Source organism: Gossypium arboreum, chromosome 5 (assembly GCF_025698485.1).
Source record: "Gossypium arboreum isolate Shixiya-1 chromosome 5, ASM2569848v2, whole genome shotgun sequence".
NCBI lineage: Eukaryota > Viridiplantae > Streptophyta > Magnoliopsida > Malvales > Malvaceae > Gossypium > Gossypium arboreum.
This window is the reverse complement of record NC_069074.1, coordinates 87,125,619-87,197,707: the sequence shown is the minus strand read 5'-3', so window position 1 is coordinate 87,197,707 and position 72,089 is coordinate 87,125,619. Positions and strand designations below refer to the sequence as shown.

Here is a 72,089-nt window from a genome sequence, read left to right as displayed (position 1 = left end):
TGGGTTCTAATCACCTCTCCCTTTTTTAGGGACTAATCGATGCACATATGATACACCACTATTCTATACAGATTCTCTGAGCGCCCTCGGCGTTCCTTAGTGGCAGATCCTTATCCACGATCTTTGGTTAAACTATTTTTTGTTCGCTTGAATATTAGGCACAACTGGTACATCAACTTCCATGACTACTTCTTAATTAACATCCTTATGCCCCACTGGGTTACATGACTGCTATTCCCGCAGTCCTTTCGCATTGGGATAGGTACCAAATAGCTCAAATTTTACCAAAAATAGAATCCACGTCCCAATGAGTAATCTTCCTCACTGCAACGTTGGTCGACAGTGAGTCACGTCACAACATCAGTGGCCTGAGGCCACAACATGAAAAATTGTTTGGCGACATATTGATGTCACGATGTCAGCTCTAAGATTTTAAAACTTTACAATTTGGTCTTATTTCATACTTGGGTCAACAACAGAGCTTTCGCAAGCTCGATTAAGACTTAAATTTGATTATGTATCATAATGTAAATGCGTTTAAAACATAGTTGCTCGTTTAAATGATTATTTTTTTATAAATTTGGCAGTGGTTGCTCTGGCAACGAATATAGCATCCCGTGGCTCAGACCCCGCGAATGGGTCGAACAAGGGATGTTAAATAAATCTTTTCCTCCAGATCATCATGAAGGAAAATAGTTTTTACATCCATTTGTTCAACCTCAAAACCCTTTTTTTTTTTGTCGTAACCCTCAACAACCAATCTAGCGTTATATTGTGGAGTTGAATTCTCTTGCTTCAACCTATAAATCCATGATTTCTCAAAGCTCTGTTACTCTTTAGCAATTTCATCAACTTAAAGGTATGGTTGTCATACAAGGACTGAAGTTCATCCTCTATAGCTTCAACCCACTTATCTTTGCATTCACTCTCCATAGCCTCTTCATATAGTTTGTACCCAAGCTCATCATGATCATTACAAATGAAGATACATTGTCGATTTTTTGTATCCAACTTAGATCTCTTATCTTTTGAAACATGAACAAATTCCTTACAACTGAACACACACAAGTGATTATATGACACATCTTTGCCAAACCAAACCGTATCTGGCACATCACCTTGCAAAGGAACATTAAGAGACAAATTAATCACATGTGCAACTATAAAAAGATTCACCTCAAAAAGATCAAGGCAACTTTGCATCTGAAAGCAAACATCTGGCTCTCTCAATCAATGTTTGGTTCATTCTATCTGTCAACTCATTCAACTGTGGCGTCTTTGACGATGTCTTCTATTGTCTGATTCCTTGTAACCAACAATAAACATCAAATGGTCCTTTGTACTCACCACCATTATCAATAAAGATGAGTTTTAACTTCTTCCCAGTTTCTCTCTCAGTTGAAGCTTTAAATTGCTTAAACATATAAAGTTCATGGTTCTTTCTTTTAAAAGTATGGACCCAAAGCTTCATTAAACAGTCATCAACGAAAGTCACAAAGTAAAGTGCACCATTATGTGACCTAACCTTAAACCAACCTCAAACGTCGAAATGAACTAACTAGCAAATTTGACTTTCTCGAAAGAGGATAACGCTTAAACGAAACTCTTTTTTGCTTCCCAGCTACATAATTAACACAATTCTTCAGCATAGCATTCTTTAAACCCAAAAGTTTATTCTTTTTAACCAAACAATTAAACCCTTTCTCGCTCATCTGACTAAGTTGTCTATGCCACAACTTCGTTGAGCCATTATTTTCTGTCATGTTTACCATACCTTAGGAAGTCAAAGCCTGAATAAAAAAAAGGTTGAAATCTTTTGCCCTTGAGCCACAACCAATGAGGTTTTAATTAGTTTCCACTGACCCTCATTAAAAGTGTTATAAAAACCATTATCATCGAGCTTTCCTGCATAAATCAAATTCAAACGAATATCTGATACATGTCTAACATCTTTAAGTGTCAAGTTGGTTTCATTATTAATGACCAAGCTAACATCTCCCATGCCAACAACTTGTACCAAGCCATCATTACCCATCTTCAACACCCTAAAGTCACTAGAAGTATAAGATGTGAAGAACTCCTTTTGTGACGTAACATGAAGCAAATCACTATTGTCTATCACCCAAATAGTCTCATCACATGCTAGGTTGATCAAATTTTCATTACCAATGATTAACAAATCATCAGTAATAGCGACAGTAATATGTTCATATTTCTTATTGTCCTTTCTCTCTTGTTTATTACCACCACCTCTGTTCTCTCGTTTCCGCTTGTAGCAACACTTTTTGATATGGTCTTTCTTACCGCAATGATGGCATTCAAGATTTTTTTATCTCAATCTCGACTTGCTTTGACTTTTGTCTCTACCCTTTTCACCTTTGTCTTTGCTTCTCCCCCTATTTTCGGTAACTAGAACCTTGGATTGTAATGAAAATCCTTAAGACCTTCTTCTAACCTCTTCATTCAACACGCCACTGTTAACAATTTCCATTGTCATAAAACCCTTCGGAGCATCAATAATAAACAAAATTCAATATTTCCTAAGAGTTCGATAAAGTAGTAAGCAACCAAAGCCTCGTAATATCATAATCAAATTTAATTCCCATATCAAGTAGTTGAGCCAACAAACATTGAAACTCATTCAAGTGGTTGGCTATAGAAGCCATTTCCTTGTAAGCTAATGTCATCATTCTTTTAAGCATAAGGAACTTGTTGTTGTTAGACATTGAAGCATATATGTTTTCAAGTTTGTTCCACCACGTGTCTACATGTGTCTTTTGGTCAATGTGGTTACAGAAATTCTCTTTAACAAATTGTCGAATAAAACTGTACACCTACTGATGCTCAAATTCCCACTCCTCATCAGTTTTTGACTTGGGTTTTCAAGTGGCAAAAACAGGAAGATGCAAAGCTTTAACAAACATAAGATCTTTCATTTTGTTCTGCCAAAGTTGATAATTTGTGTCATTCAACATAATCATGTTACTACTGCTAATGTCCATTATTATCAAACTCGAGAACCAAGCTTTGATACCATTTTGTTCGGACGAAACCAAACTCAATGAAACAACGCGAAAGCAGAACCAATGTTCTTTCACTCTCAATAAATCAATTCAATATTTATGACAATCCCAATAACATAATATATCAACAATCGATACAAATAAACCACAATATCACAAGCAAAAATAATAAATCAAGATACAATTTTTATGTGAAAAACCCCTTTAAAGTAAAGGGTAAAAACTAAAGGACTTGAAAAGTCCACCAAAAATTCCAATATAATCAAATTCTTGATATAAGATCACAACCAAGCCACAACATAGAGTACAGAACTCAAAGAAAGCTCTCAATAAATAATCTCAAGCAAATTTAAGAGAAAAATTTAGAAGTTTACCAAAAAGAAGCTAACTTTGAAAGTCAAAATCCCAAAGCTATAGTACTCCAAACAAAAATTTGGACCATACACATTAAAGATTTTCAAGTCTACTAGTTATTATATATATATATAGAACAACGCTAACAGACACTAGAGGTGTTCATGGGCTGGGCTACCCGGCCTAGCCCAAAGGCCCCCCAAAATGTGGGAAGTTTGGGGCAAAAATATAGTCCCGAAAACTAGGCTTGAACAAAAAAATAAGGCCCGTTTAAAAAATAAGCCGGGCCCTGAGTAAGATATTTTCAGCCCAAGCCCGAGCTGGCCCGACTCAAATTCACTGTACAAACCTCGTCCATCACTAAGAAGCTTACAAGCTACTATTCAACTATCGATACTTTATCAAAACCTCTCCAAAATTATCCAAACACTCTTAAATCACTAATGATGGTTCTTTGCATACTGTGTGAACTGCCTCCAACATCACATTTTGTATCAACAATTGGCGTTGTCTATCGAAACTGAAGCAAAAAACCATGTCTCCAACTAATGATAACAACCTCAAAATGTAGAATCAAGACACCCCGACAGACTTTCAACAACAATACAACCTTGTCGCTTCTTCTATGTCATTTATTGTCTTTAACCAACATCAACAAGAAGACAAAGGGTACCAAACTAGGCCACCATACAACCAATATGGTTACTATGATGGTTACTCTTATAACAACACTTATTATTTTGGTTACCATCAAATTTTTAAGCAAAACTACATGCATCCTCATCCAAAATATTACTTTTGCCGCCAAAACTGTCCACTGCTACCGTCACAGGAAAACCCTACAATACAAAACAATTTAAACTTACAACAATATTCAGAGTTGCAAGTCCAAATTAAATTCCTTAAAATACAACTCCGACATCAAGAAGAGATAATAAAAAAAGAAAATGCTTTGTCTATTCAAGATTTTAGAGCAAACCAAACCCCCTTAAACCACCTAACACTAAAGAAGAAAGATGTTAGCTCCTCTATGTTAGGCCGTTGACTTAATTAGAAGAAGGAGAATAGGTCAACTAGGTAAAACATGAAGAACACCAACTTTTAGTGGTTGCTCCCCAAAACTAGAATGTGTCCTTAGAGGGTCAAATATGTTAGCTCCAAAAATACTAAGAGTAGGGCTAGATTGGTGTTTAAAAATTCTCAAGTGAAATCTAAAACAATTAAAAATAAATAGACACATTGATTCAGCCTCAATTGCCTACCTCCATTACCTTAGGTCCTTTTGATAATGATTTTCCCCAACTCTCTCTTTTAGAATATATACTTTTCATTTAAAAGGTATAACCTTTACAAGTACCTATCTTTTACAAATGCTAAAATAGAAACCTTTCCCCTTATCTTTTACATTGACTAACATGTTGGAAAAATTCCGTTTGAAAATGATTTTCTTGTATAGTGGAATAATAAAATTTTGAAAACTGAGCCGAGTTGTGATATTTATAGCAATAAACTCTTTATTGAAATCATACTTGTGTTTTTTAATAGATAGATCCTTCTCGTTCCCGACTTTCAATTGAATGGTCTTCTCCGTTATTCTCATACTATGAAGTATTTCGAGTGTGGGATCGAACGAATTCGAATCAAATATAGAACCATAAATATTTCTTTACTTTCAGTGGGATGACAAATGCTCTTTTTAATACAAACTGGTAGGATTGTTATTCCGGAAAATATAATTTATAATTAGAAAATAAATTCTCACTATTTTCGGGAAGAAAAACAATATCTCAAAGTTTATAGGGAGAAGAAATGAAACCCTTATTGAATTGTAAAGTTTATTTCAATAGAAAAACTAAATCCTAGTCTAAAAAGGATTAACGGGGCGGTAACCCTAGTTAAATAAACTAGGGTTTGCCATTCCATGTATCAATATGAGAAGCTTTGAGGCCTTTCCCGTATTTAATTTAATTATAAGTGTTTCCTAGAGTTTTAACCCAATATTTTTTAATTTTCAGATCATTTCCATTTAGAAAAAACGACATTAATTTCTAAATGCTTTTCATTTCTCTAACTTTACCCTTTCTAACCATTTTAATGGTTTCTATTTGGCTGGACACATGTCATTAGAACTCAAATGATTTATAATTAAGTTCCAAATTTTCGTCTATTAATTATAAAATTTGTAACCCATTCCCTTAACCCGATCACTGGATCCAGGTACAGGCGTCATAGTTGAATTAGGTTATTTTGCATACCTTAAATTTACTAACTGTAAAAAAAAAATGTTATATCTATTATTTACTTAAAAGCCTGTACAATAGTCTATAACATTTAAAGTAAAGATTTACTGTCTTAAATCTAGTCTCTAAAGAAGCTATTTGATTACAACATGTTCGTCCCCTTGGTAAAGTCTCTAAAGCTACCTTCGTCTTATGTGCATGACTCTACTCTATTAAATCCTCGATTCCACCCGATTTGGCTTGGCTTCTCCCTGAGTTCCTTAGTTCACAATTTTTGCAACCACAAATCGAACGTTTGTAAGTTCGAATGTACTTAGTGAATTTATTATTTACTCTAAATACACCCCACCTTGTCGAGATTTCAAAAAATGATATTAAAATTTAAATAAACTCACTGCTCATTTTGGGAAAATGTATCTTAATCCATCAATGCAGTATTTATTTTATTCTCATTCCTATCCTTTGGCGGATAAATCGTTAAGAAATTACTTACCAGTCATACTATCATCTTTCCTTGTTTGTTTCTCCGAATGTTTGGCCATTTTTGTGGATTCTATCATTTCTTTTACTTATATTTGATGTGTATTCATCTTTCCATCATGTACTTATAAGGTAGTTCCTTAAGCCTACTTGCCCAAAAGTTCTTGAGGATATTTCCCTTAGCATTCATTCCAGATTAGAATAGTCCATGGAGAACTCTTTTCTCATCATAATCTCGTATGACTTACTGACTTTCTGTCCACTGGCAAACTAACATGGTCCCACGCCACCCAGGCGGACTTGCTTAGTTTAAGTAGTGATCAGATTAATTTTTCATAAACCACTTCAGCCATATGTCATTACCTCTAATCGTAACACGCCTATCTATTACAACCATTATGGCTTATAATATTCAGCCACTGTCGTTAAGTGATCATTTGGGTTCACGATTTCTTTCTTATACTGTATCCCTATATAACTAGTCATTTGACTGATACTTCCTCATTATTTTTCTCCTTTAAGAGAAATAATCTTGACAAACACTTCTGTTATCCCGTGTATCCTTCTTCATCAATGGGTTCTAATCACCTCTCCCTTGCTTAGGGACTAATCGATGCACATATGATACACCACTATTCTATACAGATTCTCTGAGCACCCTCGGCGTTCCTTAATGGCAGATCCTTATCCACGATCTTTCGTTAAACCATTTTTATTCCCTTGTATATTAGGCACAACTGGTACGTCAACTTCCATGACTACTTCCTAATGAACATCCTTATACCCCACTGGGTTACATGGCTACTATTCCCGCAGTCCTTTCTCATTTCCGTTATGTTCTCATTCATTGGCAGATTCCTTTGACCGTTACAAATCTATACTTCTATTTTCCTTTCGATCATTTTTCTTTTTTTGCAAGTTTTCCCACAATTATCATTTTAAACGAACACTCGTGTTTACTATCCCAACAGATTACTCTATGTTTAGCGTCCCAATAGATATGTATGTGGCATATGAAATTGCATATTTGGATATGGAATTGGTATTAAAAAAAGTTAGTATATGCTTAATTGTTGACATGTATGCATTGGTAATGGTATGATATGTCTAATGGCTAAATAGATGTTATAAGTTTATATGAATTAGATTGTGGTAATTTGCACTTGGAATAGTGTGTATTAGAAGTCTTTCGATGTAGGTATGGTTAACCATTTATGCTATAGTTGATGAATTGTGAGGTACCATTGGGATAGGTACCAAATAGCTCAAATTTTACCAAAAATAGAATCCACGTCCCAATGAGTAATCTTCCTCACTGCAACGTTGGTCAATAGTGAGTCACGTCACAACATCGAGTGGCCTGAGGCCATGACTGACAAATTGTTTGGTGACATTTTGATGTCACGATGTCAGCTCTAAGATTTTAAAACTTTACAATTTGGTCTTATTTCATGCTTGGGTCAACAACAGAGCTTTCGCAAGCTCGATTAAGACTTAGATTTGATTATTTATCAGAATGTAAATGTGTTTAAAACCTAGTTGCTTGTTTAAATGATTATTTTTCTGTAAATTTGGTAATGGTTGCTCTGGCAACGAATATAGCATCCCGTGGCTCAGACCCCGCGAACGGGTCGAACAAGGGGTGTTAAATAATTCTTTTCCTCTAGATTACCATGATGGAAAACAATTTTTACATTAATTTGTTCAACCTCTAAATCATAATAAGCCACCAAACACAAAATATTTCTGATAGTGGACATCTTCACAACTTAGAAAATATTTCCTCAGAGTCAATCCCTTTTTCTTTTTACCGTAACCCTCAACAACCAATCTAGTTTTGTATTGTGGAGTTGAATTCTCTTGCTTCAACCTATAAATCCATGTTTTCTTAAAGCTCTGTTACCCTTTAGCAATTTCATCAATTCAAACGTATAGTTGTCATACAAGGACTGAAGTTCATCCTTTATAGCTTTAACCCATTTATCTTTGCATTCACTCTCCATAGCCTCTTCATACAGTTTGTACCCAAGCTCATCATGATCATTACCAATGAAGATACATTGTTGATTTTTTGTATCCAACTTAGATCTCTCATCTTTTGGAACATGAACAAATTCTTTACAACCGAACACACGCAAGTAATCATATGACACATCTTTGCCAAACCAAACCGTATCTGGCACATCACCTTACAAAGGAACATTAGGAGACATTAATCACATGTGCAACTATATAAAAAACTTCACCCCAGAAAGATCGAGGCAACTTTGCATCTAAAAGCAAACATCTGACTCTCTCAATCAATGTTTGGTTCATTCTATCTGTCAACTCATTCAACTGTGGCATCTTTGACGATGTCTTTTAATGTCTGATTCCTTGTAACCAACAACAAACATCAAATGGTCCTCTGTACTTACCACTATTATCAATAAAGATGTGTTTTAACTTCTTCCCAGTCTCTCTCTCAGTTGAAGCTTTAAATTGCTTAAACACATGAAGTTCATGGTTCTTTCTTTTAAAAGTATAAACCCAAAGCTTCCTTAAACAGTCATCAACGAAAGTCACAAAGTAAAGTGCACCATTATGTGACCTAACCTTCAACTAACCTCAAATGTCGAAATGAACTAACTAGCAAATTTGACTTTCTCGAAGAAGGATAACGCTTAAACGAAACTTTTTTTTGCTTCCCAGCTACATAATTAACACAATTCTTCTGCATAGCGTTCTTTAAACCCAAAAGTTTATTCTTCTTGACCAAACAATTAAACCCTTTCTCCCTCATGTGACTAAGTTGTCTATGCCACAACTCCATTGAGCCATTATTTTCTGTCATGTTCACCATACCTCAGGAAGTCGAAGCCTGCATCAAAAGAAATGTTGAACTCTTTTGCCCCTGAGCTACAACCAAGGAGGTTTTAATCAATTTCCACTGACTCTCACTAAAAGTGTTACAAAAACCATCATCATCGAGTTTTCCTGCATAAATCAAATTCAAACGAATATCTGATATATGTCTAACATCTTTAAGTGTCAAGTTGGTTCCATTATTAATGACCAAGCTACCATCTCCCATGCCAACAACTTGTACCAAGCCATCATTACCCATCTTCAACACGCTAAAATCACTAGAAGTATAAGATGTGAAGAACTCCTTTCATGACGTAACATGAAGCAAATCACTAGTGTCTATCACCCAACTAGTCTTATCGCATGCTAGGTTGATCAAATTTTTATTACCAAGAATTAACAATCATCAGTAATAGCGACAATAATATGTTCAAATTTCTTATTATCCCTTCTCTCTTGTTTATTACCACCACCTCTATTCTCTCGTTTCCACTTGTAGCAAACACTTTTTGATATGGTCTTTCTTACCGCAATGATGGCATTCAAGATTATTTTATCTCGATCTCGACTTGCTTCGACTTTTATCTTTACTCTTTTCACCTTTGTCTTTGCTTCTCCCTCTATTTTCGGTAACTACAACCTCGGATTGTAATAAAAAACCTTAAGACCTTCTTCTTACCTCTTTATTCAACACGCCACTGTTAATAATTTCCATTGTCATAAAACCCTTCGGAGCACCATTAATAAACAAAACTCAATATTTCCTAAGAGTCCGATAAAGTAGCAAGCAACCAAAGCCTTGTAATCTCATAATCAAATTTAATTCCCATATCAAGTAGTTGAGCCAACAAACATTGAAACTCATTCAAGTGGTTGGCTATAGAAGCCATTTCCTTGTAAGTTAATGTCATCATTCTTTTAAGTATAAGCAACTTGTTGTTGTTAGACTTCGAAGCATATATGTTTTCAAGTTTGTTCCATCGCATGTCTACATGTGTCTTTTGGTCAATGTGGTTATAGAAATTCTCTTCAACAAATTGTCGAATAAAACTGAACACCTACTAATGCTCAAATTCCCACTCCTCATCAGTTTTTGACTGGGGTTTTCGAGTAGCAAAAACAGGAAGATGCAAAGCTTTAACAAATATAAGATCTTTCATTTTGTTCCGCCAAAGTTGATAATTTGTGTCATTCAACAGAATCATGTTACTACTGCTAATTTCCATTATTATCGAACTTGAGAACCAAGCTTTGATACCATTTTGTTGGGACGAAACCAAACTCGATGAAACAACGCATGCTATGTTGCTACTATTTTGTTGTTATTGTTCGGATATTGTATAAAACTTATTTTATTGTTAATTTTGTTATTATTTTAAAGGCATTTGTTAATTTTTTTTATTATTTTAGAGACATTTACTTGTTAAGTTGCATCTATCTTAGTGTTATTTAAGTCTACATATTTTTAAAATTTATTTTCAATTTGTTGGGAAATATTTATTTTGATAGTTTTAGTATTTTGATGTATTATATATATTTAAAATAATATATAAAATTAATCTGGTAGGTCAAGCGAAATTTGAATTTTAGTATTTTTATCTGGGTCGAGCTTGGGCAAAATTTTAGGCTCGTTTTTTGGGTCTGGCCCGTCCGAGCACAAAAAATAAGCATGATTTTTTAGTTGAGCCTGACCCGAACCCAGCTCGGCCCATGAACACCTCTAACAGACACCAAATAGACCTCCAATCGGAAAAAAATATGACGACTAATCTACGTAAAAATATATTTTTCCTTCCATTTTTCTTTTTTAACTTGCAGCACACAAACACTATTTTTTTTATTCAGCAACCTCACAAACTTACAAAGATTGTGGGCCTTGCCACACATAGTGGGACATATGGAGCCCACACCCAACAACCTCCAACATCACTTTTTTTTTTTCAACAATTAAAAAAAGAGTTTTTCTTAAACACAAAGTCATAAATGTAAGTCCCTAAATCTTAGAATAGACCGTAGTTTCTACCCAAATATTGAGGGCTTATATTGAGGAAGAATTGATCCGATATGGCCATATATTATAGCCAACGAATATTATACGTATAAAACAAGGTCCATTTCTTCATCAAGATGTATTTAAAAAAAATAGAAATGTAAGTATTTAAACTTTTACTATAAACAATTTTTTAGGAGTATGATCCAATAATTTTCACTTGAATAATTTTGATAGGTTGCATTAATAATGGTAAACACAAGATGACAACAACTTTTATTAAATATCTCAAGGATAGTGTTTATAAGAATATGTATGTTACAATTTGACTTTACTTGGCCTAGTGTCTTAAGCCTGTAATTTTTTTAAGGTTTAGAAAATGATAGCCTAATGTCTCACTTTGTCAACCATAGACTTCAGTGCATGCATGCTCCAGACCATATGTGGAACATTTTTGACCTATTTCGTCAAATACAAGTGTTAAGTCCATTTTTTTCATGCAATACATGTGAGACTTCATCAAGTTTAGGTGAATTTTGTATGATTATTGACACTGTAAAAAAGAAATTCTTATTTAAAAATACACTTGTAGATAGTAGTGAGTAGGTTTGAATCTGCAAAGGTTAATGATAATTTTATATTTTTAAAATAAAAATAAACAAAATAAAGATAAGGGGAATTGTTTTAGAAAATTAAATTTAAAACTTAGCAAAGAAAACAATAGTTATAAGTTGAGGAAAAATCAGTAATACAAAGTTCAAGCCAAAGGTAAAAATCTCGTTTGACTCATGAGCTTGATCAATAATGCAAGGATCGATGTTTTTTCATAACTTGGTTATAGTTATCGACGAACGTCTAACAACCAATCTCTTCTTACCTTCTCGATAATCAAGACGAACATCATTAATTATTTCACTTATTGATAAATAACCTTATAACTAACGCTTAAGATTTAATCTAGCGATAGCAATAAAAATGAAACAGACTTAAGTTTAATCAACAAACAATGTTTATTTAAGTTAGATTGAATGCCCATAAAACATAAAATGCATATCTCCATTATATCCAACCATATCAAAAGTACTAGAATAAATTAAACAATTACAGATTTAAGAATAATAATACTTAAGCCATATATACGAATCAATTAAATATTTATAATTAAATCGGAAGACAAGCAAATATTTAAAAGTAAAGAAAAATATGAAAAGCAATTATGTCTCACAAATTATTTAGATCAAATTTCAAAGTTAATTATATTAGAAAAGTAATTAAACTCTTCACTTATGTTTTATCTTACTTTTTGCAGCTCTCATCACCTCAACAATACACATTACTATTATTTTTAGTAATATATCTCACAAATTATATATAAATTTTATTTTAATGTACAATTTAATTCAAAAATTTTGATTTGATATAATTATATATATGAAACTTTAATTGTGATTTAAGCGTACAAAATAAATTTTTATTTTGATTTAATATAATAATTTATATATATAATATATCAACGTAAAATAATACTAATTTAATTAATTTATATATAATTTTGATATTTTGGATAGTAAAACTTATCTAAGAACGCGTTAAAAATATGACAAAAGTTGGCTACCACGTGTCTTTATATTATATGTTCCTTCATACAACTTTCTTCCAGGAACCTTCCAAACAAATTGATAAATTGTCGACATGACAGCACATGAATTAGACCAAATTCCTATTTGGTCACATTTTTTGCCGTATATATATTTTGTTGTATTACGGTGGTATTTGAAATATTTTATTATTTAAATAAATTTTTATATGCGAATTATTTATATTAAATAAATTTTAAATATTATGTTTTTTATCCTATAATATTTAATGTCTATGCCTTATTTATATTAATAATTACTAATATTTAGTATTTATGTTCATAGGCAATTTTACTTTCTTGAAAAGATTATATGAAATAGTGACATCATATTATTTGTATTTTTTATAATTTAATGTCATATCAATATTTTCATCCCGAATTTTAAGATAAAAATACTCGATATTACATTAAATTATTAAAAAATACAAATAATATGATATCACTGTTGATTTAATTTTTCCGAATTTATTAGTTTTAACACAAACTTTTGAAAAAGCCGAACAATTCCTAAATATGGATACTTGAGTTCAATTGAGTAATCATATTCCCAAATTAGCATGTTTCTAATCTAGGATATGAATGCTTGCTAGCTTCAATCCCACCAAACCTATTATCACAAAAGAGGAAAAACAATTTAAAACCATCTTCTTTTTTCGGCTATCACTTGACAAAATGAATGTAAATTCTATAATTTTGACAAAATTATATAATATCAACATAATAAATTTAATAATTATATCCCATTTTTAATTTATACGAGATTATGGTATTGTGACAATATGAGTGAGAAAACATATAATAAATACTTATTAAATGTTTATATAAAAATCAAATAAAATTTTAACTGAAATAATAAATTGAAAGTTTGATGTTTATAGTGTTCTTAATTTAAATATCAGTCTATTAAATTTTTTTAATTTATGAAAATGTAAAGGATAAAAAAACTATCATAAAATATAGTTTTGTAAAAAAAAAAGAAAAATTGATAGTTTTCTATCTGAATTAAAACTTAATTGATGGGTGACATCAATTTAATCGATTATTTAAATAATAGTATAAATATATGTACATAAAATTTTGGCATTTAATGATTTAAAATATATAAAATATGATATTTTGCCTTACATTTAATAATATATTCTTATCATATCTACTCTTTTTAGATAATACTTAAAATCATCTATAGTCTTTCTCCAACTCTTAAATAAGAGAATAATGAGCTTTAACGTACTCGAACCTACATCCTTCTATACTAACAATAATTCTAATGCTAATCAAGTTAAAATTCAACTAACTCGTGTTTACATAATTATTTATTAACGACGATGATGTATTGTAGGCGTGTTTCAAACCTTTTTAGCTGTCGAAATTCTGGAATATGAGAAGTTAGGCAATCACCTAATAAGGAATTCGCATTTAATTAATTGCTTTAAAAGGCAATAGGTGCCTAATCTAAAAAAAAATCAATATTTAATTAGTCAATGTTCTTTATGTAGTCATTTCTGGTCAGTTTCTGGGTTGACTATAAAACAATTTTTAATTAATTCCAAATCAACTGGCTTAGACTTAATTTTTAATAAAATGGGAAAATTGTATTTCATCATCTAATTAAGCAACTAAGTATAATAAATCACAAATTCTTTTCTTTTTTTACAATTATTATTATAGATTTAAGGCATAATGATTTATTTGACTCTCTAAATTTATGAAAAAGTCATTTCAGCCCTCAATTTAAATTTTGTTTCTTTTAACTATTAAACTTGTATTGTTTGTCAAATTACTCCTGAAATAGATGGAAAAGTTAACGATATTAACTTTATTGATATGATATCCACGCGATAATTTATGTGTATGCTATGTAAGAAATTAATTAAATTTTTAAAATTAAGATTAAAAATATATATTTTATACTTTTAATCATTTTAATTTTAAAATATTTTTATTTGTTTTATTTTAAATATTTTGAATAACTCACATAAGTATACTGATAAATTTATGCATTATACCCTTTAATTACCTTTTATTAGAGAACCCCGTCATCAAACTCTGAATAATGCTCAATTTGCACCCACAAATTGGATCTTAATTAGCCTTTTCCAATGTGCTAAAAAACAAGGTGGGCAAATTGATAATAGGTGTAGGAGTCCATGTATAGATATTGTAGCTTAGATTTTTTGTTTATTTGTTTGGTTAGGGATAGTGAAAGATATTGTTTAAATTCGAAGGACTATAGCAATAAATATCTAGCTTAAATTATTTGTCATTATGGTTAGTTAATAAATAAATTTGTGATAATTCAAAGATTATATGGGTTCAGATTTTATTATTTAATTTTATATTTTATGCTAAATTGTGGATTTAGTATTTGTATTTAGTTTATCAAATTTATTTCTTACATTTTTTAACTAATCAATTTTAGTCCTAATCAAAAGATAATAATTAAATTTATTTAGTTAAATTTTTTTTAGAAAAAAAAAAGAGAAAAAAGAGTGTGCATTTAAAACCCAAATTCCATGCAAAAACTTCTCGCATGCTCCTATGAAATATCATGCAATTGTGGCTACAAATGTATGGCACAAAATACAAGACATAGAAGATAAAAGCAATGACTGAAACCTGCCTGGTTTGGTTTGGTTTGGGTGCATTTGATACAGCCATGAGGAGAAAGTAACATGGCATTTTTCCACGTTTGGCCTTGGCTTTGCCTGCCCAGTTTTGTCCACCAGCACCCCCTACATTTGGCTGGCTATTCTAGCTAACACATTCATGGAATTAAATAGCTAATATTTAGTTGGAATTGGAATTTCATTTCCGATAAAACATACATTGTTGCATAAATTATAAGTTTTGTTGATGGAATTCAGGTTGGGAACTGAGTTTATCTATTCATATTGTTTAGGATAAGATGAAGGGTTGATAATACGGATGATCAAAGTATGATGGAGAAAAATGGGTTCTCTTGCAATAGAGAGGAAACCCCTTTTCCTTAGCCCTTTTAGCATACATACATAGAGTTTTTTTTTGGACCCATGCAATGGTATAAAATATATTTATGTATAAAAAGTTTGAAATTTAAGTTTAAGTATAAATAAGGGGAGTTTGGTTTCGGAAGTGTTTTCCAAAAGTTTGATTTTAAAATAGTATTTTTGAGAAGAACTATGAGAAATTGTCATAAAAAAAAGCGTGGTTTAGTAATTTCAAATATTTAGCATTGATTTCAAAAATTACGGTGAAAAGTTAAAATTTTCATTTTAAACTTTGCTTTTCCAAAGGGAGACATAAGTTCGAATTTTAAAAATGACATTGATGGGGAGAGGCAACATCAAATATTGATCGTAAAATGAACATTGAGAATGAAATATATATATATTAATTTAACTAATTTATACATAAAACATATATTTTAAATCCATTTTTAGGGCTTTTTTAGAAGTAACCTAAAATTTTTGATTAATTATGAAAATGACCCAACTTAAAAATCATGTACGTAAATAACCCAATTTCTACAGTACTTGTTGGTGTTCCCAGACGCATCAGCGACACCGGCTCCCATCGTCGACCAATGATTGCATTAGAAAAATAATTTTTAGTGGTGCCACTAGATAAATTGGTTGCACTGGACTAAAATGTGATTATATAAAACCTTTGGGGACCTGATGAAGTAATTACCCTTTAGATTGGCTAAAAAAAGGGTGTCTCAGTATGGCGGCAACAAATTAAATATAACTTTGGTCTATTTGCATGTTAGGTCTGTTCCTTTTGAAATTAAATTTAAATAGCCCTTAAAAATAGAAGAATAAAAAAAATAAACCCTTCTTTTTTAAAAAAAAGGTTTAAAATTATATAAAAATTATTTAAATTACCTAAATATCATCCTAAAACAATTTCTCAAGTTTATCTAAATTTAAACATTTTAAATTCATTCCTAGCATATTTGAAATTGGATAAACTTGAGGAAATTTTTCAGGGATATATTTGGATAATTTAAATAAGAATTTATATATTTTTAAGTTTATTGTTTTAAAAATAAAAAAATAAGAAGAGTTTATTTTATTATTCTTATATTTTTCACGGTTATTTAAATTTAATTTAATAAAAGGACAAACTTAACATGCAAATATACTAAAATTTGGGAAAGCATTCCACCATACTCTCTAGGCTGCACCTTTTCTCATCCAATCTAAAAGGGCAATTGCTTCATCAGGTCCCCAAAAATTTTATATAATCACAATTCAAAAAATAAAATTTTTAAAAACTGATGATTACTCAATGATGACGGGATGGTGCCACCAATAAGAATGGCAACACCGACGTGCACTATAAGAAACAAGTCATTTTCGTAATTAATCAATTTTTTAGTCAGTTTAAAAAAATCACATTTTAGTAATTAATAAATTATTTTTAAATTTTATGATACATGAAATATTTTATAATTTTAAATATAATAATAAATAATATTTAAATAATCTAATATGATAAAACATGAAATTTAATATAATGATACATAAAATATAAATTAATCTAATTTTTAAATATATTTTAAATAATTAATAAAAATATTGCAAAAACTAAAACTACGTAAATTTTAATTTTTATGTTTGGATGAAAAGGCAAAGAGGTGAAAAGGGCCTTTTAAATCGCACTTTCAACTAAAAAATTAGGTGTTCGACATTGCCATTAGGATTGATAAGAGAATCAAACTTATTTTTATTAGAAAAATAATCTTAATTGAGCTCAAATAATTCAATATTTATATGATTTGATTTTATGCACTTACACCCTATTTGAGATCCTACTAAAAGTTAGGCCTAAAGGGCTATCAAGCCACTAAATTGCAAAAGAAAAAAAAAAGAAGATTAAAAGACAACAAAAACTTTTCTAATTCAATTCATCCTAATCCCCTTTCTTGATTTTATGCATAACAATGTAGAAAAGGGTTAATCTAATTCTCTAATTTTTTAGTGACCCCAATTCTCATGAGGGCCAAATAAGCAATCAATCGGTACATAACAAGCATAATAGCCAATGCAACGGCAGACACAACTTGCCCATTGAGGCCAACAGATTTTATACCTTGAAAATCACCAATCAAGCAAGTCTTCGAATGATCACCACAAGGGTATGTTTCATTTGGCTTGTATTGAGACCCCAACAAGAGTTTGTATGTGTGATGGCTAATGGACATGTATTTGATCCATGCTATGAATGGTGGGACATGTTGGATGTAGTAACCCCCGGCGAGGAAGAAAGTGAGCATGATGACCGAACCCAGAATGGTGGCCGATTTTAAGTCCATAACCATGGCACCAAGGGCTAGTCCTAGGCCTTGTGAGACTAGGACACTAAAAAGAAGTACAAATAATGTGTGGAAGAAATTGGTTGCTGTGGGTTTAAGCCCTGCCATCCAATATGTTATGGTGAGGAAAACTGTGGGAAGAATAAGTTCCATAGGGAGATCAGCTGTGATCCTTGAAATGAAATACGAAGAGAGCCGATATGTGCCCGAAGATCGTTCTTTTTCGAGCATCATACGTTCTCGAGGGAAGGTGAATATGGCTTGAAATAGAGGGTAAAAACCCCAAAATCCTGAAGTAAAGAAGAGGAGTCCAATCTGCATGTTTGCAAATCTCGAAATCAGCATAATAGAGGGACTAAACCATAATTAGACCAATAACTTGCACAAATTAAATTACCTGGTCTTGCAAGTGAGAAATATCAATTTTCCACCATAATAAACCTGAAAGCACAGCTACAATAAGGACCTCAGCAATGTTCAAACCAGAGAATGATTCATGTTTCCTTTCTTTTACACCCCTTCGAAGCAATACAATGAATTGTTGCCACCAAGTTGTGGGCCACATTGCAAGCTTCTTGTTTTCCAATTCATCAGGAGCTGGTTCATTGCTCATATCTTGAAGCTCTTCCTTTAGTTTGTCTGCAATTTTCATCCCATAAGCACCAATCAATGTTTTCTTCACCAGGGTTTGCTCCTTCATTGACTCATTTGGTGAATCACCTACAATGAAAATACGTCACATTGGGGTTCTTTAATTAAAGTTAGTACTCGTGTTCAATATTCATATATGATATTTGAATATGAGAATATAATATATATATATATTTTACACTCACATCCAAATCTAAGTAATATAGGACTAATATTAATTACTGAAAATGGTCATACATAGGTAAATATATCATAAAAGTACTTATATTAAAAGTCAAATTATATTTTATCTCTTCTACTAAAAAATAAACAAATTAATTTCTGTACTATTTACTCTTTAATTTAATGTATAAAGATTAATTTACTTTTTTAAATAAAAGATAAAATACAATCTAAATTCTATTACAAAACTTGCACAATACTTTTACCTAAAACTTATTAAAACATAGTTAAGGGAATTTAAAATTTAGAATTTAGGGTTGAATTTTACTTTTGTTGGGAATTGAAATCATTTTCCAAGGCATTAAAGATTTCCCACGCATTTCCTAGATTGTTTATCAAAACATTAAACCGACATTGGTATTTGGAATTCATTAAAATAAATAGACTGACTCAAAAGAGAAAAAGCCTTAATTATGGTCATACTTATTAATTACAAAATTCAATTTGGTTTCAATGCAATATAAGGAAATTAACAAAGATTCATGCAAAAGATCAAAAAAACATACCGTTTGCAAGATCGAGAAGGAAATCTGAAGGGTTCATAGCAACTGATGGTACATATCCAATGCTTGAAAAATAATCCATGGTAGCCGATCCTTGTCCAAAATACAAAGGGTTGCCATCACATAACAGCAAAACCTTATGAAACATGTAAAATATCCTACTCGATGGTTGGTGTATCGTTAGCACAACTGTTCTTCCACCTTCAGTAAGCTCCAACAATGTAGAGACGATCCGTTGAGCCGTGGTCGAATCCAGACCCGACGTTGGCTCGTCTAAGAACAACAAGCTCGGGTTTATAAGCATTTCTTGACCTATACTAACCCTTTTACGTTCCCCACCAGAAACACCTCTCAAGAATGGTTCACCAATGATGCTATTTTTGCACTTTGTTAGTCCGAGTTGATCGATCACTGCTTCAGCATGCATGATCTTGTCTTGTTTGGTGAAACTATTCGGTAATCGAAGTAGAGCGGTGAAAATGAGGGTTTCGGTCACGGTTAAATGAGGGTAAAGGACATCATCTTGAGTTACGAATCCGGTTTTTCGCTTCATTGAATTGCTGAACGGCTTGCCATTGTAAGTTATGGTGCCATTTAGGTGACCTCCTAGACGACCTCCCAATGCTGTTAATAGAGTTGTTTTCCCACTACCTGATGGACCAAGCATGGCTAACATTTCCCCTGGCTGAACCATCCCACGTATCCCATTTAAGATCACTTTATTATCATCAGAACTCGGATTTTTTTCGAATAATTTACCTACTTTCCTTAATTTGATCGTATACACCACATCGATGAACTGCAAAATATTGAATCAAAAATAAAATGAGAAACACTACAAAGACAATAGGTGCCGATTCTATCAAAAGCCATGATGGGTTCACAGAGTAAAAGTGCTTCAGGTTGTTTAAACAAGCAAAAGCCATCCCTAAAGTGCAAGAGCATGCCCCCATTGTTGCTGAAAAGCAAGCAAGACTCAAATTCAAGATTCTCCATGCTAGACTCAAATTCAAGATTCTCCATCTTTAAACAAATAAAGGTCATGACAAGACTCGAACCCAAAATAGAAGATATCCTAAATATTACGCATACCTTTAGAACAACCTGTTGATTTGTAACCTTAAATATTGCGTTGGCTTTGAACTGATCTTCAGGCCGAGTTTCAGCTGCTTCAATATCCGACACTTCCTCCATTGTTACCAATCCAATCAATACTTCACTATATAAACAGAAAAAGAAAAAGGCTTATAATCTTTTATGCTTTTCAATTCACATTCAAGCATTAAAACTATATATATACATACACACGAAAAGGAGAGGTTCAAAAAATTTGCATGTTTGATGAACAAAAAAAACAAAGATAAATCGAATAAAAAAAGAACTTGATATGAATGCAAAGAAAGTGAAGATAGGTTAGTGCATTATGGGTCATAGATGATTTGCTTTTGGGGTTTACCTGTAAAACAATTCTGCCTTTTTAGTGTCCTTCATCCTTTTAACTTGTTTAACATATTTATAAGTGTTTGAGACGGGTAAATTACTTCCACTTTTATCATAATTTCCGAAATTTAATTAAACTGTTTTAATTAAAGTTCTAGCTTATATAGCAATATGAAACTAACTTTAGGATATATTCTATGTCAATACAATAATTATAAACTAAGTTTAAACTTTTACGCATATACAAACATTCCATTATAATATTATTAATAATTTTATATAAAAAATAACAAGTAATGAATTATAAGTAAATAAACTTTAGACGTTGATTATGTAACATTCATCAAATTTGAGAAATACAATATCTTATCTATAATCTATAAATTCGGAGAAATTTTTAAGTGGTTAATATATTTTTTATGTTCATTTTATTTTAAATTTTTATTATTTATCAAATTTATGAATAAAAATTAATTTTAATAAAATATTTGATTAAATAAAGTTACTTGATAACTTAATTATATGATTCTATTAAAAGACTTTTATTAAATGAATTTATATAATAAATAAAGTATGTTTTATATTAAATTACTTTATATTTAATATATATATATATATATATAAAGCTACTTTATATTTAAACAATTATATTTTCATTAACCACAAACGTAAAAAGAAAAAAAATATCACTTTTGTTTCAAATAGCCAAATTTTCCAATTATATTAATTATGCTGATTAATTATTATCTCGAATAATATTATTTTGTATTAATTATATGAATTAAAACAATGTTGCAAATTGAATATGATAAAATGATGTAATTACGGTAAGTCGAACAAATTTTAGGAGGCGAATGAAATTTTAATTTTTATAGTCTATATCTTTATAATTTTTAAAGGATTAAATCAAATTTTTATAATTTTAGGGGGGCCAAAGTACAATTTTACCTTTACTAATTTAAAATTTTAAAAAACTTTCAAGGGCCTACATAAAAATTTTTCATTTTAGGGGGTACAGGACCCCTACCAGTCCCCTTGTATTCGCCACTAGTAATTACCATTTAATTTTTTACAATTATATTTTTTAAGTTAATTATTGTAATTAAAATGTATTATTTGAAAAATTAATAAAATTAAACATAAAATGACATGTAACCATTATAAACTAGTATAATAGTGAAGAGTATAGCTAGAAACCAAAACTTTTAGAGTAAAATTAGTGTATAATTATGATAAGTTAGTTAATTAAAGAAAAAAATACTATTTTTGTTAGAAAGGAACGAATTATCAGTAAGCTCATTAATTTGATAGAAATTATAGAAAGGACTGAAAAAGAAAAATAAGTTGTGGCATTTGAAACCTAATTTTATCCCTCTTTCGCTACCTATTTTCATATGTTTTTTAAAAAAATAAAAATTTATAGCTAACCTTTCATTGCTGGAAATCAGTTTAACTTCTTATATCAAAGATTGCTTTAATCAAAATTTTGATGAGTTTTTTTCTTAGGCCAAGAAAAATTCTTAATGATAAATCAATTAAGAAGGGAAGCGTAAAAGAAAAATTCCTTATCAAATTAAAAATAATACATAAATATAAAAAAATTAAATTGGCAATTAACAAATTGCAATCAACAAACACTTAGTGTTATTTCCAGCAAAATTCTTCAAATTAGGGAATATAATTTAATTTGGTTCTCAAACTTCAAAATATTCTAATTGAATCCTCAAAATACGAGGCTTCGTTTATTTCATGTAAAAGATTTTACTGAAAATATTTTCATTGTTTTCCTACATTTGTTTGGTGGAGAATGAGTTACCAAAAGTATGTCATTTTCCAAGACACGTTAAAATGAAGTTTTTTTTTGAAGAAAATGTCTTACGCTTTGTAATCTCGTAAGATATTTTTCAACATTTACTTCTCTAAGCCCTTACCCTCAAAACATCTTAGATTGGCTTTTGATCAAGAACCATTATTGACGTTGGTTCTTCTCCCTCTCCGAAAACAAGAACTCAGGCGAGATATATTTGACTTTGGGTTTATGGGTTTTTTTTTTTTTCCATTTCCAATTTCTTTTCTTGATTTTCCATTTTCATCTCATTCCTTACTTTACTATATTCATTTTCTTTCATTCCTTACTTTACTATATTCATTTTCTTTCCTTTAGCTTTGATGGGTTTCCATCTTATGTAGAATATCTTTGATATCTTATTGTTTCTAGTTAAAAGCTCACCTTGAACCTCTTTTTCCTTTTATTTTTGTTTTTCTCCTTTGTCTAATATACCTAAAAATTATTCTATTTGATTTTTACCACCTTTTTTATGCTCAATTTTCTTTTTTAAGGGATGTTGCATTTTCTTACAATACATTTTGTCTCTCGAGTAAATCAAGGTAGATCTTTATGCTATATGTCATTTATGCTTCTAGATTAAGAACAATTTATAATGGTAGAAACTTTCATTAGGCATCCTTTTTAAAGTGGAAGCTTTTTAGTTTTCAATTGTTGTTTTATACGCATTGTTAGTCACATTATACATACCTTAGATGTTTAGTTGTCAAAGGGATGTTCCACTGTAGTTATGTTTCCATGGTATCATAGGCTTTGGATTGTTCAGAATATAACAATTTTTTTTCCAAGAAGACCATTTGGAGCAATCATCATAACTTGGAAAGAAGTGAACATCACTTGTGAACTTCATTATAATAAACACATTCTTTTGAAATGAAGAAAAAAAAAACTTGGTGAAATATTAGGGGTTGCGCCATAGAGGTAGAGGCTAGCACATTGAACATACCTTTTCTTTAAAAAAAAAATTAGGTGAAATATTATGTTAGAAAAAGCATACTAATCATATAGGATATCAACATATGCATTAGTTTGATGACATGGTAAGATAAGAAATAGTCATAGTAACTAAGTTATAAAGTAAATTATGGTTAAAAGTTCACTATCTTTAATCCACCTTCAAGAAAGCCATTGCGTGAAAAAGGAACTTGAGTTACTATGATGAAAATACTATAAATAGAAAACCAAGAATTAGAAAATATAAATATGACATCCATCTTTTGATTGAGGGCATTCATAAAACTAATAGAAAACCAAGAATTAGAAAATATAAATATGGCATCCATCTTTTGAATGAGGGCATTCATAAAACTAACATATGATATTTTTCAGTATTAGCCAACTAACATTTTTTATCGTGCATTTTACTTTATGACCTGTATTGCATCTTCTTCTTCTTTTTTTGTATTATTGAATTTTTTTTGTCTGTTAATACCATAAGTACATATTGAAGGCTAGAAGTTGAGTTAATTTTCACTATCCATATTGATATAAAATGAAATTTAAAAATTGTTTGAATTTATTCTATAAGCTCAATACTTGTGTGCTAATACCATGTTTCTTTTTACTCTTTAAAAGTGATTCCATGGAGACGGATGGGTTTGATGACGATTATGTTTTGTAATGATCAAATATTTGTGTGGCATTATTTTGTCTAGATGGACCTTAATAAATATCATAATGCAATTGTTGGGGCCTTGGCTGCAATTTTAGCTTTTGGGGCTTTTTGGATCAAAAGATTAAAAACTAGGAAGCCCCTCGTGTGAATCGAAATTATGAAGGAGAAAATTATATTAATAGTATTCTATATAGAAGTGACCAACATTGTATTATGTGATAAGGATGAGATTTTTTTTTTTAAATTTGTGTGACACTCTTACTAGGAACAATTTGTTACAATTAACTAGATTGGTGAATGTTAGGGAGCAAGTGGTTATATTTGCACATACAATTGGTCATAATGTAAGGTTTCAAGTGATTAGAGTAAGATATTATAGATCAATTGAGAATATTCATCATTACTATAGGGTTGAATTAAGAGTTATTTTGAAATTGCGTAAACTATGTAACACCTTACGCCCGACCCAATTTACCGGATCTGAATATAGGATGTCACCAGAACTTAAAGCACTTAACAAAAATTTTAAAATGGGTAAAGATTTTACTGAACGTACTTCTTACTTATTTATTTTTATTATAATTCAAAGATTTGGAAGGTAAACATATGTTTAATTACAACTAATCAACACAACCAGAATTATGGGCGACACAAGACATCAAAGAAAAGAAAGATGATGAAGAAAATAGAACAAAAAAAAAAACAAAGGAAAAAAGAAAAGAAATGGAAAAGAAAACACGAAACTTTTGGGTATGATAAAGCTTTACCACCAAATCAACAGACTCATTCTTGTTAACAACTGAACAAAAATGATATATAAGCTAGATTTTCAAAGTCAGGGGTTGGAACAAAAATAACAAAAATTCAAGGGAAATGATTTGAACACAGGACCTCTCACACACATCCAAAACACTTAACCACTGAACCAAGTCAAATTATTTTACACAACCCCTGCATCCTTAAATAAAAACAAGGCATGTCCACTTTGGATTCACTAAGCTCAATTCCTACTAACCTGATTTTTGGGATGTGACATATTTCATGTCCACTTATCCAACTTTAAGTATGGTGTATAATTGCACAACCTTACTTACATCAAATCATACCAAAACACATTCCAAACATTGCATTTAACTATTTCCCAATCAATCAATCCAATATAACTTAATTTGGCCTCAAAACTTATCAATCTAACTTAATCAAATTTAGCCTAATCAATCATACATTTGGCCATTCAATATCATCGTTTAAATATACCATTTCATACTCATCATGCCGTTCACACAACTTCTTCCATTTAACCAAAAGCATATCATATCAACAAGCTTTACTATATTGCAAATCATACCTAACATAGATTCAAGTTATGTCACCTACGTACATGCCACATAAATGAGCCTTTAAATAATTGAAAGACTATCAAATCAATAATGAGATAGTGTGAGCTTATCGATGATCTGATAGACACATTCCTCAAGTCAGCAATTTACAAAGAAAAAGTGAGACAACAGAGTAAGCATATTGAATGCTTAGTAAGCCCATATGAAATTTACTTATCTTACCTTCACATTTCAACAATTAAGCAATTAAAACACATTGGAATAGAGAATTGTGATCCTTTGGCATCCTTATACTTTCATATGCAATTCAAAAAATACATCCACTAGGTTAGTTCATTTACATGTCATGAATTTATAACACAATCATATACATATTTAACAATTCATCTTATATCATATACTAACCAAATCATATTCAATTTGCAAGCATATATAATTCCATTCGTATTCAATCATTTCGACCATTTCATTTCCATTTATTTACCATTTTCTTGCTTGAAAGAACCTTAGTAAGCCGAAATAGGATACAAAAGATTATAATGCTCACATAAGCTGACATTTATAACTCGAGAATTGAAACAAATGTTGGATTTCAAATCATCATGTAAATCATTGATCGTATTCATATTTGACCCTAATGGCATACCATATGTATCCTAATCCTTTACTAAATTCACACGAGCATTATTATTGTAATCGTATCATTTCAATACCTGTAACAACATATATATATCATTCTATCATATGAACATTTCATTTTCATGCAGTACCTTGTACCTATTCGTAATCACCATGTATTTCATACCTTACGATTTGGTCCATTTGATGCCAAAAATCAATCAATTCTCATTTATATAACTAATGAACTAATCAGATACAATTAAAGAAAAACATTACTAAAATAGGAAGTTCCATATGAACTTATCTGGTTAAAAAAACAATGAAATCTTTAAGGACCATTCAACAATTTTACCTTTTCCCCGATTATCTTCAGTTTGGTTCATTTCTCGATCCATACAATAATTCAATTTAATTTATCAATTCCAAACATCTTATATCATCCTATTATATGCATGTATCAATTCAATTTTATTATTTGAGGGCCCCCTAAATTTTTGTATTTTATTCAATTTAGTCCTTAAAACTGAAATTGCGATAACTTTCAAATTTGAGCTTCGATTTCAAAACTGATCTCAATTACATCCTTATAGGATCCTACTATCAATAATTATAGGAATTTATCATCAATTTTGAAATTTATACACTTTAGTCCCTATGTTCAAAAACTAGCATTTGAACTTTACAAACTAGTCTTTTTTCACTTCTAAGCTTAAAATCTAACAATTTAGTACCAATTTATTCAAGCATTCATCAATGAAAACTTTGAGAAACTTTAAAAATTTTACAAATTGGTACATGGGCTAGCTAAATCAAGCTCTCACGACCTCAAAAACATAAAATTACAAAAAAAAAAAGGAAGACTAAATTGAACTCACCTATTAATCACTGAAAGTTTGAGCTTCCCAAACCCTATTTTTTTTCTCTTTTGCTTGTGAAGAAGAAATTGAACATGAACATGAAAAATGTTTTGTTTATTTTATTTTATTTTGTCTTTTATACTTGTTTAATAATTAACTAATCAAGATTAACTTAATTAATTATAATTATTTAACCTTAAGCATGCTTAGTTCAACGTTGGTGGATTACAATTCACATCCACCACTCAATGTCAAATCAAAAAGTGCCAAATTGCTCAATTGGTTCTTTAGTTATAAAAAAATCCATAACGATAATTTTTTATCACTTTTACAATTTAATCGTTATACCTTAATTAACTATTAATATGACAAAATTATAGAACCAAACTTTAATAAAATTTAATACCAACCTAGTAAATATTAAATAATAATATTTACGAACTCAAACATCAGAAATGAGGTTCTGAAACCATTTAAAAACGGGTTGTTACATGTATTTTGTGTAGCACCCCAAACCCGGCCCAGAAGTTATGGCCGAATCCGGCATGCCACATCAAAAACGTAAAAAAAATTTCCATTCTAAGTCCAGAAAATCGTACTTGATGTTCAAAAGATTAATTCATTAAGGGTTAAAGTGAATGGAAGCTGTGCACCAGGTAGGAAACCGGAAAAGAGGTGGTGAGTCCATCGGACTGCTTAAGTACCAAGCTCCCTTCGGATCCAATCCTAGACATGCATACCGCCATTGCCACACCTTAATGTCATGGATATTTCTAGGAAACCGATTCAATTAAGTCATTTTAGGAAAAGTGATTAATTTTGGAAAATACTTTCATTCTTGGAAGCTTTGCTTGTTGTCGTGTTATTTTGAAATCAAGCTGTTGTTTTTGAAAAGCGCGCCTAAAGCTATCCAATTTCAATAGTTAAAATAAGTATTACCTATCTTAGTAATACATATTAAAAACCATCAAAAATAAATAAGCGGCCTTATTACATTTAAAAGCCCAAAACCTCAAACGTAAATAAAAGGATGTCCAGTTCACGGAAGAAAATCAAACTTTGAGCGGTGGCCACTCAATTCCCTCACAGCTCCAAGCCCACTATGGTTGGGGATTTCTGCATGGATGAAAATAAAAGGGTGAGTTTGGGAAACTCAGTGTGTAAGGAAAACCCATTCAAAGCCCAAGTCAGCTCAAGCCTATTGGGCCTAAGCCCATTCAGTAATAGTGATCTTGGGCGAGCCCTTTTCGATTACAATAAGCTGGGCCTTAGCCCTTATTCAGATAATGATATGGCCCATAGGCCCATTTCAAAATACATGCAACATCAAGTAAACATATGCAAGCCCATTTGGGAGACTACTCAACCCACCAACCACTACACTCCACCCGTACCAGCCATACACTCCATGTGGGAATAGCTCAACCCACCCATTTAACACTCCACATTCTTGACCTCATTTTGCTCGATTAACGATAAATTGAGGCAAAGCCTCCAAGACGTGGACAAGCCACTTTCAGTACTTCCTCCGTCAATATCCCGGTCCATGCATCGATAATAACAACATGGCATGCGATAAATAACAACGATCAAACATGCATTTAGGTCAATTTAACCTAGGGGTATTTCAATAATTTATCTCCTAGGGCAAAACTATAAATTTTCCACTTTTAAAGGTATTTCATAATTTATCTATTTTAGGGTTTTCATGCATATTCCTACTTTTCACGTACTAACAGAATCACGTGCATCGAGGGTTCTTACGAATTGGGCCGTTGGCCCATCATTCCAATTTTGGCCCATTAAGCCCAAAAATATCGAGGGCATAGAAATCATGCACTTCATGGGTCAAACATTGCAGCTTACCAAAAATATTAATCGATTTACCTCACGAGCATTCGCACACTCGCAAATCTACAAAATACCGGTTTTCGGCATTTCGGCTTTTTGGCTTTTGCCGATCTAGACTAAGAAAGAGGGTGTTAGTTACACACTGTTTGCGACGATATCTTGTGAGATCCACACGAACCGCCTACAATTGGATTACTAACACGTTAATCTAACTATTCAAATATAAACTACGTATTAACCCCTTACAATATTCGGCCAACCACACCTACAGATCATAGTAAGCTTATAGGAAATCAATAAGCAACTCATTAACAAATTTTTGTCAATGTTTACCACATAATCATAATTTCACTGCAAGCTGTCTTCCTGAGCAACAGTCACTAAATCATTTATAACTGGATCTACGAAACTCCAAATCAAGTGCCGTTAATTTTCCCTGAAAATAGACTCATATATCTTATATCCATAAAATTTTCAGAATTTTTGGTTTGGCCAATCAATACCAGATTTTTCTCAAAGTTTCACATGTTTCACTGTTTGACTAATCTGACCACTCTTCATTACGAATCAAATTTCTCATTGTACAGAATTCAAAATATGTTCTTGTTTATTCCATTTGAAACTAGACTCATTAAGCTTTAATTACATAATTTATTCACCTTCTAACTCATCTCTCACAATTTATGGTGATTTTCCAAAGTCACGTTACTGCTGCTGTCCCAAGCAGATTTATTACCAAATCACTCTTTCACACATAACTTGCATGCTTGTTATTTAAACATGTATATCACCAATCAATCATCACATATCTATGATTTTACTTAAGTATAATCTCCATTTCATCATTTTAAAGCACAACATGTTAGCTGATTTTTCCCTTTAACATCTAAGGCACATGCATGCTCATTTGTTTGGCTCAACTTCACCTATCTTCCATTTTTCATCAAAAGAACATGAAACAACAACCATTTCCTTCATTTTAATTCATGACTAAATGCTCACAACACAACTAAAAATCAAAATATACTTCAAGAGTTAAGGTAGAATCAAGAAGAACTCATGAACCTCAAAATAGAAGCAAGGTACCAAGAACTTACCTTCAATTTTCCTCCTCCTAATGACCGAATACTCAAGAGCTTTCTCCTCTCCTTTCTCTTCTCTAACTTTCAGCTATGATGAACAAAGATGGACAAAACTTTGTTCTTTTCACCCCTTTTTCTTTTAATAAAACTTCATATTCCATCCATTTAATTCTTTAATACAAAAGATATGAAATTCTTATCATGAAACATTTACCTAACCCATTATCATGAAACATTTACCTAACCCATTATCATGGAACATTTACCTAACCTATTATCATGGAACATTTACCTAACCCATTATCATGGAACATTTACCTAACCTATTATCAAGGAACATTTACCTAACCTATTATCAATTTGTATCAATTTGTACCATAAATTATGGATATCAAGTGCACATTTTGTCTACAACAACATGATGGCTGGCCACTTCATGTAAAATGGGAGGTTTGTCATGCAAATCCTCCTATTTTGCACTCCTATTTATTTGGCCACTTCAGTTTAGCCTATAGCATTTTCAAACATTTTCACATAGGTCCTATTTCATAATTTCACTCCCTTTTTCTTATGGAACAAAAATTAACTAAAATTACCGGGTTCTATCTTAAGTTTGGGCTTTCTAGAGGCCCACTAACATAATTAAACCTATGCCAACATTCACAAAATTCTCGAAAATTGGGGCGTTACAACTCTACCCTCCTTAAAGAAATTTCGTCCTCGAAATTTACCTAATCCAAACAGATGAGGGTATTCTGTTGCATCGTCTCTTTCGCTCCCAAACTCGAAGTTTCCCTTCCTTAACTTGTTGAAAACGAGCGACCAAAGACTCATCGTTCAACAGTTTTTCCTTAATCTGATCCACCCAGTTGGCCTCACTTGCAACTCAACCAGCAGACTTCCATCGTCATCTGAGACTCAGACGAGCAAACATTGCTCTCGGATCGATCTGACTCTACGACTTAGAGCATCGGCTACCACATTAGCCTTGCTTGGGTGATACTCGATCGAACAGTCATAATCCTTAAGCAACTCAATCCATCTCCTTTGCCTAAGGTTCAGCTCCTTCTGAGTCAACAAATACTTAAGACTCTTATGGTTAGTGTATATAATACACCTTTCTCCGTACAAGTAATGTTTCCAAATCTTAAGTGCAAATATCACTGCTGCCAACTCTAAATCATGAGTCAAATAGTTTCCCTCATGAGGCTTAAGCTATCGTGATGCATATGAAACCACCTTACCCTCTTGCATTAACACGCAGCCCAAACCCACGTGTGATGCGTCACTGTACACAGTAAAATCCTTCCCAGACTCCGGCTGAATTAACACAAGTGCTTCAGTTAGAACTTTCTTCAACTTCTCAAAAGCTTCCTGCTGTTTCTTAGTCCAATACAAACGATACTCCTTTCCTTATGAGTTTTGTCAGAGGTGCTGCCATCACAGAAAAACCTTCCACAAACCTTCTGTAATATCCTGCCAGTCCTAGGAAACGCCGTATTTCTGACACTGACCTAGGCGGCTTCCACTCCAAAATCGCTTCAATTTTCCGAGGGTCCACCTTAATCCCCTCAGCAGAGACCACATGTCCTAAGGAGGTTACCTCCCAACCAAAATTCATACTTGCTGAACTTCGCAAAGAGTTCCTTCTCCCTTAATACGTACAGCACTATACGGAGATGCTCATCATGTTTCGTTTCAGTTTCAAAATATACCAGGATATCGTCAATAAAGACGACTACAAACTGATCCAAAAATGGTTGGAACACACGATTCATCAGATCCATAAATGTTGCAGGAGCGTTCATCAGTCCAAATGGCATAACCAGAAACTCGTAATGACCATACCGAGTCCTGAATGCTATTTTATGGATATCTGCCTCCTTGACCCTTAACTGATGATATCCAGATCGAAGGTCGATCTTGGAAAATACAGAAGCTCCTCTAAGCTGGTCGAACAGATCATCAATCCTTGGCAGTGGATACTTATTCTTAATCGTCAGTTTGTTCGACTGGAGATAATCAATGTACATCCGCATCGTACCATCCTTCTTTTTCACGAATAGCACCGGTGCTCCCCATGGAGACACGTTTAGCCTAATAAAGCCCCTATCCAATAACTCTTGAATTTGAGCCTTTAACTCCACTAACTCCTTCGGTGCCATCCTATACGGTGCGATGGACACAGGTTCCGTTCCAGGCAACAAATCTATTCCAAACTCAACTTCTCGGTTCGGAGGCAATCCTGGAAGCTCCTCTGGAAAAACATCTTGGAACTCTTTTACGGTCCTAACCTTATCCACTGTCAGTCCCTCCTCTTCTGACTGACTTACAAATGCCAAATAGACCTCACAACCTTTCCGAATCCACTTTTCGACTCTTAATACCGACACCACATTGGACAAATAATCCCTTCACTCACCTATCACCATAACCTCCTCATCCTTTATGGTCCTTAACACCATTCGTTTAGCAGCACAATCCAGAGTCGCTTTATGCTTAACAAGCCAGTCCATTCCCAAAATGAGATCAAACTCTTCGAACGGTAACTCCATCAGATCTCCAGGGAAAATCTTACCTTGAGTTTCCAAGGGTACATCCCTATACAGTTTGTCTACCCTAACCGAGTGACCCAAGGGACTTAGTACAGATACCCCACTCACAATCTCCTCAGAGCAGTCCAAGTCGTCCATAATCCGTTCTGTGGCCTCCAACCAATATTTCACCACATTCGGGGCTATACCAGACACGCCCTTAAAGATCTCCGTTCCGTTAGTCCCGAAGTCATTCAGAAATAGATCCCTGAATTTCGTTGCCCGAACTTGCTCCGGCAACCCTTTCCAGAACACGAAGCATTGCCTGTGACAGGGCATCATCCTCGGTACCGCGGTCATGAGACTCTACCTCTATTGTCGGTGGTACCGGTGCATCCACCGCCGGCATATGTCTCGAAGACGAAGATCTCGCTTGAGCACTTCCTCGGACCGTCCACGGCCTCTTGTACTCATATCGTATTATCTTGATTACGAATTTTTATGCATCAATTAATATTCCAGTGTTTATTACAGATGTTTTATGAATCAGACAGTAGTTTAGAGTTTGTTTTTGCAGAATCGAAGTCTAGCTACAGTTTCAGTCTCTTATCAAATTTTCCTATGGTTTCAGTATCATCCTATCTAGAGTATCCTAATAGGGTTTCAGTACAGACAGATAATTCAGGAAAATATTCAGAAAAATTCAGAATACTTACAGACTTGAGCCGGAGATTCGGAATGCCACCTTCTAAAGATCTAAATTTTGAAAACCGCATTTTTCGCAATCTTTATAAAATTTTTGTTTTCAAAGATCTAAATTTTGTAAACCCATTCCACAGCCGAGTTGTTGTAACCTAGGCTCTGATACCACTAAATGTAGCACCCCAAACCCGGCCCAGAAGTTATGGCCGAATCCGGCATGCCACATCAAAAACGTAAAAAAAAATTTCCATTCTAAGTCCGAAAATCGTACTTGATGTTCAAAAGATTAATTCATTAAGGGTTAAAGTGAATGGAAGTCATGCACCGGTAGGAAACCAGGAAAAGAGGTGGTGAGTCCATCGGATTGCTTAAGTACCAAGCTCCTTCGGATCCAATCCTGACATGCATACCGCCATTGCCACACCTTAACGTCATGGATATTTCTAGGAAACCGATTCAATTAAGTCATTTTAGGAAAAGTGATTAATTTTGGAAAATACTTTCATTGCGGAAGCTTTGCTTGTTGTCGTGTTATTTTGAAATCAACTGTTATTTTTGAAAATCGCCTAAAGCTATCCAATTTCAATAGTTAAAATAAGTATTACCTATCTTAGTAATACATATTAAAACCATCAAAAATAAATAAGCGGCCTTATTACATTTAAAAGCCCAAAACCTCAAACGTAAATAAAAGGATGTCCAGTTCACGGAAGAAAATCAAACTTTGAGCGGGTGGCCACTCGAATTCCCTCACGACTCCAAGCCCACTATGGTTGGGGATTTCTGCGTGGATGAAAATAAAAGGGGTGAGTTTGGGAAACTCGGTGTGTAAGGAAAACCCATTCAAAGCCCAAGTCAGCTCAAGCCTATTGGGCTAAGCCCATTCAGTAACAGTGATCTTGGGCGAGCCCTTTTCAGATTACAATAAAGCGGGCCTTAGCCCTTATTGAGATAATGTATGGCCCATAGGCCCATTTCAAAATACATGCAACATCGGTAAACATATGCAAGCCCATTTGGGAGACTACTCAACCCACCAACCACTACACTCCACCCGTACCAGCCATACACTCCATGTGGGAATAGCTCAACCCACCCACCCAACACTTCACATTTGCGGCCTTTTGCTCGATTATCGATAAATTGAGGCAAAGCCTCCGATCGTGGACAAGCCACTTTCAGTACTTCCTCCGTCAATATCCCGGTCCATGCATCGAGATAATAACAACATGGCATGCGATAAATAACAACATCAAACATGCATTTAGGTCAATTTAACCCTAGGGGTATTTCAGTAATTTATCTCCTAGGGTAAAACTATAAATTTTCACTTTTAAAGGTATTTCAGTAATTTATCTATTTTAGGGTTTTTCATGCATATTCCTACTTTTCACGTACTAACGAGAATCACGTCATCGAGGGTTCTTACGAATTGGGCAGTTGGCCCATCATTCCAATTTTGGCCCATTAAGCCCAAAAATATCGAGGGCATAGAAATCATGCACTTTGCAGTCAAACATTGCAGCTTACCAAAAACATTAATCGATTTACCTCACGAGCATTCGCACACTCGCAAATCTACAAAATACGGTTTTGGCATTTCGGCTTTTGGCTTTTGCCGATCTAGACTAAGAAAGAGGGTGTTAGTTACACACATTTGCTGACGATATCTTGTGAGATCCACACGAACCGCCTACAATTGGATTACTAACACGTTAATCTAACTATTCAAATATAAACTACGTATTAACCCCTTACAATATTCGCCAACCACACCTACAGATCATAGTAAGCTTATAGAAATCAATAAGCAACTCATTAACAAATTTTGTCAATGTTTACCACATAATCATAATTTCACTGCAAGCTGTCTTCCTGAGCAACAGTCACTAAATCATTTATAACTGGATCTACGAAACTCCAAATCAAGTGCCGTTAATTTTCCTGAAAATAGACTCATATATCTTATATCCATAAAATTTTCAGAATTTTTGGTTTGGCCAATCAATACCAGATTTTTCTCAAAGTTTCGCATGTTTCACTGTTTGACTAATCTGACCACTCTTCATTACGAATCAAATTTCTCATTGTACAGAATTCAAAATATGTTCTTGTTTATTCCATTTGAAACTAGACTCATTAAGCTTTAATTACATAATTTATTCACCTTCTAACTCATCTCTCACAATTTATGGTGATTTTCCAAAGTCACGTTACTGCTGCTGTCCCAAGCAGATTTATTACCAAATCACTCTTTCACACATAACTTGCATGCTTGTTATTTAAACATGTATATCACCAATCAATCATCACATATCTATGATTTTACTTAAGTATAATCTCCATTTCATCATTTTAAAGCACAACATGTTAGCTGATTTTTCCCTTTAACATCTAAGGCACATGCATGCTCATTTGTTTGGCTCAACTTCACCTATCTTCCATTTTTCATCAAAAGAACATGAAATAACAACCATTTCCTTCATTTTAATTCATGACTAAATGCTCACAACACAACTAAAAATCAAAATATACTTCAAGAGTTAAGGTAGAATCAAGAAGAACTCATGAACCTCAAAATAGAAGCAAGGTACCAAGAACTTACCTTCAATTTTCCTCCTCCTAATGACCGAATACTCAAGAGCTTTCTCCTCTCCTTTCTCTTCTCTAACTTTCAGCTATGATGAACAAAGATGGACAAAACTTTGTTCTTTTCACCCCTTTTTCTTTTAATAAAACTTCATATTCCATCCATTTAATTCTTTAATACAAAAGATATGAAATTCTTATCATGAAACATTTACCTAACCCATTATCATGAAACATTTACCTAACCCATTATCATGGAACATTTACCTAACCTATTATCATGGAACATTTACCTAACCCATTATCATGGAACATTTACCTAACCTATTATCAAGGAACATTTACCTAACCTATTATCAATTTGTATCAATTTGTACCATAAATTATGGATATCAAGTGCACATTTTGTCTACAACAACATGATGGCTGGCCACTTCATGTAAAATGGGAGGTTTGTCATGCAAATCCTCCTATTTTGCACTCCTATTTATTTGGCCACTTCAGTTTAGCCTATAGCATTTTCAAACATTTTCACATAGGTCCTATTTCATAATTTCACTCCCTTTTTCTTATGGAACAAAAATTAACTAAAATTACCGGGTTCTATCTTAAGTTTGGGCTTTCTAGAGGCCCACTAACATAATTAAACCTATGCCAACATTCACAAAATTCTCGAAAATTGGGGCGTTACATTTTGGTTTAAAGAGTTAATGTATGGATTTGGTTAGTTGATTATGGCTTGTAAAAAGATTTAATTTTTGTTTAAAATGGTATGATATGCTGAAATATTTATGGCCTTGATGAAATGGGTATAAATGTATATAAATTGAATGTATTTCAATAGGTATTAAACTTACAAGTGATTTACTATTTGCATTTTGTTGAGTAAGACATTAAAGTACATGAACTGAAGTTAGAGTGTTACATATGTTAGCTAAATATGAATTGATTAGCTAAATACGAATTGATTGTTTTTAGATATTGTTAGGAAGAAAATTGGAGGTCGATGTGTATTAAAATTGCAGAAGCAGTATGTGACGTCGTGACGTTGCTCGAACATCATCACGATGAGATTTGAATACCATGTCACGGTGCAACGTCGAAATTTGGTCATTGCAACGAGGGTAGACACTATGTTGCTGTAACAGCCCGGTTTAAACCCTAGTCGAAATAGTAGTTTCGGGACCACAAATCCAAGTAAAAAAATATCTTAATATTATTTTCCGTGCTTATTATATTTGAATTAGTATGTGTGAAAATTTCGTACAAAAATTTAATCGTTTGTGTGCTTAATTTGATAAAAGGACCTAATCGCGTAAAATGTAAAAGTTGTCTGTTGTTTGTTAAAGTGCCTTTTTGTTATGTCTTTTTAAATGAGAGGTCCTTATTATGTTATTAGACCATTTATATATTAAATGGACATTTTTGGACATTCATTATAAGTTTAAATGTTTATTTTATTAAGGGCAAAATTGGTATTTGGTAATTTAAGCTATATTAAATAAAAGAAAAACATGGATTAGTGATATATTCATCTTTTTGGCCGAATATATCAAATAAAAAGAAAGAAAAATACAAGCTTAGGGTTTGACTAAGAGATTTGGTGATTAAGGTATGTGTTTTGATTCGTTTTTGATGATTTCTATGTTTTTGTGATCGTTGCTTTGTGTTTTACTAAGCCCATGCCTCAATTTCTGATTCTGTTGATGATTTTGAGTTATGCCATTGATGTAACTATGAGTTTTATGAAGTTTGATGATAGTATATGAAAGCTTGATGTTGGGTTAATATGTTTTGTCTTTGAATTTTTGATGAATTTGAGTAATTAGGACTAAATTGTAAAAATGAGATTTTTAGGGACTAAAATGTGAAATTAATAAAATATGTGGGCTTATATTAACACTATGAAAATTCAACTAAGCTTGTGTAAAAGAGAATTTTGTGTATTTTGTGATTTTATGAATTAGGGACTAAAGTGTTAAAATGTGAAAATGTGAGGGTTAATTTGTAAAATACCCTAATTATGTGTTATTGGATTGAATTGAATGAATTTTTGAATAAAAGATTTAAATTTGAATATATATAGATCAAGAACCAAAGAAAAAGGAATTAGACCGGGGAAAGTCGAAAGTCGTCAAATAGCTGATTCCGTTCATTCGAATCTGTGCGAAGTAGGTCAATAGAAAAATAAATGTGTTTTGAATTGAATTATTATTGTTTATATGCTCTTGAACAATGATGAATGATTATATGAGTTGAGTATGAGATATTCGAGAAAGTGTCGACAAAGTTTCGACGTCCGAAAAGTCCCGTACGAACCATAAGAATAGTTAGGATACATGTGTCAACTTATTCAATTGACGGTAGTCGATACACATCCTCATTGTACCATCCTTCTTCTTTACGAACAGAACAGGTGCTCCCCACGGAGACACACTGGGACGAATAAACCCACGATCTAACAGCTCCTGAATTTGAGCCTTAAGTTCTGTCAGCTCATTCGGTGCCATTCGGTAAGGGGCGATAGACACCGGAGCTGTGCCAGGAATCAACTTAATCCCAAATTCTACCTTACGGCTTGGAGGAAATCCTGATAATACCTCTAAAAAAACATCTGGAAAGTTCCTCACCGTTCGGATGTCCTTAACCGAAGAGTTCTCAGAATCAGCAACACTGATATACGCCAAGTACGCCTCGCGCCCCTTCCTTACCAACTTTTCTTCCACTAATGCAGATATCACATTAGTCAGATAATCTCATCGTTCCCCAACCACGACTATCTCATTATCATCCTCGGTCCTCAGAACAACCCCTTTTCTAGCACAATCTAGACTTACACGATGGTTCACCAATCAGTCCATACCCAGAATTAAGTTGAACTCCCCAAACGGAAGTTCCATCAGGTCAGCCAGGAATATAATCCCTTGGACTTCCAACGGAACGTCTTTGAATAGTTTGCTAACCCTAATAGACTGCACCAATAGACTCACCACTAAAATCTCACTAGAAGCGCTCTCATACGGTATTCCCAAAGTCCCAGACACAGAACATGCAACGTAGGAATGTGTAGAGCCTATGTCTATCAAAGCAACATAAGGTACATTAAGAATTAAGAACATACCCGTGATGACGTCTGGAGCATTTCCATCATCATGACGACGTGAAGCATACACAAGCGCAGGTTTCCTTGCCTCTGTCGACCCAGCACCTCGGCCTGGTGTTCTCTGTCCTCGACCCATACTGTTATCACCCCTAGCTTAACCTCGGCCCTTAGGTGGCTGCTGAACTACCCTCGGTGGCTGTGCAGTCTCAGTAGCCAGAGCTTGCATCTGATTAGTCCTCAATGGACAATCCTTAACACGATGCTCAGAAGACCCACATCTAAAACAAGCTCCAGTAGACCTCCAACACTCGCCCGGTTGTAGTCTATTACGAAGCTGACAAATCTCCACCCCAACAGGTGCAACAGTAGGCCCAACTCTCACGGACCCATCAGATCTGGCCTTTTTTCTAGTCCTCACCCCAGCGTTCGAAGACTCTACATCCCTCTTAGCCTTCCCTCTATCATGGTTCTGGCACTCAGCGCGCTTAACCTCCTCCACAATCTTGGCCTTCTCGACCAACACGGCAAACTCACGCTCCCTCTGCGGAGCTATTAGGACCCTCAAGTTATCCCTAAGGCCGTCCTCAAAATAAACACAGTGCTCATACTCAGTCGCCAGCATGCCTTGTGCATAACGGCTCAGCCTCAGAAAGTCAGCCTCATACTTGGCCACTGAACGATCTCCCTGAGTAAGATTCAAGAACTCATGCCTCCTAGCGTCGATGTAACTGGACTCTACATATTTACTCTAGAAAGCCGTCTTAAACAAATCTCATGTCAGACTCTCAAGCTGAGTGCCATCCCTAACCGTCAGCCACCACTGATATGCTTCATCGCGAAGTAATGAAACAACCCCCTTGAGCTTCTGCTCGGCAGTAAAATCCAGATTATCCATAATACACTCCGTGGCCTCCACCCAGTACTCAACCACATTAGGAGCAACTCCAGCGATGCCCCTGAATACCTCAGCCCCATTGGATTGGAGTCGTTCCGTAATTGACCTATGGCCTCCAGATCCAGCATTAGCCCCAACGACCCTCTCCAGGATTCGCAGCATGGCCTGGGACAATGCATCGTCTCCAACTGCACGGTCCTGAGACTCAGCACCAGTCTTAGTAACAGATGACACCGGTGTCTCACTAGTGTCCAGAGTAGGGATCGTACCAGATGCAAAGGACTCAGCTCAAATCCTTCTACGGCCTCTACCTCGGCCTCCAGTACCCTATCCACGAGTACCACGTGTGCTCATCGTAATTTTGAATTAATCTGTATTAAAAATTTTATGCAAGTCAGTTTACAGTTTCGATAGTTGTTATCGGGTATTTTATGCTGAAAAGTTATCAGAGTACTCAGAGTCTGTTATCACAAATCGTAGTTTACTACAGTTTCCAATTTACACTACCTAGAGTGTTTCAGTAAGCATACTACCTACAGTAGTTTCACAGCAAACATTAGTATTTACAAACAGGAATTCAGTATATTCTAAGCATGCTTTCAAACAATTTTATACAAAGTTTTAAAAACTTATAAGATCGACGCCGGAGACTCAATGAACCACATACTTAATCAGAATATTTGAAAACATTCGAAAGTGTTTCTTTAAAACCAATTTTGGAACCCAAAATTTACAGTCGAGTTTTAAACTTGGCTCTGATACCACTAAATGTATTACCCTCAAATCCGGCCTAGACATTATGGCTGAATCTGGCGGTGACATATGTGAGTGCTTTTTTAAAAAACCTTAGCAAGTTAAAAATCGTCTAATTTGTTATCTTTACTTAAGTTATGAAATCTCAATTCCAAATATTAAGTGAAAACATTTCATTAACGCTGAAGCTAAAACATCATTAATTCATAAATCAATAATTTGACAATTTAAAATCCCAAAACAACCCAAGAGTAGTTTGAGTCCAAATACATATTAATCCCAAAATAAATATTTAAATAAAGCAGACAAAATAAAGTATTACTCAAAAATCCGTAAATGTCTACCAGTGGTCACCATCGAACCCTCCATCACACCGATCCATCTACTATTGAGGATTACCTGACAATACAATAAAATAAACAAAGGGTTATTTTTTGCAAACTCAGTGTGTACATCCCCACAAACAGCATGCATACAAACAGATAACAGAATACAATTATTTGACCTTAGCCATACAGATATCGCATGCATAACAGATCAGATATTAGAAATATCATTCCCACTAACCCTGCACACCATCTCCGTCCAACCCATCACACCATGTGGATATAAAATCGACCCACCCAACCCTACACATCAAGTATGGGGATATAATCGACCCATCTAACCCTACACACCAACTGGTACCGTAAAAACAATACATAACAAATATACGCAGCATGGCTACCAGATAACAAGCTAATCGCCTCTCAGACTTCCTTCTTTTCGCAACAATCCCAACCCAATGCAATGCAACACAAATATTATGACATGCTTATATGCAGATATCAGATCATACGTCATGTCAGAATAGATATACGAAATCAGGCAGATATACATGCTGGTATTATCATACTTTCGCATACAATGTAGTAGTCAAATAGAGTATAAGGTCTAAGTAACGCTTACCGCCCTTACAGTCATGTCACAGTCAACTTAGGCCACCCGTGCAACTTTACAGAACATTTCAAACAAATTGGGCTCACACGCCCGTGTGCCCTGCCCGTGTGGTCCACACGCTCGTGTGACTCACATGGCCCAGGCTGGCCTTGCCCGTGTGGATCACACGGCCTGGCCCAAACTTCCATACGCCAGTGTGGTTCACCAGTGTGACCCACACGCCCGTGTAGACCACATGGCCTCACCAGTCTCACACGCCCGAGTCCGTCGCGCCCGTGTGGCGTGCACACAGCCTAGCTCGTCAGTGACACACCCATGTGGCGTCAACAGGCCACTTTTTGACTTTTGTCAAAACTCATTTTCTGCGTAATCGGAGTACATACCTGGTTCATTTTAGCTGTTAATCCAACCACGAGCATTCCAAAACCTAAAATTGACAAAACTGAGCCCAATATCAATCACTTAAATCGACTTCCTTAAGAACTTCCAAATCTTGAAAGAGAGATCTACTTACCTTCAATGAATACGATGATTCCTCGTTGTTTAGGACCCCGATTAATGACCCACAGAACCTTGAATATCCCCTAAATAGCAAACAAAACCCTCTTAAACGATCTCCAAAGAAAATCACGCAACTTAATAAAGCGATACTTACAGAATCAAAAGAACCGCTAGCAATACGCCCAAGCTTATTGAAAAAGAAGAAAAATGAAGGAGAATGGGAATTAGAGAAGAGAATTTTCGACAGCAAGGGGAATTTAGGGGAAAAAAAAAGAAAAGACTGCCGAGAATCAAAGGAATGAAATAAGCCCTAATCTTCCCTAAAACCCCCAACTCAGAATTCTGATAAAGCCCAACTCTTAGACAAAACTTCCAGCAAAATAATTCCAAAGCCACTGCAAGGATTCGAACTCAGGACCTTGAGCACCCTGACACTTCTCTTAACCATTAGACCAGCAGGCCCATTCTATTAAATTTTACCAACAATTCCTTAAAAGCCCACTGACCTAAAGTCAGGCTTTATTCAAATAAAAAACCAAAATTTAGCCCAAGTTAAAGCTTGAACTTGGGACCCCCCCCCCAAACACACCCCAGAGCACATAACCACCTAAACCAACAAATCTTTTAAGCCAAAATATCATAAAACAAGAGTTCAGATACTTCCATGCTTAGCCATCACAAAAGCCGAAACTATAAAAATTTAGGGCATTACATAAATACTTAGACATTATATTAATTTGATCCTAATTCTAAGCAATTCAATCAATTTAACCATCCAAATTTACAAATTCTATCAATTTGATCCTTAAACAAATATAATTATTCAAACACATATAATTAAATACTGATAAACTTATATGTAAATATGCGATTTTGATAAACCAAAAAACTCAAACCCCCCTAAAACTTAATAAACCTGTGATTTTTATAAACTTCATTCATGATCGTGCTAATAGCATCATGAATAAAACCCAATTTTTTCTATGAAACCTAACAAATAATTAACAAATAAAACGAAATAAAAACTTCCTATAAGCGTTTTTCAAATCATCATCTCTTGCATTCTTGTCAACTTGAAGAATTGTATAATATCCGCACCCATCTCTAAGCATAAAATTTATTGTAAAATTCATTTCATCTAATTTGTTTACAATTTATTTAGAAAGAGATTTTAGTTTTCCGGGTTTTCATTTTTCTAACTTGAATTTTAGATTTTTTTATTTGTATAATATTTTAATTTTTAAATACATATATTTTTATCATTTATAATTTATTTCATATTTTTTAAAATATATAATTTTTATATATTTTCTTTTACATTTTAAACATTTTATAAAAAAAAAGATTATGGCATCTTTGGTGCTACGTGTCACAACAAAATAGTGCCATGTGTCCTATATTTAACATCGTTACAACAAAATTACTAAAACCCTTGAAGGAATGAAAATTGGTACCAACTTAGGACAAAAAAATCATATGTACCAACTCAGGAGAAGGTGTCAAGTTCGGGGGAAGGGGTAAATGCATATTTGAGCCTTAGAATTATAAATAAATATAAACACATATAATATTATTTATATAAATATAAATATAAATAATATTATTTTTGTATTTTCATAATATATAATTTATTTTTAATTATGTGTTTTAGGTTCAAATTGATAGAATTTATAAATGTGGAAGGTTAAATTTATTGAATTATTTAGAATTAGCATAAAATTGATAGATTGTGTAAGTATTGATGACTAAATATGTTATTATACCAATTAGAAAATGTCACATCATCACTTATGTTAACGATTTAACATAGAGTGACTAAAATAGAAATGATCTAAAACTTTATTGCTAAATTGAAAATTTTTATAGTTGGGTTACTAAAACAGAAACACGTTATTAGATAGATGACTAATTCTATAATTTATCCTTATAAATTTAAGAAAATAATTTTAATATTAAAATTTTAATAATAAAATAAAAATTACTCAAATGTAAATGTACTAATATGATAAAAAATAAAAATAATTTTTTCAATCTAGAAGTTTTAGAACTCATTATTTTATATACATTATAGATAACAATTCAAATATAAAAATTTGTATTCATACTATATAATAATATTAATTACGTATATAAAATACATACATGTGTTATGTAATCATAATTCTTAATTACAATATGCACTTTAGTTATATTATATAAAATATCTCGATTATAATTCAACATTTTTTATAAAGTTTCTGCTTTTAATGAGAATAATTTGGATTCTAATATTATTAGGTAAAAGTAAAATTAATTATTATGTTCGAATTAAGTATTATTAAGATATAGATTTAAACACATTAAAATATATTTAATCTAGTGTATAAAAACATAATAATTAATTATTATGTTCGATTATAATTCAATATTTTAATGTTAAAACAACATTCCAATCTCGACAATATTAAATATTCATCAACCATCAATAAATTTATGACTTTTTTTCTAAAGGATCTATTTATTTATAAATGTATGTACTAATATTTAGTTATTTTTAAGATTTGTTTAATGAGATGTTATTGTGTAATTAATGGTTAAGTTTATATAATCATGCAAAGATAATGTATTAAATACAAATTTATTTGTTTTTAATTATGTATTAAAACATTAAGTTATAGTCTATTGGTAGGGTATTTATTTATCTCAAAAATAACTTATGTTGAATCATCGTTATATTAAAAAATATGAATTACTTATTATCGCTTGAGTAGAGAATATTATGTTTTCAAAAGAAAAAATGTAATTTCTAGTATTAAAAAGACTTTAAATTTAGTAAGATTCATCAAAATATCCATTGGCTTTGACTATATGATGATAAAAGGATGAAGGAGAAATGAATTCACTTTAATTTAATTTTATTATATTAAAACTAAATTAAATGTATTTTAACGTGTTTAAATCTATATTTTAATACACTGCAACAAAATCAATGTTATTATAATCTATAAAAATAATATTTAAAATCCGTAACTTTTAAAAAATATTTAAGACACGCAATTATAACATTATATAACTGAAAAATTATAATTTTCAGGAAAAATTTCAATATAATTAAAATTTATTACACACCAATATCAGAACATTAAGTCCACAAAATATTCATCCCAATAAAAAATCCAATAATTAAAATGAAATGAACCGATATGGGAAAAAAATCTCAAAGCGAAGTATCAATAACCTAACAATTTAAAGAATTGTTTTTATATAGATCATAATGCTGTAATTTTTAAATTAAAATATAATTATAAGAAAAATAAAATGGATAATTAAATGAATTATAGAAAATATTTCAAAAGAAAATAAATGGATAATTAAATGCTACCAATTTTGATTATTTCTTATGAAAAGAAATAAAGAACTTGATAAAAATCAAATTTTAATTGGCATTTGAACATTTATATCAAATTTTAATAATTTTAAATTATAAAATAATAAAATATACTTAAATGATTCTAGTAAAATACTTCAAAGGAATAAATATACTAAAATGGATATATAGACAACATGGATAGAATCAAGAAAAGAATTTGGAGGAGATCCTAAAAGTGATGACCGATCAACTTACGTCTGTCATACCCAAAACAATTACATTAAATTTGATTATAATAAATCATCTCTTTCACAAACTTAGATATTAAAATAATGTGAAAATTAATTTTTTTAATGATGAAATAACGAATTATAGGAATGAAATCTTGTTATAAAATTTTAGTACTCAAAAATCAATTTTTATGATGAAGATAGAGTAGAAAAAAAATGGATAGTTTTTTATAGTTCTTGCATTTGGAGAAGAAAGAGTAAAAAGAAAAGAAACTTTTACAATTCAAGTTTTTTTACACATTTCAAATATATATATATATATATATACACTGTAACACTCTAAACCTAGCCTAGACTTTATGGCTAGATCTGGAAAAATTACTGCAATTTATTTGACAAACTCATAATCCATTTGATTTGTAAATAAAATATAGCTCATGCTAAGTAAAAATTCAATTTGTTTGGGAAAATATCTTCCTTACCTATTACGATGAAATTGTTGTACTTACATATACTTTCAAAACATTTAAGTTTGCAATGGAATTCTCGATCTAATTCGAGTTTTGAAGAATACAATTTGTTGTTAGAAAACCGTGATTTTGCAAATAAAGCGAAAGTCATAAGGATTACGTTAAACCAATTAAGAACGGAAAAATAACAAAATAAAATCCAAACCTTTAAAATAATTCGAAAAACAACCAAATTAAATACAAATAGTTTAAAGTTATGCAACAGTAATAAGTAACCAAGCTCCCGTCGCACCGACTCACCTAAATCTTAGGATTACTTGAGAATCAAACAAACTGAGAATGAGCTTACAAGCTCAGTGTGTAACAACTCATAATGAAATCAACAGATATGAATTCAGACATGCTTTCATATTTCAACAGACATATTTCATATATGGAATCAGAATTGGAACATAACAGATGCAGATATACAATCCTACCCCCATCCGCTATACACTATCTCTGACCATCCTTACATACCATATAGGGTATTAAATACCCATTCAACCCTACACACCTCTTAGTAATTGTATATTACTTTTAAGAATGTTTGTAGTTTAGCTGCCAAATCATTAGGCAATAATTCGCCCGAACAAATATATATGTGGTTGAGCCACTAGATACAGCAAATAGATTAAACTGCCCACACCTCCTTCATAACCAAATATCCCATCCTAGATGCACATGCAGAACTAACAAATGTTATAAATGTATATGATATACATGCTTTTAAACAGACTCAGATCATGCATAGCAAATAATAGATCAGATCATTTTACATAATATAGATCATACCTAACAAAATACAAATAAAAGCTAACATATAACTCATTAATCATGCGTAAATAACTCATATTTTGTGCTAACAGAACATCAAAAGTCATGGTTTATAACCTAATTTGTATCATTCAAACCCTACGAGAGTCCAACATTTGACTCGTACAACGAATACGGCCCTAAGAAAAAAATTCAGAATTTGGGTCCATACGCCACTGTGGTCCATGCGGCCTACTTGGCCAACCCGTGCGACCCACACGGCCTGGCACATGATCTCACACATGTTCGTGTGGCCCACATAGCCCAATTGGCCTAGACAATGTGGTTCACATAGTCTAGCACATGGCCTACCACACGGTCTGGCACACGACCGTGTGGCTTCAACAGTTTCAAATTTCAGCTTTCGTCGTTCACTATTTTCTCGGCTAGAATTCATCGCCAATGACCATAAACATTTACAAACTTATTCATTGGTATAAATACAAGTCAAAGACACATCAAGACATAAGAGATGAACATCCGAGCATAGAAATCAAGAGAAAAACTTTCAATTATTTTTTTTTCATTTACTCTTGTATTTATATTCATTGAGAGCTTATTATAATATATTTTCTTACCCCAAATCTTTGTATTTAAAGCTCTAATTTGTAGAGATTAGCAGAGAACTCTTTTTTTGGGGGGTGTGCGTTTAGTTTTTGAGTTTCTTTTTTCCCTGTTTTTAATGGATCTTAATTTTTGTAGTAAAGTTTTGATGGTGAACTCAAAACATGGTGAATTGAACAGTTGTCTTCTTTTCTTTTTTTCTCTCTTTTAGTCTCTGATTTTTTACCATTATTTTACGTTAAAAATTTAGTATGAGTTTAACAATTTTATTTTGGGCAGGACTTGTACAATCTTTTAGTCTCATATTTTGGATCGGGTCTAAATTTAAAATTAGGCTCAGCTCAGCCCATGATTAACTCTAGTTTAGACTTATCCATGATCAGGCCTCAGTTCGAATTTTAAAAAATTTTAAGGCTTAAGCTTGACATGGCCCAACCTGCCCAAATAACCCATATCACTATTTAAAAATAATAAAATATTTAATATTAATATTTTATACTTAATTTTAAATAAAAATATTAAAAAATATATAATTTAAGATCAGGCCAAACCGACCCAAAAGCAAAAGGAAAAAAATTGTTGGCCGAAGTCAACCTAAGCCAGAGCAAGTTGACTAGGTTGTGTGGCCACTTGGTCCATGGACATATGTACATGAGTAGTCCTTATTAGGTGAGTAAAATTTGATTCAAGTTGAAAAAATTAAAAAAATAATTGAATTTCTAGAATCGAGTAATTTGAGTTCTTAGTTCGAGTAGAATTGAATTATTCAATTCAAATAACTCAAATAATTTGAATAACAGATTGATATAAATACCCTTTGGTTCTGTTAATTTTAAAATGAGCAAATTGATCTCTCTCAACAAAATTACATATAAAAATTAAAATAATTTTCAAATATTTAAAATAATTTTAAAATTTAAAATATTTATAAAATTTTTCAAAATTTACTTTTAAAAATTATAAAATATTTTAAAATATATAAAGAAAATAAAAATCAAAAAAATTTAAAACAATAATTTTAGGGACATAAATAAGTTAATTAATGATTCAAGTTTATCATACTAAAGTATCTTTCATTTTTTTGCTTTAAAAGGTTTTTAATATATATGGTTTCAAATTTATGTGCTCTAACATGTAATTAATTATACGATAACAATATTTTAATTTGACATGTTTAATTTTTTAATTTAACTTGAACAATTTCAATTGATTCGACTCGACACGAATTTTATTTCACTTAATTCGATTCGAAAAAATTTCAAATCGAGCTAGGTTGATAAAATAGGATACGTCAACTCGAAATTTTTTTACTCAATTCAACTCGATTCGATAGAATGCTCATCCATAACTCTTATCTTAAGTAGGGATTGTAACACCCCCTACCCATATCCATTGCCGAAATAGGGTACGAGGCATTACCGGAGTTTACTGAACATTTTCAGATAATTCTGAGTCATTTATTATTCATATTTTGAAAATAATCATAACGTCTCTCTATTGGGCCCTCGAAGCCCAAAACATACATTAGAAACCAACCAGAATAAAATCGGGATCATAAAAAAAAATTTGATTGAATGAAGTCAATTAGGAAAAAAAACGTAATTTATATGAATTTATGATTATAATATAATATGTTTGTTAAATAAATAATTGTTTAATTATTTATTTATTAAGAATTATCCGTTATTTGTCTTATTTATTTGGTAATGCCCCGTAACCCTGTTCCGGCTACAGTTGTCGGTATCAGAGCTAGGTTTAGTCGGTTCTTGGACCGAGTATAGTATATATGAAGTCTAGAAATACATGCCATTATAAACCTGTGATAGTGTGATATCTCTTGACCTTGACGAGAATTGTTTTACTAATAGATAGAAATGTTTCCAACTAAGCTACGTCCAACAATGATAAAAGTGATATTTGAGTATTTGATAGAAAAAGGGGATTGCCTATGATGAGTAAATATTTATATAGGTATGAAATGAATGTTTTAATGAATATATTGACGATAAAAGTCGTGTTATGTGTGTATATATGAAAGCTAAAGTTTAAGGCTTTATGTCCTCTGTCCCCCCTCATAAGTATAGTTTATTATAGTGAAATTTATCAGATTTGTAACGTCCCCTAACCCTATACCGTTGCCGGAACAGGGTTACGAGACATTACCAGCCAGTACAGTCCAATTCTGGTCATTAATTAAAATAAATATTCACACTCATCCTAGTTTTAAGATGTCGTCCCTTTAATGGGCCCTTATGGTCCAATATGAACAGTAAATTCAATTTGGAACTAATTTAGAATCACTACGAATTTTCAATAAATTTCAAAATTCATACTATATACCGTTGCCAACAATAATTTACTTATTTCATCAATACTTTTACAACCTAAATGACTCTCATTAAACATCCTAGGTACATGCCATTATCAATACTCAACATACTTTACCTCATTGAATTCGGGATCGGCCTAGGATGCTGATTCAACAGTCTAGCCTTAACTTAACCTGCGCACGGAAACAAATCGTACGCTGAGTATACACTCAGTGGTATTTCTATAATCTGAACACTTAAACAATTATAAAACTTATTATTTTATATATATATCGAACTATTCAAACTCAATGAGTATTCAAACATTCACTTTCCAACCAATGTTTTGGTTTACTTTAAATTTCAAATCATTTATTAATTTCAATAGCAATTAATCAATCAGTAATGTTCATTAACAATCAGAACAATTATTTATTCAGTAACAGTCAGTTATTCGGTAACAATCAATTATGCAATAATAACCAGTTATTTAGTATCGATCAATTGATCGGTTATCCAGTAACAGTCAATTATTTAGTAAAATCAGGTATTCAGTAACAACTAAGTTATTCAGTAACAGTCATTCATTCAGTGACAATCAGTTATTCAGTAATGATCAATTATTCAGTAATATTCAGTTATTCAGTAACAGTCTAATATCTAGTAACAGTCAATTATCCGGTAACAGTTAATTATTCAGTAATAATCAGTTATTTTATACCTTTATTTACCCCTATTAACATGACTTGGACTTAGACGGATACACGGATCCAACCAACACACCAGTACGGCACATAGTGCCTCATCGGCCGGCCGGAACGATAAGATAACGATAGCGATGCGGTACAGAGCACCTCATCGAAACAAATTCAAACAAGATAAAGAACGGTAATAACAGTTGTAACGCCCCAATTTTCGGGAATTCTGTGAACGTTGGCAAAATTTCATGCTTTAATTTTGTCATTTGTGAGTGAAATTATGAAATAGGACCTATGTGAAAATGTTTGAAAATGCTATAGGCTAAATTGAAGTGACCAAATAAATAGGAGTGCAAAATAGGATGATTTGCATGACAAACCTCCCATTTTACATGAAGTGGCCAGCCATCATGTTGTTGTAGACAAAATGTGCACTTGATATCCATAATTTATGGTACAAATTGATACAAATTGATAATAGGTTAGGTAAATGTTCCATGATAATAGGTTAGGTAAATGTTCCATGATAATGGGTTAGGTAAATGTTTCATGATAATGGGTTAGGTAAATGTTTCATGATAAGAATTTCATGTCTTTTGTATTAAAGAATTAAACGGATGAAATATGAAGTTTTATTAAAAGAAAAAAGGGTGAAAAGAACAAAGTTTTGTCCATCTTTGTTCATCATAGCTGAAAGTTAGAGAAGAGAAAGGAGAGGAGAAAGCTCTTGAGTATTCGGTCATTAGGAGGAGGAAAATTGAAGGTAAGTTCTTGGTACCTTGCTTCTATTTTGAGGTTCATGAGTTCTTCTTGATTCTACCTTAACTCTTGAAGCATATTTCGGTTTTAGTTGTGTTGTGAGCATTTAGTCATGAATTAAAATGAAGGAAATGGTTGTTGTTTCATGTTCTTTTGATGAAAAAATGGAAGATAGGTGAAGTTGAGCCAAACAAATGAGCATGCATGTGCCTTAGATGTTAAAGGAAAAATCAGCTAACATGTTGTGCTTTAAAATGATGAAATGGAGATTATTCTTAAGTAAAATCATAGATATGTGATGATTGATTGGTGATATACATGTTTAAATAACATGCATGCAAGGTATGTGTGAAAGAGTGATTTGGTAATAAATCTGCTTGGGACAGCAGCAGTAACGTGACTTTGGAAAATCACCATAAATTGTGGGAGATGAATTAGAAGCTGAATAAATTATGTAATTAAAGCTTATTGAGTCTAGTTTCTAATGAAATAAAAAGAACATATTTTGAATTCTGTACAATGAGAAATTTGATTCGTAATGAAGAGTGGTCAGATTAGTCAAACAGTGAAACATGGGAAACTTTGAGAAAAATCTGGTATTGATTGGCTAAACCAAAAATTCTGAAAATTTTATGGATATAAGATATATGAGTCTATTTTTAGGGAAAATTAACGGCACTTGATTTGGAGTTTCTTAGCTCTAGTTATAAATGATTTAGTGACTGTTGCTCAGGAAGACAGCTTGCAGTGAAATTTATGATTATGTGGTAAACATTGACAAAAATTTGTTAATGAGTTGCTTATTGATTTCTTATAAGCTTACTATGATCTGTAGGTGTGGTTGGCCGAATATTGTAAGGGGTTAATACGTAGTTTATTTTTGAATAGTTAGATTAACGTGTTAGTAATCCAATTGTAGGTGGTTCGTGTGTGGATCTCGTCAGCATATCGTCGCAAACAGGTGTGTAACTAACACCCTCTTTCTTAGTCTAGATCGGCAAAAGCCGAAAAGTCGAAATGCTGAAAACCGGTATTTTGTAGATTTGCGAGTGTGCGAATGCTCGTGAGGTAAATCGATTAATGTTTTTGGTAAGCTGCAATGTTTGGACTGCAAAGTGCATAATTTCTGTGCCCTCGATATTTTTGGGCTTAATGGGCTAAAATTGGAATGATGGGCCAACGGGCCCAATTCGGTAAGAACCATCGGTACGTGATTCTGTAGTACGTGAAAGCTAGGAATATGCATGAAAAACCCTAAAATAGATAAATTACTGAAATACCTTTAAAAGTGAAAAATTTACAGTTTTACCCCTAGGTGATAAATTACTGAAATACCCCTAGGGTTAAATTGACCTAAATGCATGTTTGATGTTGTTATTTCTTGCATGCCATGTTGTTATTATCGATGCATGGGACTGGGATATTGACGAGGAAGTACTGAAAGTGGCTTGTCCACGTCTTGGAGGCTTTGCCTCAATTCTTTGATAAGCGAGCAACAAAGGTCAAGCTGTGGAGTGTTGGGTGGGTGGGTTGAACTATTCCCACATGGAGTGTATGGCTGGTAGGGGTGGAGTGTAGTGGTTGGTGGGTTGAGTAGTCTCCCAAATGGGCTTGCATATGTTCTTGATGTTGCATGTATTTTGAAATGGGCCTATAGGCCATCTTGTTATCCGAATAAGGGGCTAAGGCCCGGTTTATTATAATCTGAAAAGGGCTCGGCCCATACCACTTATTACTGAATGGGCTTAGGCCCAATGGGCTTGAGCTGACTTGGGCTTTGAATGGGTTTTCCTTACACACTGAGTTTCCCCAAACTCACCCCTTTTATTTTCATCTACGCAGGAAATCCCCAACCATAGTGGGCTTGGAGCTGTGAGGGAATTCGGAGTGGCCACCCATTCTGAAAGTTTGATTTTCTTCTGGTGAACTGGACATCCTTTTATTTACATTTGAAGTTTTGGGTTTTTAAATGTAATAAGGCCGCTTAATTATTTTTGATGGTTTTAATATGTATTACTAAGATAGGTATTACTTATTTTAACTGTTGAAATTGGATAGCTTTAGGGCGCGTTTTCAAAAACAACAATTGATTTCAAAATAACACGACAACAAGCAAAGCTTCCGCAATGAAAGTATTTTCCAAAATTGATCAATTTTCTTAAAAATGACTTAATCAAATCGGTTTCCTAGAAATATCCATGACGTTAAGGTGTGGCAATGGCGGTATGCATGTCTAGGATTGGATCCGAATGGAGCTTGGTACTTAGCGATCCGATGGACTCACCACATTTTTAGGTTTCCTACGGTGCATGACTTCCATTCACTTTAACCTATAATGAAATTATCTTTTAAAACACTAAGTAAGTTTTTCTGGATCGACAATATAAAATGTTTTGAACGCTTCGATGTGGCATGTCGGATCCGGTTATAACGTCTGGGGCGGGTTTTGGGTGCTACAACAGTAACAAAATCCGACACACAAAGTGCTGAATCGGTAACAGTAACGGTAACAGTAATAGTAGTCAGTACATAAGTGCCTGATTAGTAAGCCGGCAAAACCCGTACTCTTCCATATCCTATGGCATGCCAACTATATCCAACTAGTCCGACTAGTTAATAGGGTATTTAATTCATTTTTCAGTTTTCAATTAATTCATATTTTAATTAATTAACTATATATTTTCAATTCAATATAATTCCATTCACTTTTCACTAATAAATATTTAATTTCACAATAATCACAATTTTCTATCAATTTCATCACACTTTCAACTACATATATTTTCCAATATAACAAATATTTATTATTCAATTTCCACATCAATATTCATTTCAATTCAAACATTCATATATATATATATATATATTCATAAATCAATTCAATATAATCAATATTCAATCCAATTCAAATAATCATCTCAAAACACCTACTACATATATATTAAATAATAAATCCAACAATTTAAGTATTAAGTTCGGATTATAGAAATACAAACCGTAGTTTCTGAGCTAACTCCCGTTGACTTTGTCTTGTCCTTTCTTAGCCGAGATTTCCGGTACCACATTGACTACGAAAGTAATACAATTCATAATCATTAATACATTACTAATTTATATCTTGAGTTACAGAATTCTAAATTAAGATCCACTAATTTCTCCTGAAACTAGACTCACAAATCTTCTTACCATAAAATTTTCAGAATTTTTCGTTTAGCCATTAAGTACAGTTTATTCTTTAAATTCACCCCTATTCTGCTGTCTGACAGTTTCGACCCTTCTTCACTAAAAGTTAATTATCTTACAGTACAGAACTCGGATAATATTCCCGTTGATTTCTCCTGAAAACAGACTCATTATGGATTATAAACATGTAACTTTAAGCCTCTAATTATTTTTCTCCAGTTTTTTGTGATTTTCTAAACTCAGAACAGGGGAACCCGAATTCATTCTGACCTTGTCTCACAAAATTCATTATATCTCATAATTTACAATTCAATTGCTTATACCGATTCTTCTATAAGAAACTAGACTCAATAAGCTTTAATTCTATATTTTATTCATCCTCTAATTAAATTTATAATTTTTTTGGTGATTTTTCAAACTTAGACTACTGTTGCTGTCCAAAATAGTCTTAGTGCAAAATGTTGATTTTCTACTTTTAATTTCAATTTAATCCTAACTAAATTCCCTTACTTTTCTATCTTAATTCATACTTTATTTCTACTTAATTTTTAACCAAACTTAGACATAATTATCTATTTTTCATCATAAAACCATAATTTCAAAATTCTTTCAATTTAGTCCTTAAAGCATAAAACTTATGAATCACTTTACAATTCAATCCTTATTTCATTTCTAACTTGAATTTCTATCAATTTAGCCCTTAATTCATCATTTTACTCAACATGAACTTTATCTAGAAATCTAATAACTTTCAAAATATCAACTTAATTTCATCAAAATCTTGTTCCAAAGCTTCTAAAACATCAAAATTAAGTAAAAATGGCTAAATTGACTTACCAATTAAACTTTCAAACCTTGAAATCTAAAATTTCCCTTTTCTCCCTTTCTTTCTTTTCTTTCCTTCCTTGCTCTCTGTTTCGTTTCATTCTGTTTCTTTTCTATCTCTTTTTTTTTTCATTTCTTTTTCTTTTGTTTTACTTTATATATATATATATATAATATGTTAACTTAATAAATATCTAATTAATATCAAATATTTATTTTACATTTTATCCATTTATTATCTACACACTTGTCATAATTTAATATATTTATTACATAAAAATCTTATAATATAATTATTTAATTAATAAATATCTTTTATAAATAATAAATATTTACTAATAATTAAATATACATATTACAAATGTATGTATTCAATTTATTACACATGTATTTTATAATTACCACACATTTGTCACTATTTTAATTTATTTCATAATATAATATAATATTAATATTAATTAATAATTATAGCAATAATTTAATATTTAAATAAATATCTATTTATTATCAAATACTTGTATTACAAATGTGTATATTTTATTTCTACACTTATATGAAATTATTTTCATACACTTGTCTTTCTTTTATTTATTTATCATATAATATCAATTTAATAATAATAAATACATTAATACTTACTTAAATAATAAATATAATATCAATTTAATAATAATATCAAATACATGTATTACAAATGTATGTACATTATTTATCACACATGTATTTTATTTTATCACACACTTGGCACTCACTTTGGCTTATTTGCTTATTTAATCCCCTCAATTTTCTTTATTCTACAATTAAATTTTCACACTTCATTCAATTTAATCATTTTATCCATTTATCCTTAATTAAGCTAAATTTACTTCATTAAACTCTAATTAACCACTCGACTAACTTCATAAATATTTTTAATAATTATTTACTAATCCATTTTTCAGAAACGGAGACCCGAAAATATATTTTTTTGATAACCTTAAAATTCGGGTCGTTACAAGATTTATATTTATTAAGTTTACAAGTGTGAAATTGAAGAGTTTAATGGTTAAATGATTACTAATGCAGTTAGAGTTGTGAATGAGTTAGTAAGTAAAGATGATTGTGATTGAGATACTAGATAATTTTTCTAGAAATTATTCTGAATACGTAATATCACTGTTAAGAAGAAAGTTATTCTTGAGCAATCGATTTATGATGATATAGTATATGCAGAATGAATTAATTGAGAATTACTTCGAATTAGTTTCTTTAGTGAACCTAATAATATGAAGTTATTGATGATTTTAATAATCAGTTAAAACAACGATGAAAGGGAGAAGATATCTGAATGTAGCAGTTATAATTGTATATCTTATTACAATTCTTTTGGATATCTTATATGTTTGCTATTTACAGAGGTATATATATAAATGTTCATTTTAAATGTGATTCTTATTATATAAACAGAGTGGTTAATTATGATATTAGATGGAATTATTGAAAGTCTGGTTGGTTCATGAACAGTATTGCTCTATTGTTCTTTGGCTTCTAATTAATTATGTTTAAAAGAAGACTTGAATGATCTGATAAATGTTCGTAAAGTTTTAACCAAATAAGAGTTCTGTCGACCAAAGCATCAATTCTGGTTTAGTCTGAATCGAGTAAGAAATTTGTGATCTATAGTAAAATACTATTGAATGAGTTAAATTGTGCTTTGATACAGTAAAATAAAGAAATATTTGAACCTTTCTACTGGTGGAATTTCGAGGACGAAATTTATTAAGGGGGAGAGAAATGTAATAACCTGAATTTTACGGTTATCGGAAAAGTGTATTTTCGAGTCTCCGTTACTAAAAAATGGATCCATAAATATTTATCAAAAATATTTAAAAAGTAATTGACTGGTTAATTAGAGTTTAATTAAGTGAATTTAGCTTAACTAAGGATAATTGGATAAAAGATTAAATTGAATAAAGTGTAAAAGTTTAATTATAGATTAAAAGAAAATAAAAAGGACCAAAATGGCAATTATGCCATTTAGCATAAGTGAGGCGGCATATGAAGTAAAATCTAAGATTTTTACTTAGATTTTAATTATAATATATATATTTATTAGTAATAAATGATATTAAATTAATTTATTATAATTATATTATAAGATATTTATATGATAAATAAATTAGTATAAAGACAAATGTATAGTAAATAAAATATACAAGTGTATGGATAAAAATACATACATTTGTAATACATGTATTAGATATTAAATAAATATTTATTATTTTATAAAAGATATTTATTAATTAAATCATTATATTATAAGATTTTATATGATAAATATATTAAATAATGACAAATGTATGGTTATAAATGAATACAAATGTACTAATAATATACACATGAATAAATAAATACTACTTATTATTTAAGTATAAATACATATGTTTATATATATAAAAAAATAAAGAAAGAAAAAAAGGATAGAAATGAAGAAACAAAGCAAACGAAACAGAGAGCAGGGGAAGGAAAGAAAGAAAAAGAGAAAAGAAAGAAGAAAAGGGAAAATTGAAAGTGTGAAGCTTGAAAGTTTAATAGGTAAGTCAATTTAGCTCTTTTTACTTAATTTTGATGTTTTAGAAGCTTTGGAATAAGTTTTTGATGAAATTAAGTTGATATTTTGAAAGTTATTAGATTTCTAGATAATGTTCATGTTGAGTAAAATGATGAAATAAGGGTTAAGTTAGAAATTCAATAAGGATTGAATTGTAAAGTAATTCATAAGTTTTATGTTGAAGGGCTAATTTGAGGAAATTTCGAAACTAGTTAAATAAGCTGAAAATTTAGTAGTTAAATTTGAGTTGGGATGGAACTTGAATAGAAATAGAGTATGAATTAAGTTAGTAAAGTGAATGAATTAGTTAGGACCTAATTGAAAAAGGTGTAAAAGTTGCTAAAAGGATTAAATAGCTCAATTGTCAAATGAGGAAGGACCTAAAGTGCAAATAATCCCAAAGGAGATATTTTGAGCGGCAATAGCTGAGAAAATCAGGAAAAAGGTGAAATAAGGGCAAAATTAGAAAATTACCAAAATTAGCTAAATAAAAATGGGACTAAATTGGAATATCTAGAATTCTCTTCATTTTTCCTTATTTTCAATAGCTTAAAAACAGTCATGGAAGAGGGTTCAAGCTGGTTTTCATTATCTAGCTACATGTAAGTTTAATTCTTGCTTTCTCCTTTAAATTTCTATGTTTTTGGACTTTTACAATTGGGTCCAACTTACTTTTTCATTAGTTTTGAATTTCATGGCTAATTTTTAAAGCTATTATGGATGAGTGCTGGAAGCATATGATGAATAAACATAGAATTGAAGCTTTAATTTTGATATATGATAATTTTATCAAGTAAAATTAATGGAAATTGATTTTAGGACCTAATGTGAAAATGTTTGGAATTAAAGTCTAGTGCTGAAATTATGATTTCCAAAAGTTGTAAAGTAGTTTAAAGTGATAGAATAAAGTGTAAATTGAGAAAAATTAGCTCAATTGAGAGGCTAATTGAGTAGGGATGAAATTGTTATTTATTAAAGCTTAAGAGAAAAATGGTAATAAACAGCTTGCACTAAAACAATATTGGACAGCAGTAGTAGACTAACTTTGAAAAATCACCATAAATTGTAAAAATCAAATTAGAAGATGAAAAAAGTATGAAATTAAAACTTATCGAGTCTAGTTTCTCATAGAAGAAACGGTGTAAGTAATGGATTTGTAAACCATGAGATATAATGAATTTTGTGAGACAAAGTGAGAATGAATTCGGGTCCCCCTGCTCTGACTTTGGAAAATTATCAAAAATTGGATAAAAATAATTAGGGGCTTAAATTTATATGTTTAAAATCCTTAATGAACCTATTTTCAAGGTAATCAAACGGAAACATCGTCCAAATCTTGTACAAGGAGATAATGAATTTCTCGTTTTAATCCTCGATAGCTTTCTCCTTCCCTTTGTGCGCCGATGTCTTGGGTTCTTTGTTAACTACGAAAATAATAATAATTTATAATCATCAATACAACACAATTCAATTTAATTCATGAGCCTAAACATGCAAATTTAACCATTTTTTTTTTGTACATATAATTCCACTATTTACTTAAGATCCGCTAATTTTTCCTGAAATTAGACTCACATATCTTCTTACCATAAAATTTCTAGAATTTTTGGTTTAGCCAATAAGTACAGTTTATTCTTTAAATTTGTCTCTGTTCTGCTGTCAAACAGTTTCGACCATTCTTCACTAAAAATTAATTATCTCATTGTGCAAGATTTGGACAATGTTTCCGTTTGATTATTTTGAAAATAGGTTCATTAAGGATTTTAAACATATAAATTTAAGCCCCTAATTATTTTTATCCAATTTTTGATGATTTTCCAAAGTCAGAACAGGGGGACCCGAATTCATTCTAACTTTGTCTCACAAAATTCATTATATCTCATGATTTACAAATTCATTGCTTACACCGTTTCTTCTATGAGAAACTAGACTCAATAAGTTTTAATTTCACACTTTTTTCATCTTCTAATTCGATTTTTACAATTTATGATGATTTTTCAAAGTTAGTCTACTATTGCTGTCCAATATTGTTTTAGTGCAACCCTTAAGCTTTAATAAGCTTAATAAGCTGTTTATTACCATTTTTCCCTTAAGCTTTAATAAATAACAATTTCGTCCCTACTCAATTAGCCTCTCAATTGAGCTAATTTTTTTCAATTTACACTTTATTCTATCACTTTAAACTACTTTACAACTTTTGGAAATCATAATTTCAGCACTAGACTTTAATTCCAAAAATTTTCACAATTAGGTCCTAAAATCAATTTCCATTAATTTTACTTGATAAAATTATCATATATCAAAATTAAAGCTTCAATTCTATGTTTATTCATCATATTCTTCCAGCACTCATCCCTAATAGCTTTAAAAATTAGCCATGAAATTCAAAACTAATGAAAAAGTAAGTTGGACCCAATTGTAAAACTCCAAAAACATAGAAATTTAAAGGAGAAAGCAAGAATTAAACTTACATGTAGCTAGATAATGAAAACCAGCTTGAACCCTCTTCCATGACTGTTTTTAAGCTATTGAAAATAAGGAAAAATGAAGAGAATTCTAGATATTCCAATTTAGTCCCATTTTTATTTAGCTAATTTTGGTAATTTTCCAATTTTGCCCTTATTTCACCTTTTTCCTGATTTTCTCAGCTATTGCCGCTCAAAATATCTCTTTTGGGATTATTTCACTTTAGGTCCTTCCTCATTTGATAATTGAGCTATTTAATCCTTTTAGCAACTTTTACACCTTTTTCAATTAGGTCCTAACTAATTCATTCACTTTACTAACTTAATTCATACTCTATTTCTATTCAAGTTCCATCCCAACTCAAATTTAACTACTAAATTTTCAGCTTATTTAACTAGTTTCGAAATTTACTCAAATTAGCCCTTCAACATAAAACTTATGAATTACTTTACAATTCAATCCTTATTTCATTTGTAACTTGAATTTCTATCAATTTAACCCTTATTTCATCATTTTACTCAACATGAACATTATCTAGAAATCTAATAACTTTCAAAATATCAACTTAATTTCATCAAAATCTTATTCCAAAGCTTCTAAAACAACAAAATTAAGTAAAAAGAGCTAAATTGACTTACCTATTAAACTTTCAAGCTTCACACCTTCAATTTTCCCTTTTCTTCTTTCTTTTCTCTTTTTCTTTCTTTCCTTCCCCTGCTCTCTATTTCGTTTGCTTTGTTTCTTCATTTCTATCCTTTTTTCTTTCTTTATTTCTTTTTTTATATATATATACACATGTATTTATACTTAAATAATAAGTAGTATTTATTTATTCATGTGTATATTAATAGTACATTTGTATTCATCGATAACCATACATTTGTCATTATTTAATATATTTATCATATAAAATCTTATAATATAATTATTTAATTAATAAATATCTTTTATAAAATAATAAATATTTATTTAATATCTAATACATTACTAATGTATGTATTTTATCCATACACTTGTATATTTTATTTATTATATATTTGTCTTTATACTAATTTATTTATCATATAAATATCTTATAATATAATTATAATAAATTAATTTAATATCATTTATTACTAATAAGTATATATATTATAATTAAAATCTAAGTAAAAATCTTATATTTTTACTTTATATGCCACCTCACTTATGCTAAATGGCATAATTGCCATTTTGGTCCTTTTATTTTCTTTTAATCTATAATTAAACTTTTACACTTTATTCAATTTAATCTTTTTATCCAATTATCCTTAGCTCAGCTAAATTCACTTAATTAAACTCTAATTAACCACTCAATTAACTTTTTAAATATTTTTTATAACTATTTACGGATCCATTTTTTGGTAACGGAGACTCGAAAATACACTTTTTCGATAACCGTAAAATTCGGGTTATTACATTGGAGAAAGCTATCGAGGATTAAAAAGAGAAATTCACGGTTTGTATTACTATAATTCAAATTACTTTTTATTAAATGTTTTATATAAATTCTATATTTATTAAGTGAGTTATAAGGTAAGTATTGATATTTGAGTTGAATGAGAATTGAATTGACTGGTGAATGTGTATGTATAATTGAATTGTAAATTGATTTGAATGTGAAAATTGTAATTGAAAAGTGATCTTGGATTGGAAATGAAAGTGAATTGAGAATTGAAATACCCTATTAACTAGTCAGGCTAAGTTGGATATAATTGGCATGCCATAGGATCTGGAAGTGTACGGGATTTGCCGGCTTTACTAATCAGGCACTTTATGTGTCGTATTTTAGGCACCTCCTGTGTCGTATCAGCCACTTCGTGTGTTGTATCAGCCACCTCGTGTGTCGTTTTAGGCACTTTATGTGTTGTATTCTGATCAGGTACTATGTACCGTTTTAGGCACAATGTGCCGTACTGGTGTGTTTGGGTTGGAATCTGTGTATCCGTCAAAGTCCGAGTTTGTTAATAGGGTGAACATCTAAAATGAGAAATTTAAAATAAATTGATGGATTATATTATTGAAATATTGAAAGAAATGAGAAAGTTGAATTATTAATTGAAATGAAGATTGAAAATGAAAGGCATGAATTTAATATTCATGTAGTGATTGAAATTGTTTCATGTGATATGTGATGAAAATTGAAGAATAGTTAAAAATTGTATTGTTATTATTAATTAATGAAGTTTAAGAATGAATTGATATTTGAGAAATTAGATAGTTACATGTTCGGTAATTATAATTCTTTATTGCTTTAATAATTTGAATTATGGTAATACCACTGAGTATGGAAAACTCAGCGTGCGGTTGTTTCCGTGCGCAGGTTAATAGAAGTCTATTGTCCCTGTCCAGCATCCAAACGATCCTGACTCTAGCAAAAAGATTTTTGGTGATTATTTTTTTTCCTTAATTGGAAGTGGCATGTACTAGGTGTTGTATAGGTTACATTGATATGCTTGTAATGTTGGTTGTAAGAATGGTATACCATATTTTGTTATTATTATGATAAAATGGTAAAGATTATATTATATAATTTGGTATTAAGTTAGAATGAAAAATGAATGAAGTTAGTAGTTAATTTTGATTAATATTATGAATGTTTAGTTATTAAATTACTATGTTAATGAATTGGTTATAATTTAGGTGTATTTAGATTTAAATTGTTTTGATTGTGCCATTGGTCTTGGATTAGTTGGTTTCTGGTTTGAACTTGCAGGGGGTTTTATGTAAAAATAAGAAGAAATGCTGTGAAAATTTTTATTAAATTTTTTTTAATGAATGAAGTCAATTAGAAATAAAAACATAATTTATATGAATTTATGATTATACTATAATATGTTTGTTAAATAAATAATTGTTTAATTATTTATTTATTAAGAATTATCCGTAATTTGTCTGATTTATCTGGTAATGCCCCATAACCCTGTTCCGGCGACGGTTTAGGGTTGAAGGGTATTACAGGAATGACAAAACTCAAACTATCCTATGGATTCCGAATCGGTCCATTCCATATGGAGTGATATTTTTATGTTGAAAAGTGAATGTAGGGCGGGGCGAAGTGAATTTTTTCTTTTAGACAATGAGTATGGAAAAATTAAGGTAATTGTTTGCCTCGTCCCACTCCACTCCACCATAGAAAATTACTATTTTACCTTTTGTATATATAACTATTAAAAGGATAAAAATAGAATAATATATAATAGAATAATTCATATATTTTATATTTAAATAGTTTTCAAAAAATAATATTTAAATATTTACTTAACTTTAAAAATATTAAAACAAATAATAAAAATTAAATTAAAATAAAGCGAAATATAATAAAATGCATACATCTAACATCCATAAATATAATATTCATTTCAAGATTATAAAATGGTAGATGAAATTAGGTTGAATTTAGTAACATTTACTCGTTGCGGTTGCCTAACTCATTTGAAATGTCTTCAATAGGGTACAGATGCTGCTTCGCGCAACCCAATAAGTTTTAAAGCTACAAGAAATGCAGTTAGGTGGCGTTACCTAACCATGTAAATAAGTGATTGGCCAAAATTTTTAAGGTAACTGCACAACAGTAGTAAACTTTAGTGTTTAAATTATACTTATTACCATTTAAAATCACTTTCAAGTTGAAATCCTAGGAATATGAATAATCTAATCCAATCTTTCAGGTTTAGGCAATTAATGCCCTCGCTTGGTCACAAGCAATGCTCCTTGACTCATTAGAGGGTAATCAATATTCAATCATAGGAAATCTAGAAAATAAATTTTTAAAATGTGAATGCATTAATTTATAATTTTATAATTTTTAATAGAAATAAATCAAATTTATTTTATATATATTTTCTAAGGTCAAAGTTACAGTTTTCCAATTTTGGGAACCAGGCCCCTGCCTGCTTAATCCTCCAAATTTCCCACCGAATATTTTGTTTCGTTTGAAAGACGAGTAGTTTAGAATGTTTGGTTGTTGACGTTGTCTATATTTCGAAAACCTACAGCTGCAAACTTGACAATAACCTTTGGATAACACCAAAATGTAACTCTTCAAAACCAAGAGAAGAAACTATAAAGCAGTAGTAATGCAAATGCTTAGACACTCAAATATAAGTAGCAAACTAACCTATGGGTTATTTGGCTGATTTTGAAGGGTTCATGGTGTATTTTGGTGCGTGTCTGTTAAGAATCCGAGTTGTTGTCCCGTGGTATTAGCTTCTCTGTCTTGCTGGTTGCGATTGGGCAGTTGTGAGGTCTATAATCAAGTGATTCAAGGAAACCGTTAGCTTCATTTTACTTGGAGAAGACAAAGAAGCTATTGTTGTGCTGGACTTGTTCTTGCTTTTTCTCTTTGTATGGTGTGGTTTATGGTTTGTATTATGAGTTTTATATGAATAGAACTTTGAATTTGGTGAGAAAATTAAGAATGAGCTTGGGAGGAGCAGAAGTGTTGATGGCAATAGCAGGATTGTGGGCAGTGGTTTTGAGGCCATTGATGATAAGGTATGCCGTAGAGATGAGTCAAATGATTGGAATTTCCGTTAGGAGATTTTTCAGTAATCCTCTTTCCCCTTCTGTATCGTTTTTTTATTGGTACTGATATAGAAATTCTATGAAATGAGCACAATATGAGACACCATTTTTTGCTAGCCAAGAAGTTAGATGAGTGGTAGACTTTGGTTTAAGCTTATCATAATTGAAATTGTTAGACTGTAACCCTTTTGTCTCCTTTCTCTAATTTCGAATCCAAATTCCCACCATTAATTAATTATCTTTTGTTTTTTGTTCTTTGTATTAATTATATTGTGCACTTAATGATCAACTTAGTTAAATTTTTAAAAAAAGTTTTAAGTTACTTTTTTTCCTAAAATTGGCAACTACTCAGATTTGATTTTTTTTTATTTAAGTTGGTTCTTGAATTTGATATATGTTTTTATATTAGGGTCTAAACTTTTTTTTTGTTCAAGTCAGTCCTTTATATTCCCTTAAAAATTTTTAAGTTCAAACTCCAATATGAAAGCAATTGTCTAATTCATACCCAAATATGAAAACAATTACTAAGTTCATAAATTAATTTGGACAAAACAATGTTCAGATCTTATTGTGGGAGTTGTTGCCAATCTTATGCCCCAAATAGTGATTTAATTCATTAATATATATATATATATATATTAAACACACACCAATCCTATTGTATCTATACTATATATATTAAATATTTGATTAAGTTGATGTTGCCCATCAATCAAATTTCAACTCAATTAGTAAATTACTAAATATTCAAATATTTTACAAAATAACAAATATATTATTAAGGCTTTTTTATCTTTTATAAATATATATATTTTAAAATCTAGAATAATATATACATATATATATATATATAACATAATTAAAACTCAAAGCCTTATAATCTTCAATATTCTAACTTAATTATTTCAATTAAACATCAAAAGTTTTAAGTGAATTTTTATAGATATATTTCCTACATGATTATTTTTTATCGACATTGTGTAATTTAGTACTCAAAATGTGGATGAAAAATAAAAATAATATAAAAATTATTTAAGTAATATTTTTTAAAAAATAATTGATAAAATAATAAAAATGCAAATTATATGCAAGAGCACCATGAAAGAATTATTTATTACATATGTATTACAATAGTCAATACAAATTTAAACTTGAAATTAAAAAGATCTTGTAAAAAAATAAGACTGTTAAAATAAGTCTGATTCGCCCAAAAAAAATTGATTGAATTATCAAAAATTTGTAGCGTGAAGTGTAATGAAGTGCAATTAGAGATCCATTTCAATTTTTTTGGGTATCTAGATTAATATTTTCAATTAAAATGATTTATGGTTGGCTTGGTTGGACCAAAAAATGAAGCATCCAGGCTCCGTTTAGAAAAAACTCAATTGGTAATACATTTATTTACAAATTCAAAATAGAAATAAGAACGATTTCAAACTATTAATCAATCGAATAATATGAGAAATACGTTGAATATTTGCGGAAAACATGAAAGAAAAAAGAATTAAATTAAAATAAAAAAGGAAATGAAATCATAGCAAAAAGATGTGGTATTGGGTCATTTGTCTTATATGCGCAAATCAAAATCGGGTAGATCTTTACTCGGAGTAGAGCATAAACCTAAAAAATAAATGAAAAAAAAATTGATGAAACCCATTCAAGAACAAGAAAATGACATCGTGATTTGGATTGAATCCCAATGAAAAAAAAATAGATCAATGAAAAGTTTGTGCGATAAGTCTAGCGAATTTTTTTCTATATTATAGATTATAGGAAAACGGGCCAGAACTTATTTTTCTTTAATTTCATTCTGAATTTCACTTTATTTAAAAAAGTAAGAAAAAACCCCTTCATTAGAAATTAGAACTTAGAAAAGGCACACTAGAAAAAACAAGGATGGCTAGAATCTACACATTGATTTTTTTTTCGCAATTTTTGTTGAACTATATGCATCAAAAAGGTGCCTCTATGGCTACTAAGGGATACAATTTTATCCTAATCAACCGAATTTATCGAAAAAAATTACTTTTTTTAGGCCAAGAGGTTGATAGCGAGATTTTGAATCAACTTATTAGTCTTATGGTATATCTCAGTATAGAGAATGATACCAAAGATCTGTATTTGTTTATAAACTCTCCTGACAAATGGGTAATACCCGGAGTAGCTATTTATGATACTATGCAATTTGTGCAACCAGATGTGCATAAATATGCATGGGATTGGCTGCTTCAATGTGATCTTTTCTCCTGGCCGGAGGAGAAATTGCCAAACATCTAGCATCCCCTCACGCTTGATGCCAATGAGTTTTATTTTATTTGATGGAAAGAAAAAAGAAGACTATGCCTTCACCATATGAAATATGAATTAGTAAGTAATAATACCATGACACTTCGAATTTGATATGAATTTTTTCTTTCTTTTTTTATTTTTTCAAAACACTAGATTATGTATAGAAAGAGTAGTATGAGAGAAAGGGCATTTTCAATTTTATCTTAGCTGTCATAGGCCCATCTTAGCGTCACAAATTTTTTTTCTTTTCACACCAGAGGCTATTAACAATATTTATGTTATAAAATAAAAGAGTACGAAAAAAAAAGATTATCTTTCTCTTTTTTTTTGAAAAAAAAACTTTGGGATTGCTGAATCATAGACAAAATAAATATATAAAGCAACGAAGCAGTCATAGTATTTTTGAACTTTTTCAAAAAAAAAGGGTTATAATTGGATTATTTAGTGATCTAAGTCTAATAGACGCTCTCTATATTCTTTTTTTTCTTTTTTTTGATGAAAGAATAAAGAGAATTCCATTGTAAAGCCATATGCAATGCACAAAAAATGCATGTACAATTGTTCAATTCTATCTTTTTTTTTTCTTATTATTCTTTAGCTATTTTCAACTATTCTTCTCAACTCATTATGTGAGTTAGAAGAACCTTTTATTATGTTATATCATCAAGGTAATGATCTATCAACATGCTAGTTCTTTTTATGAGGCACAAATAGAGAATTTATGCTAGAAGCGAAAGAACTACTGAAACTTTGCGAAAGCCTCACAAGGGTTTATGTACAAAGAACGGGCAAGCCCCTATGGGTTGTATCCGAAGATATGGAAAGAGATGTTTTTATGTCAGCAACAAAAGCCCAAGCTCATGGAATTGTGGATCTTGTAGCAGTTAAATAAGTTAAATAACAAATAGCAATAGCAATGATTTAACACCAATCCACAATTTAATTAAGATTGATTTAATCCCTCTTCTTCCTTTCCTTCTTAACTTAAGCCTAAGGGGTTAATATTTTATTAATCTATTAAATAGAAAAAGAAGTAATTTAGAATTATCTAGTTAGGATCGATCTAAACTAGTCTATTATTTATATGATTCAGAAGGCTATGGCTAAATATTACAAACTGAACTAGTTTATCGCTAACTTATATAGTAAAACATGCGCAAAAAATAATACTCCTACCAGTGAAGCATAAGTGCATAGGATTAACTCTTATCAAATTTGTGGAAATGATCTCATCTAAAGTATAATATTTTTTTATACAAAGCCTAATTTTACTCATAATCTTCCCCATTCTTTTAATAAGAGGAAGAGTCACGGTTAAACGCGTTTAAACACACGTCATTCTAATTGTTGCAATAGTAACGATGCCAACTAAATTAAAGCTACGTAATATTTAAATTGCCTATATAATTCTACTAATATATCACTTTTATTTTATTTAAATATAATAGACTGGAAAATATTAATGTAATAAATATATTTATTAAAATATATATAAAAATTAAATCAACCTTTAGTTGAAATTATAAAATTAAAGGTACGTACAAATATTATCATTTGTGATTTTTTGTTAGCCTATAAAAAAAGTAGAAACATCGTTAATAATATAATTTATTTAATTGAATGGTTTTTAGTCATTTCCTAAATGAGTTTATGTTTGATTGATTTATGACACTAATTTAATCAATGATTTAAATATAAATCCATATTTTCTTCTCGAAGAATTTTGAACATGATTTGAAGGTGAATATTAGTGGTGGTCTTGGATTTTCTCATGTGGACAACTTGAGAAATATCTTGGGGTTCCGCTGTTGCACCAGAGAGTTACGAATGAGACCTTTCAGTATATTGTTGATAATATGAGGAAAAAACTAGCAGGATGGAAGTCTAAATTGTTTTCTCTAGCCGATTGAATTACGTTGGCTAAAGGAGTTTTAGCTACTATTCCTATCTATGCTATGCAGTCAACAAAAATTCCTAAGGGTATGTGTCATGAGATGGAAAAGATAATCTGTAACTTCGTTTGGGGAAATACAGAGGAGAAGAAAGGATTGAATCTAGTGAATTGGGACTATTTGTGCAAAGAAATGAAGAATGGTGGTCTTGGATTCAAGAAATTTGATTGTCTGAACAATGCTTTTCTCATGAAAATTGGATTTAGTCTTGTTAAAAAAACTGATCATCTTTGGGTGCAAGTGCTTAAAGTAAAATATAGATGGAAAGGTAAATTGCCTATTTCTTTATATGAAGGAAACACCTCATGTCTGTGGAAGAGAGCGTGTGGATTTTGGAGTATGGTCCGGGATAGTGTAATATGGAATATCGAAAATGGTGCAAGTGTTGATATTTGGAGGGATAACTGGATTAAAGATTGGGGCCCCCTGATTAACAGTTGTACAAAGCCCAAATGCATTCTTAAGCAGCATGTCCCTGTGAAGGATTTTGTTTCGCCGAGTGGGGATTGGAATTGGCCTATATTTAACTCGGTTCTACCACGCCCAATCATCCTAAGCATCTCAGCTTATAAGCCTCCATCAGTTCATGATCCTGTTGACTCTATAGGTTGGGTTCATGACAAAAAAGGTGTGTTTTCGGTGAAATCTGCCTACGCTACAAATTGTGGGATGGAATTGAGTAAGAGTGATGGAATTTGGCATCAGATTTGGCACATTCTGGTTCCTCAAAAGCTGCGTGTTTTCATTTGGCTTGCACTTTTAGATAGAATTCTAACCAATGAAAATAGAGTGAGAAGACAATTAACTACTGATGCAAGCTGCATGATTTGTGGAAGTTCGTTGGAAAATATTGACCATGTGCTGCGATTTTGTACCCTAGTTGTGGCAATATTGATTTATGTTATTAAGGTTGAAATGAGATGGGAATTTTTCAATTTCAATTTTAAAGATTGGTTGGGAAAAAATCTCACTAATCTTGAATATTTCACTTGTGAGTCAAGCGGGTGGTTATCACTAATTATGGTTATCACTTGTGAAAAGTTGTTGGATGAGAGACAATTTTCCTATGGCTAACCATAGAGGAGCATAAAAGGTGATTCTCATAAAGACATAAGATGGAAACCATTAAAAGATGGATGGAAAAATGTGAATACTAACAGTACTATGTGTAAGTTTTCAAGAAGTGCTACTGCATGAGGAATAATCCGTGATCAGGATAGAGTATGGATTGCAGGATTCACAAGAAATATTGGAAGTTTTTCGGTGCTCATGCCTTATAACCAAGTTGCATCAAATCACATAACCAACCTAACAAGGGAAACCATCTACATGACCTTAATAGCTGCCTTCCAACCAAGAGAGGATATGTAACCTATGAACTTCCCCCTTGAATATCTCGTTGAAGGTCAATCAATGAAGAATAACTACTCACGCTTATACCTCTCTCTAAGTTTTCAACTCTTATTTTTCCCATTAGAATCTCTACTATACTCTCAACCCATCGAGTGAACAATCTCTCTAGCCTCTTTTAAGTTTAGTCAATCAACAATTAGTGCAATGAGAAAATAACATGTATCACTCCAACGTTGGTATTAGTACCAACGAAGATGAAGATCAAAGACAAACCCTAACCTTAGCCTCAAATTCAAACAACTTAGGACCAATCCTAATCATCCTACAAGCAACAGACAAGCTACCCTATGACTAGTACAACCCCTACAGTCAATATTATCCATATGATGTGGCGTATTCAAACTACTTGCAACACCCTCTTACCCGTACCCAAGACCGAGATAAGGTACGAGGCATTACCGGACGAACATACAAACATCCAACAAAAATGCGAGTTATAAAATTTCAATTCCATCATTTTGTCCCTTATATGGGCTTACGAAGCCCGAAGCATACATTTGAAGTGGTCCATGACTGAACCGGGAACGTATGAAAAACTTAAGAAAATTTTTGTGCTCTGGCCTCACACTCTCGTGTGTGTGGGACACGCCCGTGTCCCTAGCCCATGTGGGATCCTGAAATTTATTTAATTCTATTCAAGGTGCAGTGGTTTTCACACGGCCTAGACACACGCCCGTGTTGTCACCCGTGTTCAAAAACCTGGACATTCTGTTTATGACGTCATATTCATTTAGGGGCACACGGCCAAAGCACACGCCCATGTGGTCTGCCAGTGCGCCACACACGGATGAGACGCATGGCCGTGTCTCTAACCTGTGTAATTACTACAAAGCATGCAACATGGAAATTTTGGGTTGCAGGGGACACACGGCTGAATGACACCCCCGTGTGGGCTATCCGTGTGTCACACATGATTTAGAAACCTATCCATGTGTCTATTCATGTGAACCATTTGGAGGCTATCTTCCAAGCCATTGGTCACCCAAGTACCCTTATGTACTCCAACATGCTTAACATCCTACTATCTAGCATAGACCACAATCACATACATGATTTGGCATGCAATCAAGAGATAATTATAAGAAAACACTCCAATTAACTATATGAACCAATTCACTTGGCCATATACAAAATAATCATACCAATTAGGGAACCATTACTTTGGGCTAGCCACATGACATGACACATATACAAAATAACAATCCCTATAGATGCCATGACTTAAAATAATCAAATGTATTATACCCAAAGTTTAGTTGATAGTGTGACCCGAGCTCCGACGTTCTCGATCCTTTGAGCTAGCTTGACGAATCTAAATGAAATAGAAAAGGGAGAAGTAAGTTATGAAGCTTAGTAGGTGCACATACAAATAAAGTAAATCTTAATTAAACCATATAATATTATTTACACCTTTGTCACTTTTTCATACCTTTCATCAAACATGTGATCTAAATTTTCTTTATAAGCATAATACATAAAAAAACATATATTGCCATTGATGATCGTAGTCGTAGAGATACACAGATTAAACACATACCTTTGCTTCCCTGTACACATATGCATTTTACTTAGTTTACGTTCGAACCTTGTATACATTACCTGTTGAACATTTGGAATAACGGATAGGATACTTGGATATAAACGCACCGAAGTGCCATAATCATGACATAGCACGCCTC

The 72,089-nt window shown here is 31.6% G+C and overlaps 3 protein-coding genes and 3 long non-coding RNA genes across 8 annotated transcripts; 2 read left to right on the top strand and 4 right to left on the bottom strand.

Annotated features, from left to right (window-relative positions):
• Positions 1 to 17,256: 17,256 nt before the first annotated feature.
• On the bottom strand, positions 17,257 to 20,795 carry LOC108452038 (ABC transporter G family member 9-like). 2 transcript variants are annotated; one of them, XM_053027612.1, is made up of 5 exons: positions 20,702 to 20,795; positions 20,338 to 20,464; positions 19,249 to 20,044; positions 18,267 to 18,589; positions 17,257 to 18,184 (listed from the first exon to the last, which is right to left on the bottom strand). In XM_053027612.1, the coding sequence occupies exons 1-5, from the start codon at positions 20,734 to 20,736 to the stop codon at positions 17,516 to 17,518; spliced, it is 1,950 nt and encodes a 649-aa protein (XP_052883572.1). In that variant the 5' UTR covers positions 20,737 to 20,795; the 3' UTR covers positions 17,257 to 17,515. The 2 variants fall into 2 exon arrangements, with proteins under 2 accessions (XP_052883572.1, XP_052883573.1); XM_053027613.1 differs by lacking the exon at positions 20,702 to 20,795 and adding an exon at positions 20,550 to 20,691.
• Positions 20,796 to 37,874: 17,079 nt separating this feature from the next.
• Positions 37,875 to 38,961, bottom strand: LOC108451709 (uncharacterized). The gene is made up of 4 exons (XM_017749369.1): positions 38,844 to 38,961; positions 38,586 to 38,801; positions 38,150 to 38,447; positions 37,875 to 37,884 (listed from the first exon to the last, which is right to left on the bottom strand). The coding sequence occupies exons 1-4, from the start codon at positions 38,959 to 38,961 to the stop codon at positions 37,875 to 37,877; spliced, it is 642 nt and encodes a 213-aa protein (XP_017604858.1).
• An 18-nt stretch (positions 38,962 to 38,979) lies between these two features.
• LOC108451710 (uncharacterized) lies at positions 38,980 to 40,855 on the bottom strand. Its single transcript, XM_053027643.1, has 3 exons — positions 40,818 to 40,855; positions 39,609 to 39,964; positions 38,980 to 39,560 (listed from the first exon to the last, which is right to left on the bottom strand). The coding sequence occupies exons 1-3, from the start codon at positions 40,853 to 40,855 to the stop codon at positions 38,980 to 38,982; spliced, it is 975 nt and encodes a 324-aa protein (XP_052883603.1).
• Positions 40,856 to 51,003: 10,148 nt separating this feature from the next.
• LOC128292591 (uncharacterized) lies at positions 51,004 to 53,233 on the top strand. Its single transcript, XR_008282576.1, has 3 exons — positions 51,004 to 51,151; positions 52,067 to 52,108; positions 52,990 to 53,233. It is a non-coding gene; the product is annotated as an uncharacterized LOC128292591 (long non-coding RNA).
• A 693-nt stretch (positions 53,234 to 53,926) lies between these two features.
• LOC128292785 (uncharacterized) lies at positions 53,927 to 55,312 on the bottom strand. Its single transcript, XR_008282696.1, has 2 exons — positions 55,168 to 55,312; positions 53,927 to 54,215 (listed from the first exon to the last, which is right to left on the bottom strand). It is a non-coding gene; the product is annotated as an uncharacterized LOC128292785 (long non-coding RNA).
• Positions 55,313 to 57,611: 2,299 nt separating this feature from the next.
• On the top strand, positions 57,612 to 62,817 carry LOC128292832 (uncharacterized). 2 transcript variants are annotated; one of them, XR_008282776.1, is made up of 2 exons: positions 57,612 to 57,729; positions 62,553 to 62,817. It is a non-coding gene; the product is annotated as an uncharacterized LOC128292832 (long non-coding RNA). The 2 variants fall into 2 exon arrangements; XR_008282777.1 differs by lacking the exon at positions 57,612 to 57,729 and adding an exon at positions 61,612 to 61,688.
• The last annotated feature ends 9,272 nt before the right edge of the window (positions 62,818 to 72,089 follow it).

Coding starts and splice junctions, on each gene's coding strand:
- LOC108451709 (XM_017749369.1), bottom strand. CDS start 38,961: ATGGGTCGAGGACAGAGAACACCAGGCCGAGGTGCTGGGTCGACAGAG. Junction 38,802..38,843: donor TGCTCCAGACGTCATCACGG/GTATGTTCTTAA, acceptor TTGCTTTGATAG/ACATAGGCTCTACACATTCC. Junction 38,448..38,585: donor GGAGTTCAACTTAATTCTGG/GTATGGACTGAT, acceptor TATCTGCATTAG/TGGAAGAAAAGTTGGTAAGG.
- LOC108451710 (XM_053027643.1), bottom strand. CDS start 40,855: ATGGATCGGTGTGATGGAGGGTTCGATGGTGACCACTG. Junction 39,965..40,817: donor GGGTTCGATGGTGACCACTG/GTAGACATTTAC, acceptor TCTGGACACTAG/TGAGACACCGGTGTCATCTG. Junction 39,561..39,608: donor GGATGGCACTCAGCTTGAGA/GTCTGACATGAG, acceptor GTAAATATGTAG/AGTCCAGTTACATCGACGCT.
- LOC108452038 (XM_053027612.1), bottom strand. CDS start 20,736: ATGAAGGACACTAAAAAGGCAGAATTGTTTTACAG. Junction 20,465..20,701: donor AAGGCAGAATTGTTTTACAG/GTAAACCCCAAA, acceptor CTGTTTATATAG/TGAAGTATTGATTGGATTGG. Junction 18,185..18,266: donor TTTCTCACTTGCAAGACCAG/GTAATTTAATTT, acceptor GCAAACATGCAG/ATTGGACTCCTCTTCTTTAC.